Here is a 71,665-nt window from a genome sequence, read left to right on the forward strand (position 1 = left end):
AACCCAATGCACAATTATTTCAAAATTCACCTTTAGATGTCTGTTTTTGAAAGGGAAAATGCAGTCCACACCTATATGACTATGTCCCCACCATCTTTTGCTTTAGCTTGTTATAGAGAAGGAAACGAAATAAAAAATATAGCAATAAATCTAAAAGTCAAAGTTTCCATAATTTTGATGAGCATCATATATTTAATATAATTATATTAATTATTTTTTGTGTTACAAAATAAGTGATTTAATTACTGACAAATTATAAAACTTTTGAAACTGATAATGAATATAGGCTTAATGAGTGAATACTTAAACGGTTGGCCTATATAGGATAATGAGAACTGTATAAGTTAACGCATAAGGAATGTTTATGGTTCTCAATACACCTAATCACAAATAGTTTTCACATCTCTCAATCAGAAAGAAAACGAATGTCCCAAAAGAAATTCATGATTTGGTTGAGAAACGTCATTATATCAAATGAGTATACCAGAGAACATGAATTTAGATATGATATTGTATCCTTATTTTATATATGTATGAAAATCATGAGACTCAAAATCCTAATATTGATATTTCACCAATCAAAAGAAATTATCTAACAATTTGTTCACTTATGGATGGTAAATTAATTTTGTTTAAATATATATGACTAATTCATTCAACAAGAATTTCTATTAGGTATAAACATTAAACTTTAATCTTATGCAATGCCAATAAGTCTTACATTGTATATTTTTCTTTCTATTACATTATGGCCCATGAATTTTGAATGAGTTGAGCTGTCATTCTATGATTAATATAATTGGATTTCTTTTTACTACTGGACCCTTAGGATTGGGTAAGAAAAAAAAAATCATCTCTTATATTATTTAATTTAAAAAATGATAACAATTTGGATACTTAGATTTTTGTGTGTATCAAATGTTAAGAGATTTATCAAATACTACATAGGATCTCAAACCTAATAGTAGGGTAGGGCGATTACACTAATTATATAGGTTAATTATTACTTGATAAAAGTATATGGGTATATAATGTGATAATATTCAATCTCAACTTTTTTCCTACTATAATTTCTTAAACGCTATACTTCTTGCACATCTTTTTGGCCACTACAAAAAACATATATTATTCTAAAGTGAGACAATTGTGTATTGATTATCATTATTAGGGTCAGTGACTTCCATAGGACAAAAGGCCTCAAGGTTAGGTGAGAGATAAATCTTATTCATCCCATGCACACACTTCATTAATAACATGTTTTTTTAGTTAAAAAATAAGTTTAGTATCCTTGATAGTTTCATCATCAAAATCTTAGAAATATTCAGACGTGTGACATTTTCTGAAGTATAGTTGCATCATATATAGGATCATATCCAACTTTGATAATCTAAACCAGCCTCAACGTTGACTTGGTTCAATTCTATTTGTCTTCCCACAACCCTTCTAGAGGGAACTAAATGTTTTTTATGATGATTTTTTTTGTTTCCTACATGTATCATCGTATCGAAGATAATCATGATTGAGCCGAAAATATTCATAAGTATATAGAGCTAATTCTTTTAGCGGACATTTTTCTACCTACAAGACTTGAACTTGAAATCTTGTTCAAAGAGAATCAAACATATATCATAATGTATCATTTGAATTAACGTCAGTTTGTGTGTTGGTTTTATTTATGAGATAGGTTGCCAAAAAAACATTTAAAACTATAGAAAAATCTATTTTACTAACCTTTTTTGAAGCGCTAACAAAATGTATTGACGATAATGAAATCCAAACATAGAATAAATTTTAAACTCAAAAGAATGTCATTTTTCCTTTATTTCTTATTTCTTATATATTATTGGAAATTAACTGAATCGAGTTGAATCAGAGTTTAGCTCAGTTCAATTTGATAAGGATTCGCTCAATTTAACACCCGACTCGAGTTTGATACGTCTTTCTTTTTAGCTTGAATTCAGCTTGACTAAAATTTGTGAATTGTTCGACTCAGTTTGAATTAATTCATTTAGACAACTCAAATAATTAATTCATTTTAAAGAAACACTATAAAATGTTATAAATATAATATTTTTTATATATAATAATTAATAAAAACATAAAAAATAAGCATAACTGATGATATAACAACAAACATAAGAATTAGTTTTATATATATATATATATATATATTAAGTAATGTTATGAACTTAACGAGTCGGACTGTATCCAGTTCAACTTTGACTCATTTATTTAACAAACTCAATTTTCAACTCAGGTTTGATTCATTTGGTTCATAAACCAAGTTTATCGATCTAAATAACGAGTCGAGTTTTGAACGAATACTGAGTCGTTTCTATTCATTGTCAAGCCTAATCAAATTATTAAATATTTGATTCTTATAAACGATACTTGTTGGTAATATCAATGAGTTGAATGAATTGGCTGTTTGAGTAAAGAGTATATAGCTTGTATATACACCAGATATGCCCCTATTCTCTTCACCAACTTATCTATAACTTTTCTTGTAAGATATGAGGTTCCTTATCCACACATAGTTGCATTAATAATTAAACAATCATAAGTGAAATCAAGTATTTGTTTAGAAATATTTATTTACTTCAAATCAATACTAAATTAGAAAGGTCACTTTAATATTGTTTAGTTATTTTATTTTGAATACTTTACTACCTTGAATTGGTGGTACTATTTTGGAATTAATTTTGTAAGTCCCTATTTTACATGAAATCAAACGCCTTCATGAATATCTTTAGTAGTGTTTTTGAACTTTTTTTTATAATAATAATAATAAACACTTTCTTTTTTCCTTCCCCTCTAATTATGGATTATGCCATGGTCCCTCAAATGTTTAAAGCTACCTTTGTCTATTTTACAGCAATAAATCAATGAAAAGAAATAAAACCAAGCTAAGGAAGTAGAAAGTACACAATATCATCTTTTTCTTTGCTCATATTATACTTTATTCATCGAAATCATCATCAACTCATTATTGGAAAATGTTGTACTTCATGTTTTGCAACTTCCAAAACCAGAAACAAAGGAAAATGTTTAGTGGGCAACTTTTGTTGACCAGAATGGAACAACAAATGTATGTTTATTTATTATTTTTGAAAATGTCCATAGATTATGTAAAGTAGGGTAGAAATAAAAGTAAGTATGTATAATATAAATATAATATTGAAGACTCGGTATTCAATTAACAATTTAACAAAACCACAATATCTATTTATATCTTATAAAACCAATGGACATTAATACATTAGTATAAGACGTGTGCGCATCTTCTATCCTAAAAAGTAAACCACTCCATATATGTATATTTGCTTGTGATTGGTAAAAAATACTTAACTATTAAATTTTTAATATAAATATATTATTTTCAATCAATCACAAACAATTGCACATATAATGACACACTTTTGTGAGACAAAAGATGCGCTCCCGTATAAGACCTTATTAGATATCTAAGTATCGAACTAGGTCAATTATCAAATATTTGATTTCCATGAGCGACACTTGTTAATATGAGCAGTCACACATTCCAAAAGAGTTTAATTCCTTATCCTTACGATAAGATTAACAATTTAACATCTTTCAAAAATGAAAAAGCTTAGATATAGAACAAGTTGTACTATTGGTTCAAATAATACATGTTTGATTCCCCTTAAGCAAGGTCTCGGGTTCGAGTCTTGTGAATGAAAAAATATTCGTTTGGAGAGCTTGCCTCACATACCTGTGAATGTTCCAAGCTCAGACATGATTGCCTCCAGTGCAATGATACATGTGAGAAACACAAAAAAATAGAACAAGTTGTATGATGACAACCTCAAGGGGTTGCCTTTGATTTAAGGATCGTTTTAACTTGATCTTAGGCTTTGTGAATGTGTGAATTTGGTTTTGGGAAAGTAGGGCAATTTTAGGGTGGATTTGATTTCGGTTTGGAGGTTTAAATAGGCTAGGGTTGGTGTATGGATTATTTTATGGTCTTGGCTTGGCAAGGTGTTTAGGGTTGAGAGATTTTATAGTGTTTTAGGTTTTGATTCTTGTAGGTTGTGGTGGCTGTTTGGGTTAGGGTAGGTCACAGTTGTGAAGTTAAGAGCCATCTATCTTCTTTCTTGTTTTATCGATCAACACCATTTCAATGAACTACTTACACATCTATAAATTTGTAGTTACATTTAAAGTTACAAACAACAAACTACATTTAAAGCTAAAAGCTTAGAACTAGTGGTTCAAATTGTTTGGCCGAATTGACCTATCATGTTTTCCACTAAAGATTGGGTTAGATTTGGATTGAGTGATTAATATTATTTAACAACTAAATATTAATGTGAGTGTGATGGATTCATTAATATTATAAAAATAATATTTACTTGCATATTATATTGGATGAGCGTAATACTTATGCATCCACATAAATATTTATAGACCAACAGACGTTGGTTCAAGTGGTACATGTTCGAGTTTTGTGAATGAAAAAATATTTACTGGGAGAGTTAGCCCCACATATCTGTGGATGTTCGCGGCTCGGATAAAATTGCCTCAAGTACGAGGATACATGTGGAAAACAAAAAAAATACATAAATATTTATAGGCATTTTTTCAATAATTTATTTATATTAATTTGGTCGAGAGTCCATCATAAACAATTAAATATGAATGAGAATTATCCGATTACATTATATGGAACTTATATATATTTAATATGTATTACTTTTTTTTTATACTACCAAAGTTATTTTCTTACCCTATGAATAAAGAAGTAAGTCATATAGAGATACATGATCGTCCCTCCCAACAAACGTCTTTTATAGGAATCGAACAATTCAACTTTTGATTACCCTCACGATGTATAATGTTCTGTGTCTTGTGATACTAGACTAACACTTTATTGATAAATAATATAGTGTATATGCTTAATTTCCCTTAAGTAATGTGTCATGTTCAAGTCTTGTGCATGAAAAAATATATACCCATTGGAAGAATTAATCATAGTAGATATTCTCGACTCGAACGCTATTGGCTCTCGTAAAAATTTGTTGTCACTCTCATACATTGATTCATATACAGATGATAGATACATTCATTTTTTTCTTAGATTTCGCGGCAACACCTACTCATAAAAGTAAAACCCTAATATACCGTTCACTTCAAAACCAAGCGATTCTTTCCCCTCTATCTCACTCCAACCCTTCTAATCCCTAATCACTATTTCACAAATCGATTCACCGTTTTTGAAATTTCCATTTTCTCTCTCTCAGTCTTACTTTATTGATTCCAATAGCTTAGATTATAGTTTGTGTTTGAAGGTCCTACAATGGCGGAGGACCGAAATGAAGGGAGTGATTACAGTTCAGAAGAGGAAGGAACTGAAGATTATAGGCGCGGAGGGTACCATGCGGTTCAAATTGGCGATACTTTCAAGAATGGTTGCTATGTGGTGCAGAGAAAACTCGGTTGGGGTCATTTTTCCACTGTGTGGCTTGCTTGGGATACTCAGAAATTGGTATGTGTACTCTTTTGTTTACTTTTCTAATTATAATGTGGAAAGATGAATGCTTGTTAAGTTTGAATTTTTGTTGTCATTCTTGAAACTGCCTACGTGTGTTTGATGTTATACATAGTCGGGCATAAGTCCGGTGAAATGTGAAGTTTGTGTTAGACAGTCGAGAATCAACTTATAACTTTGTCTAATCTCTATGATATAAATGACATAGGAATAAGTTTTTTGTTCTTCATAAGTTCATTTTTGTAAGCTTGTTCTGATAACCCTAAATAAAATGTCTGTAAGCTCTTTGTAATGACTTAGTTTGACAAACCTGGTTAAAACATGAAAAACTGTTTTTACTGGAGTGGAAAAAGAATGGTTTCTGGAGAAACTGGATTTTCAAGTTTGTTTGGTTATTTTGCAGCACATCGTGATATCTCATTGCACTCGTGCATAACTAACTGCCAAACGAACTATTAATCTAAAGTCTAGAAATATAATGTTTTATGCAAACAAATGTGTTTCAGGTTTTTCTTGCCTTGTTGATCTTTCTAACTTTCTATTTTGACGATCATGTCTATTGCATATCATTAGAGTTCATGTATTTATATGGCATATGCTTTGTGTCTGTATTTTTTTGAAAACCTTGCTAACAACATGCTATTGTCTTTAATTTGGAGCTCTATTAATGATGGGTAACTATTTGTCTGTAGCGGTATGTTGCCCTAAAAATTCAAAAGAGTGCTCAGCACTACACAGAAGCAGCAATGGATGAAATAAAGATTCTTAAGCAGATTGCAGAGGGGGATCCAGAGGACAAGAAATGTGTTGTCAAGCTATTGGACCACTTTAAGCATTCAGGGCCCAATGGCCAGCATGTGTGTATGGTTTTTGAATTCCTAGGTGACAATCTTCTTACCCTTATAAAGTACAGTGATTATCGAGGGGTTCCCCTTCCCATGGTTAAAGAAATTTGTTTCCATATTTTGGCTGGTTTGGATTACTTGCATCGCGAGCTCTCTATAATACACACTGATTTGAAGCCAGAGAATGTCTTGCTTCTGTCTCCAATAGACCCATCTAAGGATCCAAAAAAATCAGGTGTTCCACTTGTCATTCCAAACACCAAGGACAAGACTGTGCCCAAGATTGGGACCGCAAAATATGATAAAAGCTTGTATGGAGATCTGACCAAGAACCAGAAAAAGAAAATTCGGAAAAAGGCTAAAAAGGCAACTCAATGCAGTGTTGGGAAGGAAAGTACCGAGGAAGCTGAGGAGGATTCTAAAGCACCTGAGCAAGATGATTGTAGTAATGATGCCAAACCAAGTGTAGAATCTGGTGAAGGTAAACCTAATAGTCCTGTGAGTAAAGATGGATCAACAAAGGCTTCTGAAACTGAGGATGTTCCACAAGGAAGTCATGATCATAGGAGAGTAAGCAGTTCTACAAGAAAAAAGTTGCTGGCAGCTGTTGATCACAAGTGCAAGCTTGTTGATTTTGGTAATGCTTGTTGGACTTATAAACAATTCACAAATGATATTCAGACGAGGCAGTACCGGTGCCCCGAGGTTATTCTTGGATCTAAATACTCAACTCCAGCAGATCTATGGTCTTTTGCTTGCATTTGCTTTGAGCTTGTCACTGGTGATGTTCTTTTTGACCCCCACAGTGGTGACAACTATGATAGGGATGAGGTAACAGAACCTGTTTTTGTCTTCAAAATTATTGGCTGGCTTCATTTCTGGCTATCATTATCTTATGCGTACTGTGAATATTAATATTATTACTATTTTGGCTATGATACTGGCTTCCTTCAATTATTGTTACAGAATAGTATAATTCAGTAATGTACCTTTTCACACTGTTGGAATTGTATCTGCATTAAAGAGGACTTCTGATTTTGTTGAGTAAATGTTAAATTTTTTGTATGCATATTGTTGCTTATTTATATTTGTGTTGATTTTTTGGTGTCAGTTTATGTGCTATAGTTAGGAGGTGATTTTGGAGACTACTAAACTTCAAGTCACAAGGTTACATGTCAGGCCCGAGACACAAAGTAATGGGGTAATAAAAGGATAATCTAAACTATAGGATTCAACCAAGTGGATGAAAATGAAGTGTTTCAAGTGTTATTTGTGATTGAAAAGTACAATTCAAGCTTAACGGAAAACTTTACCGCACAACTATAGGACTTGTGGTGTTATATGGGATTGAAAATTGGGTGGTAAAAGGTGAACACGAGAATAAGCTCAATGTGGCAAAGATGAGAATGCGAGAGAAAGTTAAAGTTACTCCTCTTGTAGAATAGATGGTCAGGTCTCATCTTAGGTGGTTTGGGCATGTGTGGAGTAGACCGGTAGAGACCCCAATGAGTACAAGGTGGGTCGTGGGGAATAGTTAGATGTAGAGGGAAACAAAGAAAAACTACATGCTAAACTATTAAGGATGTAGTATTGAGTGGTTTGTCTATAAAATTAGTTTACGATAGGACATCATGACATTGTTTGATCCATGCTCCACATAGGGGAAATGGAGGCTTGGTTGTTGTTGAAGACTTGAAGTGCTTGACCTTTTTCTTTTGCTGCCTGGACCAATAGTTGTATCATCTTCTGATTTTTTTCTTTGCTTATGCCTGTCTTAGGAATTTGAATTGTTTGTGAAAAACAATGAACATATGAGAAGTTTACACTGTAAAATGTTTTCTCTACTGTTGTAATCCAATAGTGGGGGTGAAGTAAGGGTGTTACATTGATAATTTTGGTGTTAAAAATAGTTTGGTCAAAAGAATGACTTCTATTCCAACTAAGGATTTAACGTTACTTGTCCCTCAGCTTTGTCTTCGGAAGGGAGAAATAGAGGCTTTAGGTTCTGGTGTTATGCACTAGATCACCCACAAGACATTTCTTCATAGAAATGTGCTTCTGTCAATACTCAATCGCATCTTGAAGTGATTAATGAGCTAAATTATGACTTTTTGTCTAAAGATGTTGCAATCTTTTCAGTTTTGGTTATTTTGTTATTCCGTGATCTCAGAATTGAATTACTTTGGTGTACATTAGAGTTTTTCTAAGTAAATAGGGAAACTGACTTTTTTAATACCATTGTGGCTCTAGGCCCTTGTTTCCTTCAAAATATTTAAAAGAAATTATCACTTCATACCTACTGAAAATGGCATTATTTTCTTTTTATTGGAAAAGATTTACAAAAATGTGAAATAATGCCATGGTTATTCGGACTTCAATTATTTTGATGATATTTCAAACTTCACAGGATCATCTGGCATTGATGATGGAGCTTGTTGGTATGATGCCTCGCAAGGTAAGCATGTTAGCATTTTAAGGTTGGTATAGTCGAGAAAAAAACATTCAAAATACTTTTGGTTATCTCACATAATTCAGTTACTCCATTAACAAGCATTATATATAATTGACATACTATTTCTTCCGTTGTCCGAACAAGGAACATTATGGCAGTTTACTGCAATTAGTATCAATGTTTTTTCTATTATTTATATCAAATTATTTTATCTGTTCTGATCTGCAAGAATTGAACAAATATTTCCTTCAGATTGCACTAGGTGGTCGCTATTCCCGGGAGTTTTTCAACAGATCTGGTGATTTGAGGCACATCCGCAGGTTGCGTTTCTGGCCTCTTAATAAGGTGTTGACAGAGAAGTATGATTTCAGTGAGCAAGAAGCAAATAATATGGCTGATTTCCTTGTTCCATTACTCGATTTTGTCCCTGAAAAGAGACCAACAGCTGCTCAGTGTCTTAGCCATCCATGGTTCAGTGCAGGTCCTCGGACTCTTGAACCCTCCTTGACTACTACTGTGCAACCTGATGCTATGGATGTGGAGATGTCTGAAAAGATGAAGAGAGAAAAAGCTGAGAAGGAGGCTGTGGAAGTTGGTATGGGGAACATAGCTATTAGTGGAACTCTGAAGCCACTCAAAGAGTCCCAACCAATAAGGTCGTGAACATAGATTGAAATTTCGCATTACTGGGTAGTGTTTGCAACCTGTTCTTATTTATATGGTAACCCTTGCTGGGTCTTGGAGCATGCTTTTTTTATGGAACTGTTATATCTAGACCTTATGTGCAATATAAGTGTGGTTGTGATTTTGGAAGCCATTTCATAGGATAAAGGGAAGCTGAAGTTGTGCTACACATGAGTGATATTGCAAAATAGAATGCCTCAGATAGCTAGATTCCTTCATTTCTATACAAATTGTGCTATGTTATAAACACAAAGCGTGTTTTGAAACTTCTACCTAGATTAGAGTTTTCTTTTTAAGGGCTTCAATTGTACATTTGAATGAGTTGATTCTTGACATGTCAATATCAGATTTTGTTGCTATGGACACAGCATTTTTTGTTTAGTTATTCACATTTTTAACCCAACACTTCGCGATGCAAATCGGATGTTGCATCGTTTCAATCCAAAATTGCCTCCTGTATCGACCGAATGGTGTTGTCAGAATTGCTTCTGGATTGTAATTCCTGCCAACTTAAAATAGGAAGGTCGTGGCGTCCTGCTCCGAAGTTGATTCCTGGAAACCTGAAAAAATGTTTTTTATTTTGATTTTTTAATACTCACTTCAGAATGAGAAAATTATAGGTTAGTTGTGCAAACCATTTTTGCAATACAAATATATTAGTTGTTATTGCAGATACCAGTAGTGTAACTTAAACACCTAACTGATGAGATGCAGATTTTTTATCATTGAGATATACTATTGAAAAGAAAATATATATTCTCCTACCTACTACTCACAAAAGATTCACATACAACTATTAATGAATCCTGATTTTTTATGTTTGTGACTTGTAAGATTAGCTGTGTGAAACCAAAACCATGAAAAAAGACACTCTGATAAGGATATGTTATCTCCAAAGCAACCACATTCCCTTCTATGTTCACATTACATCGTTACTCTATTTTTTTAATATTTATGCACCATTTTGATATCATTTATTTAGTAATATGTATATAGAATACATATATTTTTCTTATTCAAAATCAATAATACTCCTTCTGTCCAAAATACTAATAACTCTCTGCTACACAGCAGAGTCACAATCACAAAAACTCTCTTTCTCTTCCAACATAATTTCAATGGCTTCTTCTACTTCTACACGAGTGGATTTAGATGGGAACCCCATCAACTCAATCACCATATGCATGATTGGTGCTGGTGGGTTCATAGGGTCACTCCTATGTGACAAGCTGATGCATGAGACACCACAAAAGGTTCTCGCTTTGGATGTTTACAATGACAAAATAAACATCTCTTGGAACCAAGCAATCTCCCATGGCATGATCGAATACAATTCCATCGCCTCAATGTCAAACAAGATTCGTGACTTGAAGGTCTCATCAAAATGGCAGGTCTGGTAAATACCCCTTCAATTCTAAGAGCCTCTTTTGTCAATGCATGTTGGTCCAAATGACAAGGAACTTAGTTTCATTAAGAAAAAACTTTACTTTCTCTTTTGGGTTTCTTTTTTTGTTCTCAAAATTGTGTTTTTTGTTTCACTGTTGTGCTCTTTAGACCATTAATCTTAGTTTCATTAAGAAAAATATTCGCTTTCTCTTTTGGGTTTTCTTATTTTGTTCTAAAAATGGTGTCCTTTTTGTTTTTAGACCATTAATCTTGCTGCTATATGCACTCCTGCGGATTACAACACGCGCCCTTTGGACACCATTTATAGTAACTTCATTGATGCTCTTTGTTTGATGTGAAATTTTGATTCAAATATTGAGTATTTGTAATGTGCGTGGGATTGATGTGATTTTTGATGTGGGGTGGTTTCAGGTGAAGTACTGTTCTGAAAACAACAAGCGTCTCATTCATTTCTCTACTTGTGAAGTGTATGGGAAAACCATTGGGAGCTTTCTCCCTAAAGATAGTCCTCTTCGTCAAGTAACCTTTCATTTTCTGGATGACTTATTCTAGATCTGTTTAATGATGTTATGCATGTTTTCTCTTCTTCTTTTTACTTTATAGAGAATTTTGATTCACTATTGGCATTTGTTGTGTTACTATGTGAGTTTAGGGGCAAGATTGGGAATTGTGAGGTATAGGATTGGTTTGTCAATTTCCACTCTAATATTTGCTACTGATTGATCTTTTAAATCAACAGTTTCTGTCTATTTTTTTGTTCTGTTGCTGCTAATTTCCTTTAGTAGTGTTGTATGTGATTGAATTTTGGATATTATAAAGTCAATAAAGAATAAATTCAATGTAACAAATATGATAATATTGTATTGGATTAGTGGACACAGGACAAACTTGGATTATAAATAAATATAATTGAAAGAAAGTTAAGGTAACGCCTATTGTAGAAATGATAATATGATCTTGTCTTTGATGGTTTGGACATTTGTGCAGAAACCCCAATAAGTAGAGTAAATCAGTAAAATAGTAGCCCATATTTAGAAGTTGTGAGAGACTAAGAAAAATTGTAGACATTAAAAACTTTAGACTTATATGGTTTGTTGATAGACACGATTTACAATATAGCATTATGGCATAAGCCAATCTGAGCTATAGTGAAAAGGCTTAATCATTTTTGTTTGCCATTTTATTTTGGAGCAAGGGAGTGGTTTGCTTGCATATTTAATGCAATGAGCTGAACTATACTAATTCCTAACTCCAATGTTGTGTTAGGATCCTGCATACTATGTTCTTAAAGAAGACGAGTCTCCGTGCATTTTGGTTCCATTGAAAAGCAGAGATGGTCTTATGCCTGTGCGAAGCACTTGATTCAGAAGCTGATTTATGGTGAGTTGAATTTTTTGTTTTTTATTTCTCTGTTGTGTACGCTGCTTCTATTTTTACTAGCTTGACTTGTCTCATTTACGTGCCGTCATTGACAGCTGAGGGTGCTGAGAATGGCATGGACTTTACAATTGTTAGACCTTTTAATTAGATTGGACCGAGAACGGATTTCATTCCAGGCATTGATGGTCCAAAGCAGAGATGATCCGTTTACTTTTTTTATCTAGATTTATTTGAGCTTGTATATATTTTAGTGAATTTGTTTAGTCCAGTTTCCATTCCTTCTCTGCAGAATCTCCTCCGTGGAGAGCTCCTCAAGCTCGTGGATTGTGGCCAATCCCAGAGGACCTTTGTTTATATTCAGGACACTATTGAAGCTGTCTTGTCGTTGATCGTAGGTTCCCGAATCTTGATCTTTTACGAGGCTACATGCTTTTTGAATACAGATTTCCTGAATGTATAATTCCACTTTTTGACAGGAAAAGCCTGCTAGGGCCATGGTCATATTTTTAATGTGGGTAACCCAAACAATGAGATCACAGTCAGGCAGCTAGCTAGCTGAAATGATGACCGAGGTAAAGCGATTAACTTTGATCACATTTGACACCATCATTAGAATTCCGCATATTGTTTATCGGCATATGAGAATCATTCTTCTTCAATTGTGCAGGTTTACTCTAAGGTAAGTGGAGAACCTTCTTTGGAAAGTCCTACAATTGATATTAGTTCCAAACAATTTTATGGTGAGGGATATGATGATAGTGATAAAAGAATTCCCGACATGAACATAATTAACAAGCATCTTGGTAAGTTTCCTCATTCAATAAACCTTACTTGTTCTTTAAGATTATTTAGTTACTTAAATTTCTTATGACATGTGTCCTATTTATCAGGTTCGAATCCAAAGACATCCCTTTGGGACTTATGCTGAAGCAAGAAAATCATTGCAAAACCTGTTGCAAGTTAAGCTTCATGGTTCATAGTGATTTACTGTATTAACAAGAGTGTTAAGCCCTTAGTGGTGCTTACATATAGTTCAAAAATACATTCTTTATGACATGTTTTATTGAGAAATAGGAATTTATGAAGGGCAATCTGTGATAATTGATATTGCTGCTATGTGATTTATAAATTGTATATATTTGGAAAGATACATTTTTGTGCTTTATAAGTTTTTGGTCATTCCAATCCAGAATCAATTGTAAGTTGTAACATTTGCTACATATTTTCTAAATTATTTGTCATTGATTTATTTTATGGTCTTAAGGGTTGATACAATTTCTAATTTGTTTCGGTTTTTAACATAGCAAAAATAAAGGTTGGTCTAAATAAAACACACCCGGTGGGACTCGAACCCACAATCGCCTGATTAGAAGTCAGACGCCTTATCCATTAGGCCACGGGTGCTTTTTCGACAATGTCCATTAATTAATTCTATTTATTTTGGCATGTTGCTAACCAAGGAGATTTTTTTACGCTTTTCAAGGAGAATTACAATTTTTGGCCCTAGCATTTATCAAGTAACGGGATACTCTGTCCATAAAAGTTAGTCATGTCTCAGACCAATCAGTGTTTGCCAACAAGTCAAAAATAATACCTCAATTTATTTTTATTTTATTAAAATAATATATTAATTCTATATGTCAATATATGAGTAGAACGGGACAAGAATGGGGACACCAAGATGGGACAGGTGATCCCCATCCATTTATCAAACTCTTTGCTCTTTGAAAATATTGATGGATATTTTTTATTAGACTGTATGATTTAGTTACCTCATTATGTTTATGGAATAGGGGTTTGTTAAACATTATAACTTTCATTTTTAGTTAGATGCTTATTAATATTATGTACTATAAAGTTGGATAAAAAAAATACTTTTAGCATATATTGAAATGAAGAAGGGTGACAATAATATTTTGATAAGTTGTTATTCTAAAAATTAAAAGTAAGAATATATTATTTTCTCTCCTCTTTCAAACCTTCAAACTTATTTTATCAAATTCAAAATGCAACAATACCACCTAAGAAAAAGATGAGAGAAAATAATAATTTCTTATTTTTTAATTTTTAGAATAGCAACTTCCCAAAATATCTTTTTTCGTTACTTTAATATAATATTAAGGGTATCTTTTGTTTAACTTTTATGGTACACAATGCTAACGTATACCTAACTAAAAAAGATTGTTACTCATGTTAGCAAACATCTATATATCACACATAACTTACCTGAAAATAAGAATAATTAATATTTTTTGGTACTACTAAGGATATCCCCAACCATTTTGGGTAAGAAACTAATCTATTTCGAGGTTCGTGACTGCCCATTCCAACAAATGTCACTTCCAAGAATCAAACTTTTGATATTTTAGTCATACTCGGATCTTTATATTTTATTTGGATGATCAAAATTAAAAGATGATGTACATGACCTTCTTAAATGATTATGTTACCAATAACTAACATTTAATCTCATGCTTTGAGTATTGTTTTCATTTAAGACATTTTATATCACACACTTTTACAAATTCTTTATATCAATTCAATTGGCAACTAACAAGTATTGATTTAGTAGTTTAAAATCTCGTTAGATTATATGAAGACCAAAATATAAATGATTTGATTCTTGTGAGTAACACTTGTAAAAATAGACATACCCCAAGAGGGATTAATTTATTAGCTAATAAATAAGAAGACATCTTTTGGTATTACAAAAAAATTCAAACAACCCAAAACATGTATCACTGCTAATCATTATATGTATCACTCAAATGACTATGGGTCAATCCATGTGACATGTATTAGACCGTGGTTGCCACTAAACTCAAAAGACTTGAGAAGCTTCAAGAACATGAATGTATCATACAAATTGACTTTGTGCAACTACTATCATAATGTGTTTCATTTATTTATTATGTTGCATGCCTCCAACAAAATCAAACCTAGTGTTAATATATATATATATATATATATAAATTACATTATTATGTGAATTATTATGTTTAAGAAGATAGGTACAATGCTATATGCTTTTTAAATCATGTCTATATAATATTTATAGTACGAAATAGTTTATTGAACAAGAAGACGCTTTGGCCGAGTGGTTAAGGCGTGTGCCTGCTAAGTACATGGGGTTTCCCCGCGAGAGTTCGAATCTCTCAGGCGTCGACCCTTTTTCATTATTCAAATATCACCACTCTGGAATCACCGACACACTCTTTAATGGAAACATTCTCCCGATAAAAGTTGCTTCCAATAATTAAATCATTGATATTTTGGAGATCTAATAAGCCTTATACTACTAAATCAAAACTTTATTAATTTTTGTATAGTATTCAAAAGCACATAACATAACCACTCAAGAGGGGCCAATCTTCATATCACACCTAAAGAAAATTATTATTCAAAGAGAAAAAAGACACTAAAGAGTGGGTCCAGTCTAGCTGTGTTCACAATGCTAGCAACATTGACAGCTTGGAATATGGAGTAAATATTCATTTCGCTACAAAAGCCAAATTCTACAATACTAACATTTTGACACCAAACATGGATCAAATGTATATGTTTTTTTGCATAGTGATGCAATAAACATAGAGAAAACATATATGTACTTTATACATTTTTATTGTATCATCTAACATTTATATTTAATTATCATTAATTTTTTAAAAATAATAATTTAAATGAATAATGAATGATATAATAAATATGTATAAATTTTCACACTAATAATATATAAATATTATTCTAATAAACAAGTGTCATTGCAGTATATAATTTGGTTAATGGAAATCTTTAAGAGCTTCTTTAAGGTATTCTATTAGCTTTATTACATATACATTAAAATTGGATGTAATAATGAGAAGGTGATTGACTTCTCTAATATAATGATACCACTTGAGGGAAAAGTTGCAGCAAGAGATAATTTTGTCGCATAACAACAGAATAAGTATACAGTGTAAACGTTTTTCATACTGTCAATAAATTATTCACCATTGAATTGTTAACTGCTGTTGACTCTCCAAACAATAATAATACAAATCAACGATGAATGATATATAGACAATGTAAAACACTTTACAACAGATTTTAAATTCAAAGTAAAAATCTAAAATGGTAATAAAAGAACATATATGTAAATCAAAATAAGTCATAACATCATAAAAACTATTAAAATAACTAATTTGTTCTATATTTAATGTTTTTAAGACCATTTTAATTTTTAGTTTTTCAACCACTAAATTTTTGAGAAACCAAAATATATATTTGGTAAAGGTGATTTTAATAATTTCTACACCAGAAAAAGATTAATCTCTCATAATTCTACTTTTATGAAACAAAAAAGTCTAAAGTTGAAAAACAATAGGACACCTAATGAATTTTGTTGCAGAAAGCATTTAATGGTACAGCAGTGACACATTCCCATAGGCCATAGGCCCATAGCCTCACACTAATTTATTGATGAAACGATAGTCTAATACCTATGCAATGATAGTTAAAGATTTATAAACAGTTAATACATCATATATTATTCATTTATATTATTTTCATATAAAATTAAATGATAATAAAATATGAATGATTGATAAATATAATGACAATATAAAAATGTCTTACATTATTAATATATATCTTTTTCTCAGAAAAAAACTACACTTTAAAACCTTTCTGCATGCAATTTTTAATTATTAAACTTCAAACATAAAGTTATATAATCCAAGCAAAGCTTTTATTCTTAAATATTAAAAAAAAACCATTTATTTACAATTTATTTAAAGTTAAAATTAAAGTAATCTGATAGTTTAATCTATGTACCAAAAAAGTTTAGTCTAAGAAACGTGTAAATATATGACTTGTTCCTCTACAAGGCACACTTGACTTGAACACCAAAACAGAATAAAAATTAAGAAAGACCACATAAAAAAGAAAAAGAAAATCAGTAAAAAAAGAGAACAATAATATAATAATGATAGCATTAATATATTAATCGAAGTTTAATTCCTGTTTGGAGTCTTCGTATAAACTTGTATTATGGTCCTTAGATTAATTATCTTAAATGTAAAAATATCAATCTAATGACTAACTTTTATGTCATTTGTTAATTTGATGTGTATGACTATAAGAGTTTTATAATATATTTTTTGGCAAGACACCAAATTGACGCATAATTTGTCTCAAATATTAAATTGGTAATTTTATAACCAGAAGCTATTGAGAAACCAAGTTGACAAAAATGTGAATAATAGAATATCTATAAACAATTTGTTATATTTTACTATTTAATCAATGAATATCCATTATAAAATTACGTTTCAAATCTGAAAAAAAAAAGAATTTAAAAGAAAATAATTTACCCATTAAGAATTTTTTAAATTATTATTACATCATACATTTATGTAATAATAGTTATTAATTCTTACACAAATATAATATACATGGATAATGAAATAATATAATAAGAGTTGAAAAATGAGTGAAAAGCCATGTTGTTTTTTCAAAATTTGTACATTTATTGATTTAGTTTCTGAAAAATAAAAAACTCAAAATCATTTAAAAAATATTAATTGTAACTCAAATTAAATTTTCCTAACTTTTAGGGATATCATATTTTAACTAGATCCCCAAAATACTAATATGCATCTCACTATATTCTTAATATAGTGATATGACATCTTAGAATGATCAAAATAATGGATAACAAGTAATGTCTCGCTAGATCTTAGAATAATCAGAAGAAATGTTCGATTTTTAGGAACTATATTTGTTAGAAAAAACAATCACATACACCATAATATATCAATTTTTTGTCAGTAAGTTGAAAGGATTACCCTTTGTAATATAAAAATTCATATACTTCAAATCTATAAACTTTTGTGGATATTCCCTTGGTGAAAAATGAATAGTGTGAAGTCTAAAAACAAAAGGATATAAATGGCAAGTTAACAAAAAAGGGGTTGTTCCATCAAGCTCCTTCAACTTTTGTTCAGTCTTCTTCACATATAGATCACAACCAACACTCACTTCTTCTTCAAATTTCAACAAAACTTTTACTTAATCGATTATTTGGATCCGAATAAAGTAGCTTCTGATCTATGGCAATGTCTGGTATGAGAGGTCTCTCTGTATTCATCAGTGACATTCGTAATTGTCAGAACAAAGAACTTGAGAGGCTTCGTGTTGATAAAGAGCTTGGTAATATTCGAACACGCTTCAAAAATGAAAAGGTTTATTCTATTATTTCTTCATCTGTTTATTAAATTCTGTTATTTCAACTGAATTTGGAATTTTATAATTTAGGTTTATTGCTATAGTTGAGTTTACATCATTATATGAGTGTGTAGATTTTGATTTAAGCTCAATGGTGTATGATATGTTAGATATTATTCTAAACTTTGTCTTGTAGATTTGCTTTGTTTTATGTGTGCTAAATTTAGAGCTTTTGGCTTATGTAAAAAAAGTGAAAATTCTGCAGGAGGGCTTTGTTTTTTGGTGTGTGGTTGAAAAAGGAAAAGTAGAATATTCAAATACTCTTTTTCCATTCTAGACTTTGTATGGGATAGGGTTACTCTCTTGGGATACCTTTGGTGTTCTGTCATTGGACTTTCTAGTGGTGTTTCTTTGTTAGACATGCAAAGAACTCGGATGCTCTATCACATGGATCTGTCGCTTAGGTTTTAGTTAAAGGGTGACCCAATGCACGAGGATTCAACCTACTAGGTCTAGGGATGATAGATGTATGCAACTTTGACTTCGCTAGCGAAGAGGCTGTTTCCAATATTTGAGCCCATGACCTCTAGGTCACAAGGCAAATACCCTTACTATTGCCTTAAGGCTTATCCTCGACTGGTAACTTAGGTTTTAGTTATCAATTTTTTGTGTGCATGGATGCCTTATCTTCTTCCTCTGTATTTTTTCTATTCTCATCTAAACAGGGATGTCATTTTCATGACACTTTTTAGTTTCACCAGATTCAGTAGGTTTGATACATTGCAGGTAATATAGTTTCTTTTTAGGCTAACTTTAAGTGGCCATACTTTGACTGTGGCAAATAATGCATTTGAAGCTATATACAAAGGACAGCCTAGTGCTAATAAGAAAGGGTTGGACCCACACGTTCTATAATTGGATGTCTTACCTTCCATTTTCAAAATGTCTGATTTCACGACTAGAACTTGTGACTTCCAAGGTCGCATGGCAACAACCCCAACCATTGTGCCCTTCATGCTATAATACCTTTTCTTAATGGAAAAATAAATATTTGTAGATGACAAGAGAAGAATACAAAGAAGATCCCCTTGAAGCTACATACTTTTACATCAAAAAATGTTCATCAAGAATAAATGGTTCCCTAAGTAATTTACCTCAAATATATTATAAGTTTTTCCATTATTTTTTTGGTCAGAGCACAACATTTTTATTTGTTTTTAACATCTGTAAATGCGTCTATCTTTTTCTGAGACAAATTTTGTTTGTTATGACCTGGAAGGGGGCCTTGGCCTTGATTTCTCAGCAGTAGTATAGATATTCGCATATTACATACATTTAAGATGAAACTTGTTTGTGTCTTTGCATCAATAGGAAAGAACTTGTCCTACTAATGTACACTTTATTGATGTACATGGTTCTGAACACTGTTTTATTAGACATTTGATGATCCATGGGTTGCCATGTCATTAGAGTTTCTTTTGATACTGAAATAAAATATTGACTGAAAACAGTACACTAACCTCAATGTTTGAGATTTTGATTTTACCATCACTTTCAATGGGATTACTTTTAACCTTGTTTCTGGAAATGAAAAACATACCAGTTTGAAGAGCTCTTTGCCTTTGCTTATTTAAGAGTGATAAATCCTTTTCTTTCTTTTACATCTGTGTTGTTGACTTTCTGCTAATTTCTTATTTATTGTGCTATTTGGTTTGAGGAAACTACTGGGATTTAACTTACAACTGATAATGTTTAGATTTTTTTCTTAAGCCTTTCCGGTTAATCTTTCTCTATTAATTAACTTTCTGTGGCAAATATAAAAAATTTCCTAATCTTTTACCAATTTTCCATTCTTGCTTACTGTTAATCAAAACAAATTCAATGTCATGATAGTGCATGTGTTTAATTTTTTAACCTTTTGGTTTTGTCTTTAGGTTTTGAGTCCATATGAGAAAAAGAAGTATGTTTGGAAGATGCTATACATATATATGCTTGGCTACGATGTGGATTTTGGTCACATGGAGGCTGTTTCTCTTATATCTGCTCCAAAGTATCCAGAAAAGCAGGTAAATCTCTCCCCCTTTAATGACACCATTTTGTAATGATTTGAAGCTATATTTACTGTTTCCTATTCTTGTGAAGTGCCATTTCAGTTCTTTTACATGTTTACCTAGCAATGGAAATATTTGGACAGTAAGGATGGAATTCTAATATTGCCATGAACAACTGCAGGTTGGGTACATTGTAACATCGAGTTTGCTTAATGAAAATCACGAGTTTCTCAGGTTGGCAATAAATACCGTACGCAATGACATTATTGGTCGCAATGAAACCTTCCAGTGCCTAGCATTGACAATGGTATGGTAATGGAAAATAATGACGTTTCCAAGGCTTTATCTTCGCATTAATCATTGCACAATTAAACTTATTACTGCGCTTCTTAGTATCATAGTCTAAAATGAGAAGTCATAGAAAAAGTTTGGTGTTTATGGATAAGTTTCTCTTATGTATATTACATTCCTGTTAATGCATGTGACACAAAAAACCGTTTACATGGTAATATGTGGACTTGCAATAAGTATATAACTTATAAGCTAACAAATATGCACATTGTATGATTCCTTTTTTTCCCAGTATGGTTCCAACATGTGTTAATTCAAGGGTCTCATTTTTTGCTTACTGTATTTTCCCTCTCCTTTTTAATTATTTGATTCTCAGTAGCGCTCAAGGCTATCAAATTACCAAAGGCAAAAAGCACTAGGGTTTTTTAATGCCTTCATGTGAAACACACCAAAAAGCGCTGAAGAAAGGCATTAGTATTAGAAAAAGGAGAAAACACTTAAATATTTGACTATTTCACATTAATTTGTAATATGAATTAACTAGTCCAGAAAAACATTCATAGTAAACTAAAACATTAAATTGTACAATTGACAATACCCTACCCTGCTTGGTTTTAGGAGTCCTAAAGAGTAAAGACCACAATTAGTTTTTGTTTGTGTTTTTTGTTTTTTTACATTTTCACAATTTTATCCCCTTCAGCATCAGTTAATAGGTGTGCTGTGTTAGCTGGATATTTATTTGAGTTTCTTTTGCACATCAGATTCTTTGGATTCTTTTCTTTTTGTTGATATCATAATATGTTATTTACTGTTCAGTTAAAACTCTATTACCTTTCCAACCTGAGTCGCTGCCACCATGCTACACCTTTTTTATAGGTTGGAAATATAGGGGGGAGAGAATTTGCCGAGTCTTTAGCACCTGATGTACAGAAATTGCTGGTAAGAAATTATGCATTATTAGTAAATAGGTGGCATGATTGGAAAATATTGATGTTAACTGCATTTTGTGATCCAGATATCTAGCAGCTGCAGACCACTGGTGAGAAAAAAAGCTGCATTGTGCTTGCTGCGCTTGTATAGGAAAAATCCTGATGTTGTCAATGTGGATGGATGGTAAATCCGAATGTGACTTTGCTGGTAACACTGCCTTTATTGCTTTCCTTAAGATGTGTCTTATTAGTTCTTTGAACTTATTTTTAAGGGCGGATCGGATGGCACAACTTTTGGATGAGCGAGACCTTGGTGTATTGACATCTTCTATGAGCCTGCTTGTTGCATTAGTATCAAACCACCACGAGGCATATTGGAGTTGTCTTCCTAAGTGTGTCAAAACTTTGGAGCGCCTTGCTAGGAACCAAGATATCCCTCAAGAATACACTTACTATGGTATCCCATCTCCCTGGCTTCAGGTTTGTAAATGTTTCTTTTCATTCGAAATAGTTCTGCGTTGGCTTTCGTCTTAGAAATATTTTCGAGTGCTATTCTTACAGCTTGCCTTTATTGATAACTTCCAAGCATCAAATTAAATGTTACTATCTCATCTAGAAAGTTCACTTTCATTAATGCTTAACAATTTTTGCTTAATTTAGGTCAAAACAATGAGGGCTCTTCAATACTTTCCTACCGTTGAGGATCCAAATACCAGAAGATCATTATTTGAGGTGTCATATCATATTAACACATCAAAATATATTATTTAGTAAATGAGTTTTAGTGATCCTTGAGTTAATCATTTCAGGTCTTACAAAGGATACTGATGGGCACTGATGTCGTGAAAAATGTGAACAAAAATAATGCATCCCATGCCGTTCTTTTTGAAGCCCTAGCTCTGGTATGTTAATCAGACATTACTATGTATTAAAACAAACAGATTTCTCCATGCTTTATGATCTCATTACAGATGACAATGTGTGTGAAAATGTTAATCCATTGCCTCTTTCCTCATGATTTACATACAATTTTTTACTCATCATGATGTGTTTTATTTTACTTTCTATTATAATTTCCAAATTCAGGTGATGCATCTTGACGCTGATAAAGAGATGATGTCTCAATGTGTGGCTCTTCTTGGGAAATTCATTGCTGTCCGTGAGCCAAACATTCGATATCTTGGCCTGGTAAGTTGGGGGAAGAATTGATTTATCTGTATTTCTGTCTTTCCTTTTTTTTCTGTTCTGGGGTGGGGCAAGGATTGCACGGTCAATATTCTGTTGTAGATCGTATTATATCATAGTTTAAATTTAGATGGTTTTGTGGTTATTGTTGTTGTTGTAGTCCTTGTGTAATGTTATATTCCAGTTCATAACATGTATCCTATCACGGTGCAGGAAAATATGACTAGAATGTTGATGGTTACAGATGTGCAAGATATCATAAAGAGACATCAAGCTCAGATTATTACCTCATTGAAGGATCCTGACATCAGGTTACATGTGTTACCATATGTATTGACATCGATGACAAACTATGCAGAATATCACTATTGCTAGATATCTCTGCATTTTAATCTAGTCGAATTAGAGCACGTCTGAATTATTTTACCATCCAGTAAAATTACTATTTGATTTGTATAATCTTGATTTGCTCTCAACACACTCCCAGTGGTCCCTTGCTAAACAGTTTAAGCTGACCCAAGAGATGTGGATTTTCTTTTTATGTATTGGTTTTTAGCATATGTTCTCCTGTCTTTTTAATAAGTAAGTTATAAGTAATTTTGTTTTGTTTTTTATTTTGTGCAAAAATGTGATTTAAAAGAGGAAGTTGAAGTTATTTACAAAACTAGTTCATATTTGTATTTTTTGAAGTGCATTATTATGCAAGTTTGATACAGAGCTTATTCCTTTGTTCTCAATGCCAGCTTTTGTTAAGTAAAGTATTTCTAACTGCATTCATTTGTATGCAGTATTCGGAGGCGTGCTCTAGATTTACTTTATGGCATGTGTGACATTTCAAATGCAAAGGATATAGTTGAAGAACTACTGCAGGTATGGAGCTAGGTCCAGACTAATTTTTGCAATATGGAGCTCTCACTGTAAACCCTTCCCCTCTCCACTGTTAGGCAGCTAAAAAACAGAAGAAAGAAAATGGACTAGCTATTGCATCAAAAAATGCAACAACATTATGGCGTCATTCGATCAATGTAGCTGACCCCACCTAGTGGGATTAATGCCTGATTGTTGTAGTTATTATATGAAAATAGAAAATGATTATTTGCAATTGCAACTGTTTTGTAGTATCTCAGCACAGCAGAGTTTGCAATGCGCGAGGAATTGTCACTTAAAGCAGCTATTCTAGCTGAGAAATTTGCACCAGATCTTTCATGGTACTGCAGTAGCTACTACTGGAAACATATTAGAATATATTACTACTTTGACAGATAATCAAAATTGAGTTATAGGCTTCTGTGGTTCATATTTTCTTTTACGTATAGCTGCTCATATAGAAGGTTATAACTTATATTCAGAGAATACAGCCTTTCAATGAATTCTTTTACAAGGAGAGGGAAAAAATCCATTGTATATAGCTCCTTACTATTAATACTAATAAATCAAGGAGGAGGACTTCAGCTACTTTAGATAGGTAATAATTGTAGTGAATCAATAACTCATCTCATATCATGAAGAAAATCCTCGACTGTCTCAACCAAAACTACCAAGTATTCATAATTTTGACAGGTCAACATACCCATTCTTTATGGTGGTCAGCTAATGTTTACTTTTAAAGGTGGTTACATTATCATATATGTGATGGGCTATTTTATCCAACGTGAAAAATTTAGTATGATTGAATAATTTTTGATATACTTATCTTGTTTTTCTGTGTTTTTTTTTCTTTGTTTTCAAAAATGACAAATACTAAAAGTTTGTTGAAAAGAAAAAAAGTATAACAACAAAATGTCTAGTGTCAAAATCATAAATTTCAATGGAAGAAATATATGATCAATTTAGAATGCAGTGGAATTACATTACACTAGGGTAGCTACTTTATGTCCTTTTTGAACATGTGAAATGTAAATCATTAATTTCTAAAGATTTTCTGGAACTGTGACGGTCTAAAGACGTTATGTATGTGAATTTTGTACAGATCTTGGTAGAGCAGACCTGTATTTGAATACAATCCTCCTCCCCCTCCCCCAAAAAAAAAAGAAGTTATTGTTGGTATTATTGTATATTGATATCTTGGGATTCCTTTTTTTCAGGTACGTTGATGTGATTCTTCAATTAATTGACAAGGCTGGAGACTTTGTTAGCGATGACATCTGGTTTCGTGTGGTGCAGTTTGTTACAAACAATGAAGATCTACAGGTGAGTTTGAAGCTTTTAGCGAGTAGTGATTATATTACTGCTCCCTACTCGACTTATAATTCACAGGAAAAGTTGTCTTTTACCAGCCATATGCCGCAGCAAAAGCACGGGAATATCTTGACAAACCTGCCATACACGAGACAATGGTTAAGGTTTGTGTACTTTTAACTACCATTTTGTAATCATCTGAGTGCTATTAGATGGTATGGATAATTTTTATCCGTTAATTAAAACACACAGATGGTGATTTAACTTTGAATGCATATGACATTCATATTTCATATTAGGACCAAACCATTTGAACTTTTGGATTTCTGAATGGAATCCATTTAAGCTGAACTATCATAATCTGTTATGAAGAACGAGGAATGTTAACAAGTATTTCTTTCATTCATGGATTTTACTTTATATTGATTCTGGTCATTATTCACTAAGTAATTTACTACCTGATAAAATTACTTAGGGATAGTAAGAGCTCTAGTTTTAGCCAACTATTTGTTTAATATCATTTTCTCATCTCTATACACTTCAACAGGTCAGTGCATATATACTTGGAGAGTTTGGACACCTTCTAGCAAGACGACCTGGGTGCAGCCCAAATGAAATATTTAACATTATACATGAGAAGCTTCCTACTGTATCGTAAGTGAAATCATACTTTAATTCTCAGTTTATTCATAGTTGGGATCCATTTAGCCTAGATACCTTATCAGACATCCTTTATTTTCAGGACTTCTACGATTTCTATTCTTCTGTCAACATATGCTAAAATTCTGATGCACACTCAACCACCAGACCCTGAACTACAAAATCAGATATGGACAATATTTAAAAAGTAAGGTTTACCTCTGCAGTGTTTATTTTATTTATTATGGGTTATCTATGGTTTTTCACGATGCCTTAGGTTTTCTAATCCATTTTCTCATCTTCAGGTATGAAAGTTCAATTGAAGTTGAGATACAGCAACGAGCTGTTGAATATTTTACATTGAGTAGAAAAGGTGCAGACCTAATGGATATATTGGCTGAAATGCCGAAATTCCCTGAACGACAGGTAACCTGTTTGTAGGTTGTTTGATCCCTTGAGTAATGAATGTTATAACATTCATGTATTAATATTCCTCCTTGAATTCAGTCTGCATTGATAAGAAAGGCTGAAGATACTGAGGTCGATACCGCAGAACAAAGTGCCATAAAGTTGCGAGCCCAACAGCAATCATCAAATGCTTTGGTTGTAACAGACCAATCTTATGGAAACGGAACTCCACCAAGAAGCCAACTTAGTCTTGTAAAGATACCCAGCATGAGCAGTAATGTGGTTAGTCCCTTCCTCCACATATTCCTCTTCTTCCATGAATTTGTTTACATTATCAGTTTGTTCAACATTAGATGGTTAGAAGTATCATACTATCATCCTTTTAACTCTAAAACACTTCCATTTATCGTTTCTTAGTTTGACACTGACTTTGTTTCTAAACAGGATGATAGTTCCGCAGATCAAAGATTATCTCAGGAAAATGGTGCTTTGAATAGAGAAGATTCTGTACCCCCCTCTGCAGATATCCTTAGTGATCTCTTGGGTCCATTGGCTATTGAAGGACCTCCGGATAGCAATGTCCACCCTCAGCCCAGCACAGACCCGGGATTGGAAGATATCGTAGTTGAAGCCACAGCTATAGTGCCAGCAGGAGAGCAGGCCAATGCTGTACAGGTATGTGCATTGATTTGAGTACCAAAACAAGTAGTGAAGTGTTTTGCTTTACCCAATGTGTTACAGTCCTATTTGAAGATTTTAAGCAATCTGTGCCACATATTTATATATCTTATATTTCTTTCTCTCGATTAGGATTCATGATGGATATAAGTTGTTACATCCTAACTATTTATTTATTTGAATCAATACAAGTTTATGTTAGATCAAGTTGCACATAACTGTATTAGTTTACTACTAGACTCCATTCACATTAGAAAATATTACTATGAACAATTTGTGTGCATTGGAAGATAACGTGCTCCCTTTGTATGTGCAGCCCATTGGAAATATTGCTGAAAGATTTCTTGCTTTGTGTGTGAAGGATAGTGGTGTACTATATGAGGATCCTTATATTCAGGTTTTTTCTTCATTTTTCTCCCATTTTCTCTAGTATTTTTTATTTGAATGGTAGTCATGTACACATGCAGTTTACTTGCAAAGACCTCTATTTGTGATGATTTATGTTTGGTTCAATTCAAGCCTTTGTTCTTAGTTTCTTTATATATATATATATACTTGCACAGATTGGAATTAAAGCAGAATGGAGAGCTCATCATGGGCATCTTGTTCTTTTCTTGGGAAACAAGATTACTTCACCTCTTGTCTCTGTTCAAGCTATAATATTACCTCCCACCCATTTGAAGATGGAGCTCTCACTAGTACCAGAAACTATACCTCCCCGGGCACAGGTGAGAAACCACTGTTATTGTTATCTTTTGCTTTCAACTTTTCTTAACATTTTCCCTCTTTTGGTTGCACAGGTACAATGCCCACTTGAAGTCATTAATCTCCACCCAAGCAGAGATGTTGCTGTTGTTGACTTCTCCTACAAGTTTGGTAACAATATGGTACTTATTTAGACATGTATTTTATGCTCCTAATTTGACAAATCCATTATTTCATTCTACCTGGCTCAAATCCATTAGTTAGGTTGGCCACTTATTTTACATTCATAAACAAGAGTTATGTTGAGATGTCTCTGAAGAAGTAAAGTATTGGATATGAAAGCCTTTTTGTGCTTTTCATGGGAAGTGCTTAATTGAAGTTATGAATTAGCAGTTTTTAATTTTTAGAAATTATGTTCTTTCTTATGTTTTAGTTCCTTATCATTGAAGAAATTGTGATATAGCAACCATGATTTTAGTAGTAGGAGCTTAAACTTTAATGAGAAGTTTAATGTTTGGAGAAAATGGATTTTATGTAAAGTTAAGTGGAGCGTTTATTGCAGCATTTGACATACAACAGTCATGAAACCTTAATTAATATATGTTCCTCTATGTCGTTACATAGGTCAATGCCAAACTTCGACTTCCTGCTGTCCTAAATAAATTTCTTCAGCCTATATCTGTATCTGCTGAGGAGTTTTTCCCTCAATGGAAATTGCTTATTGGACCACCTTTGAAGCTTCAAGAAGTGGTATGTATTCTGCATTATGTACACAGTGAAGTTTGTGTGTTCCTTGCTAGTTTGTTCGTATGGTTGTGCAGTGGTTCATCTTTTTTGTTGGTTTTTCAGATCAGAGGTGTTAGACCACTTCCGGTGCTCGAATTGGCAAACTTATTTAATAGTTTCCATTTGACAGTTTCTCCTGGCCTCGTATGATATTGAAAACTCCTCTTATTTACTTCCTCGTTTTTCTTGTACATTTCTCTGAAATTCATAAACATCTATTAATTTTTTAACTTGTGTCTGCTTTAGGATCCTAATCCAAACAATCTTGTTGTGAGTACAACATTCTTTTCAGAAAGTACAAGGGCAATGCTCTGTTTGGTAAGTATATATGTCAAGCCACATACCAGTACCTGCAAACATGGACAGTATAGGGCATTTTTTCCTCTACTGGGGAAACATTGGAAGTTTGGAGCGACTATTTTATTAATTGATTTTCATTGTTAAACTGTTTTCGTTTATCTGTGAGTCATTCATAACTGAATTTAGGTGATAACATAGGTACTTGTTTTGACATTTTACGTAAATGACAATGCAGATGAGAATTGAAACAGATCCAGCAGACAGAACCCAGAGGGGTTGTTCCATCAAGCTCCTTCAACTTTTGTTCAGTCTTCTTCACATATAGATCACAACCAACACTCACTTCTTCTTCAAATTTCAACAAAACTTTTACTTAATCGATTATTTGGATCCGAATAAAGTAGCTTCTGATCTATGGCAATGTCTGGTATGAGAGGTCTCTCTGTATTCATCAGTGACATTCGTAATTGTCAGAACAAAGAACTTGAGAGGCTTCGTGTTGATAAAGAGCTTGGTAATATTCGAACACGCTTCAAAAATGAAAAGGTTTATTCTATTATTTCTTCATCTGTTTATTAAATTCTGTTATTTCAACTGAATTTGGAATTTTATAATTTAGGTTTATTGCTATAGTTGAGTTTACATCATTATATGAGTGTGTAGATTTTGATTTAAGCTCAATGGTGTATGATATGTTAGATATTATTCTAAACTTTGTCTTGTAGATTTGCTTTGTTTTATGTGTGCTAAATTTAGAGCTTTTGGCTTATGTAAAAAAAGTGAAAATTCTGCAGGAGGGCTTTGTTTTTTGGTGTGTGGTTGAAAAAGGAAAAGTAGAATATTCAAATACTCTTTTTCCATTCTAGACTTTGTATGGGATAGGGTTACTCTCTTGGGATACCTTTGGTGTTCTGTCATTGGACTTTCTAGTGGTGTTTCTTTGTTAGACATGCAAAGAACTCGGATGCTCTATCACATGGATCTGTCGCTTAGGTTTTAGTTAAAGGGTGACCCAATGCACGAGGATTCAACCTACTAGGTCTAGGGATGATAGATGTATGCAACTTTGACTTCGCTAGCGAAGAGGCTGTTTCCAATATTTGAGCCCATGACCTCTAGGTCACAAGGCAAATACCCTTACTATTGCCTTAAGGCTTATCCTCGACTGGTAACTTAGGTTTTAGTTATCAATTTTTTGTGTGCATGGATGCCTTATCTTCTTCCTCTGTATTTTTTCTATTCTCATCTAAACAGGGATGTCATTTTCATGACACTTTTTAGTTTCACCAGATTCAGTAGGTTTGATACATTGCAGGTAATATAGTTTCTTTTTAGGCTAACTTTAAGTGGCCATACTTTGACTGTGGCAAATAATGCATTTGAAGCTATATACAAAGGACAGCCTAGTGCTAATAAGAAAGGGTTGGACCCACACGTTCTATAATTGGATGTCTTACCTTCCATTTTCAAAATGTCTGATTTCACGACTAGAACTTGTGACTTCCAAGGTCGCATGGCAACAACCCCAACCATTGTGCCCTTCATGCTATAATACCTTTTCTTAATGGAAAAATAAATATTTGTAGATGACAAGAGAAGAATACAAAGAAGATCCCCTTGAAGCTACATACTTTTACATCAAAAAATGTTCATCAAGAATAAATGGTTCCCTAAGTAATTTACCTCAAATATATTATAAGTTTTTCCATTATTTTTTTGGTCAGAGCACAACATTTTTATTTGTTTTTAACATCTGTAAATGCGTCTATCTTTTTCTGAGACAAATTTTGTTTGTTATGACCTGGAAGGGGGCCTTGGCCTTGATTTCTCAGCAGTAGTATAGATATTCGCATATTACATACATTTAAGATGAAACTTGTTTGTGTCTTTGCATCAATAGGAAAGAACTTGTCCTACTAATGTACACTTTATTGATGTACATGGTTCTGAACACTGTTTTATTAGACATTTGATGATCCATGGGTTGCCATGTCATTAGAGTTTCTTTTGATACTGAAATAAAATATTGACTGAAAACAGTACACTAACCTCAATGTTTGAGATTTTGATTTTACCATCACTTTCAATGGGATTACTTTTAACCTTGTTTCTGGAAATGAAAAACATACCAGTTTGAAGAGCTCTTTGCCTTTGCTTATTTAAGAGTGATAAATCCTTTTCTTTCTTTTACATCTGTGTTGTTGACTTTCTGCTAATTTCTTATTTATTGTGCTATTTGGTTTGAGGAAACTACTGGGATTTAACTTACAACTGATAATGTTTAGATTTTTTTCTTAAGCCTTTCCGGTTAATCTTTCTCTATTAATTAACTTTCTGTGGCAAATATAAAAAATTTCCTAATCTTTTACCAATTTTCCATTCTTGCTTACTGTTAATCAAAACAAATTCAATGTCATGATAGTGCATGTGTTTAATTTTTTAACCTTTTGGTTTTGTCTTTAGGTTTTGAGTCCATATGAGAAAAAGAAGTATGTTTGGAAGATGCTATACATATATATGCTTGGCTACGATGTGGATTTTGGTCACATGGAGGCTGTTTCTCTTATATCTGCTCCAAAGTATCCAGAAAAGCAGGTAAATCTCTCCCCCTTTAATGACACCATTTTGTAATGATTTGAAGCTATATTTACTGTTTCCTATTCTTGTGAAGTGCCATTTCAGTTCTTTTACATGTTTACCTAGCAATGGAAATATTTGGACAGTAAGGATGGAATTCTAATATTGCCATGAACAACTGCAGGTTGGGTACATTGTAACATCGAGTTTGCTTAATGAAAATCACGAGTTTCTCAGGTTGGCAATAAATACCGTACGCAATGACATTATTGGTCGCAATGAAACCTTCCAGTGCCTAGCATTGACAATGGTATGGTAATGGAAAATAATGACGTTTCCAAGGCTTTATCTTCGCATTAATCATTGCACAATTAAACTTATTACTGCGCTTCTTAGTATCATAGTCTAAAATGAGAAGTCATAGAAAAAGTTTGGTGTTTATGGATAAGTTTCTCTTATGTATATTACATTCCTGTTAATGCATGTGACACAAAAAACCGTTTACATGGTAATATGTGGACTTGCAATAAGTATATAACTTATAAGCTAACAAATATGCACATTGTATGATTCCTTTTTTTCCCAGTATGGTTCCAACATGTGTTAATTCAAGGGTCTCATTTTTTGCTTACTGTATTTTCCCTCTCCTTTTTAATTATTTGATTCTCAGTAGCGCTCAAGGCTATCAAATTACCAAAGGCAAAAAGCACTAGGGTTTTTTAATGCCTTCATGTGAAACACACCAAAAAGCGCTGAAGAAAGGCATTAGTATTAGAAAAAGGAGAAAACACTTAAATATTTGACTATTTCACATTAATTTGTAATATGAATTAACTAGTCCAGAAAAACATTCATAGTAAACTAAAACATTAAATTGTACAATTGACAATACCCTACCCTGCTTGGTTTTAGGAGTCCTAAAGAGTAAAGACCACAATTAGTTTTTGTTTGTGTTTTTTGTTTTTTTACATTTTCACAATTTTATCCCCTTCAGCATCAGTTAATAGGTGTGCTGTGTTAGCTGGATATTTATTTGAGTTTCTTTTGCACATCAGATTCTTTGGATTCTTTTCTTTTTGTTGATATCATAATATGTTATTTACTGTTCAGTTAAAACTCTATTACCTTTCCAACCTGAGTCGCTGCCACCATGCTACACCTTTTTTATAGGTTGGAAATATAGGGGGGAGAGAATTTGCCGAGTCTTTAGCACCTGATGTACAGAAATTGCTGGTAAGAAATTATGCATTATTAGTAAATAGGTGGCATGATTGGAAAATATTGATGTTAACTGCATTTTGTGATCCAGATATCTAGCAGCTGCAGACCACTGGTGAGAAAAAAAGCTGCATTGTGCTTGCTGCGCTTGTATAGGAAAAATCCTGATGTTGTCAATGTGGATGGATGGTAAATCCGAATGTGACTTTGCTGGTAACACTGCCTTTATTGCTTTCCTTAAGATGTGTCTTATTAGTTCTTTGAACTTATTTTTAAGGGCGGATCGGATGGCACAACTTTTGGATGAGCGAGACCTTGGTGTATTGACATCTTCTATGAGCCTGCTTGTTGCATTAGTATCAAACCACCACGAGGCATATTGGAGTTGTCTTCCTAAGTGTGTCAAAACTTTGGAGCGCCTTGCTAGGAACCAAGATATCCCTCAAGAATACACTTACTATGGTATCCCATCTCCCTGGCTTCAGGTTTGTAAATGTTTCTTTTCATTCGAAATAGTTCTGCGTTGGCTTTCGTCTTAGAAATATTTTCGAGTGCTATTCTTACAGCTTGCCTTTATTGATAACTTCCAAGCATCAAATTAAATGTTACTATCTCATCTAGAAAGTTCACTTTCATTAATGCTTAACAATTTTTGCTTAATTTAGGTCAAAACAATGAGGGCTCTTCAATACTTTCCTACCGTTGAGGATCCAAATACCAGAAGATCATTATTTGAGGTGTCATATCATATTAACACATCAAAATATATTATTTAGTAAATGAGTTTTAGTGATCCTTGAGTTAATCATTTCAGGTCTTACAAAGGATACTGATGGGCACTGATGTCGTGAAAAATGTGAACAAAAATAATGCATCCCATGCCGTTCTTTTTGAAGCCCTAGCTCTGGTATGTTAATCAGACATTACTATGTATTAAAACAAACAGATTTCTCCATGCTTTATGATCTCATTACAGATGACAATGTGTGTGAAAATGTTAATCCATTGCCTCTTTCCTCATGATTTACATACAATTTTTTACTCATCATGATGTGTTTTATTTTACTTTCTATTATAATTTCCAAATTCAGGTGATGCATCTTGACGCTGATAAAGAGATGATGTCTCAATGTGTGGCTCTTCTTGGGAAATTCATTGCTGTCCGTGAGCCAAACATTCGATATCTTGGCCTGGTAAGTTGGGGGAAGAATTGATTTATCTGTATTTCTGTCTTTCCTTTTTTTTCTGTTCTGGGGTGGGGCAAGGATTGCACGGTCAATATTCTGTTGTAGATCGTATTATATCATAGTTTAAATTTAGATGGTTTTGTGGTTATTGTTGTTGTTGTAGTCCTTGTGTAATGTTATATTCCAGTTCATAACATGTATCCTATCACGGTGCAGGAAAATATGACTAGAATGTTGATGGTTACAGATGTGCAAGATATCATAAAGAGACATCAAGCTCAGATTATTACCTCATTGAAGGATCCTGACATCAGGTTACATGTGTTACCATATGTATTGACATCGATGACAAACTATGCAGAATATCACTATTGCTAGATATCTCTGCATTTTAATCTAGTCGAATTAGAGCACGTCTGAATTATTTTACCATCCAGTAAAATTACTATTTGATTTGTATAATCTTGATTTGCTCTCAACACACTCCCAGTGGTCCCTTGCTAAACAGTTTAAGCTGACCCAAGAGATGTGGATTTTCTTTTTATGTATTGGTTTTTAGCATATGTTCTCCTGTCTTTTTAATAAGTAAGTTATAAGTAATTTTGTTTTGTTTTTTATTTTGTGCAAAAATGTGATTTAAAAGAGGAAGTTGAAGTTATTTACAAAACTAGTTCATATTTGTATTTTTTGAAGTGCATTATTATGCAAGTTTGATACAGAGCTTATTCCTTTGTTCTCAATGCCAGCTTTTGTTAAGTAAAGTATTTCTAACTGCATTCATTTGTATGCAGTATTCGGAGGCGTGCTCTAGATTTACTTTATGGCATGTGTGACATTTCAAATGCAAAGGATATAGTTGAAGAACTACTGCAGGTATGGAGCTAGGTCCAGACTAATTTTTGCAATATGGAGCTCTCACTGTAAACCCTTCCCCTCTCCACTGTTAGGCAGCTAAAAAACAGAAGAAAGAAAATGGACTAGCTATTGCATCAAAAAATGCAACAACATTATGGCGTCATTCGATCAATGTAGCTGACCCCACCTAGTGGGATTAATGCCTGATTGTTGTAGTTATTATATGAAAATAGAAAATGATTATTTGCAATTGCAACTGTTTTGTAGTATCTCAGCACAGCAGAGTTTGCAATGCGCGAGGAATTGTCACTTAAAGCAGCTATTCTAGCTGAGAAATTTGCACCAGATCTTTCATGGTACTGCAGTAGCTACTACTGGAAACATATTAGAATATATTACTACTTTGACAGATAATCAAAATTGAGTTATAGGCTTCTGTGGTTCATATTTTCTTTTACGTATAGCTGCTCATATAGAAGGTTATAACTTATATTCAGAGAATACAGCCTTTCAATGAATTCTTTTACAAGGAGAGGGAAAAAATCCATTGTATATAGCTCCTTACTATTAATACTAATAAATCAAGGAGGAGGACTTCAGCTACTTTAGATAGGTAATAATTGTAGTGAATCAATAACTCATCTCATATCATGAAGAAAATCCTCGACTGTCTCAACCAAAACTACCAAGTATTCATAATTTTGACAGGTCAACATACCCATTCTTTATGGTGGTCAGCTAATGTTTACTTTTAAAGGTGGTTACATTATCATATATGTGATGGGCTATTTTATCCAACGTGAAAAATTTAGTATGATTGAATAATTTTTGATATACTTATCTTGTTTTTCTGTGTTTTTTTTTCTTTGTTTTCAAAAATGACAAATACTAAAAGTTTGTTGAAAAGAAAAAAAGTATAACAACAAAATGTCTAGTGTCAAAATCATAAATTTCAATGGAAGAAATATATGATCAATTTAGAATGCAGTGGAATTACATTACACTAGGGTAGCTACTTTATGTCCTTTTTGAACATGTGAAATGTAAATCATTAATTTCTAAAGATTTTCTGGAACTGTGACGGTCTAAAGACGTTATGTATGTGAATTTTGTACAGATCTTGGTAGAGCAGACCTGTATTTGAATACAATCCTCCTCCCCCTCCCCCAAAAAAAAAAGAAGTTATTGTTGGTATTATTGTATATTGATATCTTGGGATTCCTTTTTTTCAGGTACGTTGATGTGATTCTTCAATTAATTGACAAGGCTGGAGACTTTGTTAGCGATGACATCTGGTTTCGTGTGGTGCAGTTTGTTACAAACAATGAAGATCTACAGGTGAGTTTGAAGCTTTTAGCGAGTAGTGATTATATTACTGCTCCCTACTCGACTTATAATTCACAGGAAAAGTTGTCTTTTACCAGCCATATGCCGCAGCAAAAGCACGGGAATATCTTGACAAACCTGCCATACACGAGACAATGGTTAAGGTTTGTGTACTTTTAACTACCATTTTGTAATCATCTGAGTGCTATTAGATGGTATGGATAATTTTTATCCGTTAATTAAAACACACAGATGGTGATTTAACTTTGAATGCATATGACATTCATATTTCATATTAGGACCAAACCATTTGAACTTTTGGATTTCTGAATGGAATCCATTTAAGCTGAACTATCATAATCTGTTATGAAGAACGAGGAATGTTAACAAGTATTTCTTTCATTCATGGATTTTACTTTATATTGATTCTGGTCATTATTCACTAAGTAATTTACTACCTGATAAAATTACTTAGGGATAGTAAGAGCTCTAGTTTTAGCCAACTATTTGTTTAATATCATTTTCTCATCTCTATACACTTCAACAGGTCAGTGCATATATACTTGGAGAGTTTGGACACCTTCTAGCAAGACGACCTGGGTGCAGCCCAAATGAAATATTTAACATTATACATGAGAAGCTTCCTACTGTATCGTAAGTGAAATCATACTTTAATTCTCAGTTTATTCATAGTTGGGATCCATTTAGCCTAGATACCTTATCAGACATCCTTTATTTTCAGGACTTCTACGATTTCTATTCTTCTGTCAACATATGCTAAAATTCTGATGCACACTCAACCACCAGACCCTGAACTACAAAATCAGATATGGACAATATTTAAAAAGTAAGGTTTACCTCTGCAGTGTTTATTTTATTTATTATGGGTTATCTATGGTTTTTCACGATGCCTTAGGTTTTCTAATCCATTTTCTCATCTTCAGGTATGAAAGTTCAATTGAAGTTGAGATACAGCAACGAGCTGTTGAATATTTTACATTGAGTAGAAAAGGTGCAGACCTAATGGATATATTGGCTGAAATGCCGAAATTCCCTGAACGACAGGTAACCTGTTTGTAGGTTGTTTGATCCCTTGAGTAATGAATGTTATAACATTCATGTATTAATATTCCTCCTTGAATTCAGTCTGCATTGATAAGAAAGGCTGAAGATACTGAGGTCGATACCGCAGAACAAAGTGCCATAAAGTTGCGAGCCCAACAGCAATCATCAAATGCTTTGGTTGTAACAGACCAATCTTATGGAAACGGAACTCCACCAAGAAGCCAACTTAGTCTTGTAAAGATACCCAGCATGAGCAGTAATGTGGTTAGTCCCTTCCTCCACATATTCCTCTTCTTCCATGAATTTGTTTACATTATCAGTTTGTTCAACATTAGATGGTTAGAAGTATCATACTATCATCCTTTTAACTCTAAAACACTTCCATTTATCGTTTCTTAGTTTGACACTGACTTTGTTTCTAAACAGGATGATAGTTCCGCAGATCAAAGATTATCTCAGGAAAATGGTGCTTTGAATAGAGAAGATTCTGTACCCCCCTCTGCAGATATCCTTAGTGATCTCTTGGGTCCATTGGCTATTGAAGGACCTCCGGATAGCAATGTCCACCCTCAGCCCAGCACAGACCCGGGATTGGAAGATATCGTAGTTGAAGCCACAGCTATAGTGCCAGCAGGAGAGCAGGCCAATGCTGTACAGGTATGTGCATTGATTTGAGTACCAAAACAAGTAGTGAAGTGTTTTGCTTTACCCAATGTGTTACAGTCCTATTTGAAGATTTTAAGCAATCTGTGCCACATATTTATATATCTTATATTTCTTTCTCTCGATTAGGATTCATGATGGATATAAGTTGTTACATCCTAACTATTTATTTATTTGAATCAATACAAGTTTATGTTAGATCAAGTTGCACATAACTGTATTAGTTTACTACTAGACTCCATTCACATTAGAAAATATTACTATGAACAATTTGTGTGCATTGGAAGATAACGTGCTCCCTTTGTATGTGCAGCCCATTGGAAATATTGCTGAAAGATTTCTTGCTTTGTGTGTGAAGGATAGTGGTGTACTATATGAGGATCCTTATATTCAGGTTTTTTCTTCATTTTTCTCCCATTTTCTCTAGTATTTTTTATTTGAATGGTAGTCATGTACACATGCAGTTTACTTGCAAAGACCTCTATTTGTGATGATTTATGTTTGGTTCAATTCAAGCCTTTGTTCTTAGTTTCTTTATATATATATATATACTTGCACAGATTGGAATTAAAGCAGAATGGAGAGCTCATCATGGGCATCTTGTTCTTTTCTTGGGAAACAAGATTACTTCACCTCTTGTCTCTGTTCAAGCTATAATATTACCTCCCACCCATTTGAAGATGGAGCTCTCACTAGTACCAGAAACTATACCTCCCCGGGCACAGGTGAGAAACCACTGTTATTGTTATCTTTTGCTTTCAACTTTTCTTAACATTTTCCCTCTTTTGGTTGCACAGGTACAATGCCCACTTGAAGTCATTAATCTCCACCCAAGCAGAGATGTTGCTGTTGTTGACTTCTCCTACAAGTTTGGTAACAATATGGTACTTATTTAGACATGTATTTTATGCTCCTAATTTGACAAATCCATTATTTCATTCTACCTGGCTCAAATCCATTAGTTAGGTTGGCCACTTATTTTACATTCATAAACAAGAGTTATGTTGAGATGTCTCTGAAGAAGTAAAGTATTGGATATGAAAGCCTTTTTGTGCTTTTCATGGGAAGTGCTTAATTGAAGTTATGAATTAGCAGTTTTTAATTTTTAGAAATTATGTTCTTTCTTATGTTTTAGTTCCTTATCATTGAAGAAATTGTGATATAGCAACCATGATTTTAGTAGTAGGAGCTTAAACTTTAATGAGAAGTTTAATGTTTGGAGAAAATGGATTTTATGTAAAGTTAAGTGGAGCGTTTATTGCAGCATTTGACATACAACAGTCATGAAACCTTAATTAATATATGTTCCTCTATGTCGTTACATAGGTCAATGCCAAACTTCGACTTCCTGCTGTCCTAAATAAATTTCTTCAGCCTATATCTGTATCTGCTGAGGAGTTTTTCCCTCAATGGAAATTGCTTATTGGACCACCTTTGAAGCTTCAAGAAGTGGTATGTATTCTGCATTATGTACACAGTGAAGTTTGTGTGTTCCTTGCTAGTTTGTTCGTATGGTTGTGCAGTGGTTCATCTTTTTTGTTGGTTTTTCAGATCAGAGGTGTTAGACCACTTCCGGTGCTCGAATTGGCAAACTTATTTAATAGTTTCCATTTGACAGTTTCTCCTGGCCTCGTATGATATTGAAAACTCCTCTTATTTACTTCCTCGTTTTTCTTGTACATTTCTCTGAAATTCATAAACATCTATTAATTTTTTAACTTGTGTCTGCTTTAGGATCCTAATCCAAACAATCTTGTTGTGAGTACAACATTCTTTTCAGAAAGTACAAGGGCAATGCTCTGTTTGGTAAGTATATATGTCAAGCCACATACCAGTACCTGCAAACATGGACAGTATAGGGCATTTTTTCCTCTACTGGGGAAACATTGGAAGTTTGGAGCGACTATTTTATTAATTGATTTTCATTGTTAAACTGTTTTCGTTTATCTGTGAGTCATTCATAACTGAATTTAGGTGATAACATAGGTACTTGTTTTGACATTTTACGTAAATGACAATGCAGATGAGAATTGAAACAGATCCAGCAGACAGAACCCAGTTGCGAATGACAGTAGCTTCAGGCGACCCTACACTAACATTTGAGTATGTGATTTAGTTTCCTACTTTACAGCTTAATTCTGTGCTGAAATATAGCTTTTTTTCTTATATAATTTGATATGTTTGGCAAAGTTTGGTTACTCTGAATAAAAAACTTTTTGATGAGAAAAAACTACTTACAGAATCTAGAAGTTTTACTCTTATTTAAAAAGTTAGATTATTTTGAAACCAATTGCATTTTAAGCTTATTATTATTATTAATGGTTACAAAATACTTCATACCTTTTTCCTTTTGCAATTTACTAAATTTAAAAGCAACTTTTTTATGTATCTAACTAATAAAAGCAGCCAATGCATGAGACTCCCCACCTAATGGGGTCTTGGGGTAGATATATGCAACCTTATACCATCGAAGTGATGAGGTTGTTTATTGGATTAGAACTCATGATGGTCACAAGGCAATCAACATTACTGTTACACCGAAACTCACCTTCTGTTTTAAAATTGCTTTTCAGCAAACTTATGATACAAGGAACTAATGGAACTATGCATAATCGATGGAAATCTATTTTTCACAGCTACATCTTTTTCAGATAATTTTGACATTGGTTTGCAGGCTGAAGGAGTTTATCAAGGAACAATTAATTGTCATCCCAACAGCGGCCCGAGCACCAACTCAAGCATCTCCGGTGGTACAAGTGGCCAGTAATCCGGAAGCATTGACAGATCCTGGGGCAATGCTTGCTGCTCTTCTATGACAATACAAAGGTGATTGATTCATGACAGTGTTCATTACATACTTGTAAAGCTAATCTACACAGCCTAACCCACCCATGTGTCCCTCAAAGCTAGTGTGGGGTGGATAAACTAATTCATGATGCAAGGGCTGGCGGAATTAAAGGTGAGCTTGTTTTTACAGCTAAATTGCTACTTATCAGAGCAGGGATATGCATGTTATATTGGCCATTTTTTAGAGATTCTTTCTGCAAAGTGATTGTCCTTTAAGCGAGATTTGATGTCATTTGGGTATAAGAGTTTAGTTTTCTCATTTTTTTTCCCTTTCCAGTTTCACTGGATTGTTTGTGGTGCAAGTGATAGAGTGTAAGATAATGCCTCGGGTATGACTATTTGTAACAGTTTGAATTTGTTATTTTTAAGTTATTATAGTTGCAATAATAGTAAGTTGTGTGTACATATTTTTGAACTAAATTCTAAGTGCTTCAGTTTGAAGAGATTGTGCATTACTCCTAAAATCTTATTGTTGAAGGTGACTCGTTCTTGTTGCATTTTTTTTTAAATTTTGATGAAACTGATATGCTGAAGTTTATAGCCTATATACAATTTGGAGCTTTCAACCAATCCATTAATTGAAACCCATAAATAAATTGTTAAAACTAATACAAGTATTTTATTTATAAAAGATTATATTCATAATAATACTATTAGTTAATACTACAGTATATTTTTTCATTCTGGTTTCAGATATTTAGCATTAGAAAGTCACTTAGGACCATAGTTAATTCCAGTTGTCAAGACTGGTATAACTTAGTATTGTAATTAGGGTCGTCCCGCTCATGTCCACTAAAATTAGGGCAGACATAGACATACCTGTTTTTAAATAGGGCATGAAATATCATGTTCTGTCTACTCTAAACATGGACATGACGAGCTTTAGTACATGAAACATTATAAGATATTATATATTGTCTCTTATTTTTTATTTCACTGATGAACCATTGTAATAATCATGTTATCATACTTGAGAGTACATGGATGCACAATGTGATAATCAGATTCAAAACACAACATAATACTAGGGGTGAGCATGAGCCGGGTTGGGACGGGTTAAGGTTTGTCCTTATCTGGCCCTAAATCTTGGCTGGATCACTTTTTTGAACCCGGACCTGACCCTAGACCCAAAGTTAACCCGACCCTACGTAGCGTTTAGGTCATCCTTTAAACCCGACCGACCCTAAAGCCGATTAAATATAATGCATACTCATTTTAGATAAAAACTTCTCAATATTATTTATTATTATGATTAAATAGTTTGATATATATATATATATATATATTATTAACCGTGTATATATTATGGAAAAATTAAAGAACAAATGATACTTTCGACCAAAAAGGTATCATTATTCTATACACATTTGAGTAGAAACACATACAAACATGATGAGCGAGTGACCCTGGGATGGGACGGACTGGGTCATGTTTGGTATCTAGCTGATCTTAAATATTGATTGTGTCTATTTTTTGAACCCGAACTCGGCCATAGACCCGATCAGACCCGACCCTATTCGGACCCAATCATGATCGGGCTGTGTTGGGTAAGCGAGTAGAGTCGGGTCCTGCTCACCCCTACATAATATCTTGTTTTATATAAACTAAACCTGCAGTTAATTGGTAAGATATTATATATTGGAAAATTGTCACGTGTACTCGAATGGTGAGAACATGAATTACTATTGTTATACTTGACCCATCAAATTTCTTATCAAAATATTCATTGATGTCTATGGGCCGCCCTGCTCGCCCATTTGAAATGTCCATGAGCGAAAATGACATATTGAACAGACATTTTAGAGCGAATGAACACATTTTTCTGCCCTAACTGCCCAAAACGTGTAGGCCACCCAAATTACCAATAATATACATAAGGAGTACTTTTGACCACTAAGTAAAAGTCCTATATATTAGTCGCCTTTTATTGTTTAAAGAATATCGAGTATCCTATTAAAGGACAGTTATTGTCAACATTGGTGCTTTTTAAATGTTCTCAACGTATTGTTTGTTCTCAATGTATTGTTTGAGGATGTAACAGGAGAATAGTCACAACTTAGAGTAAGAATATACAAAGTGCAAACTACTGCCAAGTGTTATCAATCATTAACTAGGATATCATAAACAGATTCTATAACTCTAATAATACAACTCAAAGGTGGAAACAAAAAACACTGTAAAAGCTAATTAAAGATCTATAACTTCAATCTTACAATATATTCTTAGCACCACTAATCACAGATTCCTTGCACCATTCTCTTTGTCTTCTTTGGAAAAGGTTTTGCTCCATCATCTTACCAAGTTCTTCTATAAGCAATGGTCACTCTTATTTGCATTTTCATACTCTCATTTGTATAGTTTTTTAAATTTAAGATTAAAGTATAAAACAAATAACAACAATAATTGTTTTAAGATTAATAATAATAACAAGAATTGTTTGGTTCAACAATAGTTACACCACTTTAATGACAATTTTTTGTCCACAAATATATAACTAGATGTCATTTTTTATATGATTTAAAGTCGAATGATATTTACTATTCAATTATATTATTTATTTAATTTTATTCAGTGAGTAAGAGATCAATTTCTCGAGATTCAATTAGACACTTAATGTGTGACTCCATAATATTTTTTTTGCATACACATAAATTTAAGGATCGAACTTAAGACTACACAATTAGGTATATTTAGACTTCCTAGTCAATTTCGAGCCAATTTTAGCTTGGGTCATGGCCAGGCCTAGCAAAGTAGCAATCATAGACATATATTTTATATTTTACGAGTGTGTCTTGCTAACTTCAGGCTTTTAGACCAATTGCACCTGACCAAAATAACACAATGTCTATTCATCTCCATTTATCAAGTGAGCCCAATTCAAATGTTTTTGTTTTATATTCTCGCACCGGAGGTAATCCTGTCCAAGTCGTGAATATTCATAAGTATGTGTGACTAACTCTCACAATGGATATTTTTTTCATCCACACGACTCAAACCCAATTTGATTTGATTGAACTAATCTATTTCACTCACTGTGGTTAAGGAACTCATAATTTTTTCTTTGACTTGGACCAAGAAAATAAGTAGTTATATAATTTATTTAGGTGAATATATTAGCTTGTTTTCTATTATATGATTATTTTTCAAGATAATAACAATATAAAAAAAGATACTTAATATAATTTTTTCTTTAGAAAAATATACATTTTTTAAAAGTTTTATTATCATTTTTAGAAAAAAATAATTTTATGTTGGATATTTAGGTAGAGAATAAAATAATACAATATTACCAAGTTTAGGTAGAGAATAAAAATAAAATAATACAAGATTTTTAGGTAGAGAATAAAAAATAAATAAACTATTAGAATAAAATCATTTTTATGCTGGATTTTATACATTCTTACCGATTTGGTGTATCATCATAGCATACTATGCTCTATTTAAATCTTTTAAACTTCAAAGAATTAATTAAAATTTTCTAATAATATTTTAAATTTATTTTACAAGTTATCTTTAAACAAGAATATTCCTATGGATGGGTTGATACATTTGATAAAATATGTTAGAAATGAATGTATTAGAAATAAAATTGGTATAACTCTTATTATATAAAAGATGATAAAATCACATCTTAGATAATATTATGGGTGAGCAAGACCCGACCGTACTCGTTCACATACGACTCATTATGATCAGACCTGAATAGGGTCAGGTCTAGGTCGAGTTCATGTTCAAAGATTAGTCTCGATCAATATTTAAAGTCGGTAAAGGACCAAGCGTGACTCGTCCCGACCGTCCTATGGTCACTCACTCATCATATTTGTATGTGTCTCTATTCATATGTGAATAGAGTAATATCACATTTTTAGTCGAAAATATCATTGATTTTCTAATTTTTCATCATATATACATGATTAATAATATATATATATATATATATATATTATTAATCATGTATATATGATGAAAAATTAAACGAGTATGCATTATATTTAACAGGGTCTAGAGTCGTGTTGGGATTTAAAGGTTGACTTAATTGATATTTAGGGTCGGGTTAACTTTAGGTCTAAGGTCGGGTTCGAATTCAAAAAATGATCCTATCAACAGGTCTGGGTAAAGACAAACCTTAATTCATCCCAACTTGGCTCATGTTCACTCATAGATAACATGGACATGTGTGAAGGAAACTATTATAAATATTTAGTAGATAAAATAAATGTTATTCCAATTTATAAAGTAATAAGAAAGTCAAGAAAAATCATAGACATACTATTAATTTTTTTAGAGATAAATACTTTACTAATAAACATAATTTATTATTCCATCCATATATTTGATTTCATCTATATTAAGACTAAGTTGGTGTACAAGTTATCTTTAAATCAAACATATGGCTAGAATTTTTCTTTCTTTCGCAATATTAAAAAGTTAAATCATATTAGGAAACTTAATATTATTTGGTGAATCATATTTGGGAAAAGAAATCCCCTAAAATTAATATAAAACATTAAAAATTTAATGTCCTCAATTATAATTCATATTGCCACATAAAACCAAAGATAATATTAATAATTAATAATTCTCATAATCCAGAAGATTCCCTCCTTTTCTTTATATATAATATCTAATATTTTCTCAACAGGAAAAAACAGATACTTAAAAATTAAACGAAATAAAATAATTAGTGGTACATTTTATTTTCTCCTTTTTTACCTCAATTTTTAATTTTGGTAAAAGATATTTTCACACTAAATATAAATAAATAAAAAAGCAACAAAATCTCCTATAAAAAAAACGTGCATATATAACTAAAACAAAAAAAATCTACAAAATCCCATATAAATAATCACATGCATATATGAAGAGTGCACTCACCATTTCTGTTGAGAAAAAAAAAATCCATTTTTCTTATATTTTTCTTCATCTTCTATGCAAACAAAACAACATTTCTTAGGATATATAAGAGTATTTGATTATATTCATGGAGGGACATGTGACACAATCTTCAATCTCTACTCAAAGTGATCCACCTAAGACTCCAATGTTGGGTCATGAAGTGGTTTATTCCAACAACAACAACAACATTAATGTTAAGGTTGAAGATTCTGTGTTAGCATCAAAACAAGTTTTGAAGAGAAAAAGAGGAAGACCTTGTAAGTATGATGTTAATGGAAGTGTGTTGTCAGCAACAACATCTTCAACTCATGCAATTGGAACTTCTTCAAAACGATGTAGAGGAAGGCCTCGTAGTTCTCATCATAATAACCATAACATAGCTTTACCTCTAAGTAAGTTTTGCTCTACAATTCTATTATTTATGCATCAAATTTTTATTAATATATATGTATATGATAATATGATTGTTGAAATTCATGATTTATTTTCCTTTGTTTAATTGCTAACGATGTTGAGTAGAGTAGGGATTCCTCTAGGGAAATGCTATTAAACACACAAAAATTTGGTACTACTGAGGTATTTTCTCATGGGCAAGGAACTAATCTCTTTCGAGTTTCGTGTTTGTCCCTCCCAACAAATGTTTTCCCAATAATTAAACTCTCGAGTCTCGACCTTGGGAATCTAGTGGGGTAATATGTGTTGTGAGTCAAAGAGTATTACATTATTCACCAGATAGAGTCGATGAGTGTTACTTTATTCACTACAGAAAATAGTGAGACAACTTGTGTTACTTAGAACTTGTGTCTTATAATTACATGGTCCAGGTTATTAGATACTGTAATTGGGGAATTCAAATCCTCTTTACCAAAGTCTTGTATGTCTCTATATCAATCCAACGATGTTTTGTCAAATACTTAAGTGTGTTAATATGACTATTGGAGGAGAATCAAGCTTGTAATATTGCTATTGTAGTTGTATAATATTGATTATTGGTTTATGGATAGTGATTTTAATGAGTCTCTAATGTTTGAAACTTGATCATTTGGTGAAGGTGGTTTTTCTTTAGCAGAAACAGCTGGTACAAGCTTCAAACCTTATGTGATGACTGTCAATACAGGAGAGGTATACATGTTGTGATGAAACAATATTGTTCAAATTCAACACCGAGTTTAATATCTATGTGCTACCACCGTAAAGTCATTTAACAATGTAATTAACATATCAATAACGGTGTATGATATGCTGACAATAAAAAACAGCTCGTGTGTTTGTGCGTATTAAATCCTTTTGCAATATAAGAATATATGTTTGTGGTTTGCAGGATGTGGTGAGCAAGATAATAGCATTTTCTCAAAATGATGTTTCAATGGCTGCAGTTTCCATACTTTCTGCTACTGGTGTAGTATCAAGTGCTCTCATTCGCAATTCTCAAGCTTCAACTCATACTTATAGACGAGAGGTACAATTATAAACAATAACTCTTGTGTATCATCACTAAATGTTTTTATGTTGTTTTCGACTTCCTGCAATTTTTTGGTACTACCAAGGGAATTCCCTCACCCTTTTGGGTAAAGAACTAATCCTTTCAGGGTTTGTGGTTGTCCCTTCCAACAAATGTCACTACCAAGAATCGAATCATTACCCTTTTGGTCATCCTGGGAATCTAACGGGCCTTAAACCCTTTTTTGGTTTATAAATGCAGGGATGGTTTGAAATTCTGTCTTTATCTGGGTCATATACCTTTGTTGCTGATGGTGATGCACATTGCAAAAAGGGCATGTTGAATATTTTATTGGCTGGACCTGATGGAAGTGTTTCTGGTGGTATCCTTGAAGGTTCTTTGATTGCAGCTGGTCCTATTCAAGTAAGAAAATTTTAAGGATGCATTTACTTTTTTAACTAAACATTGTTGCACATTATCGAACCCAAATAAATATTTACTCTTTTAATATTTTTCGGTAAATATGTATTTATATAGTCAATACTCACGCACACTTACATTAGATCAGTATAGAATGTAAAGATTTATACACAGTCAGTACACTATTCACCTTTCATTTTTATTATTTTTTTGTAGAGTCAATGATGCTTAAAAATAAATGATACAATAACACTGTATAAAACATATATACATACTGACACATGTCAATGTATACATCATTTTATCTTTGTAAATATCAAAGTATGTGTACCTAATAATACTTTGTTTATAATTAGTTCCTTCATTTATATTTTGTTTACTAATAATCACCAAACTAATAACTTGAAATTCTCTTCATGCATCAGCTAGTTGTGGCTAGTTTCAAGCAAAACATGATTAAGGAAATCATGAGAAAGCACTCAAATGGATCTTCTTCTGCTGTTGTTGCACCAGATTTAGAAAGGGTTCCTCAAAATGTTCAAGCAATAATAGATAGTACTAGTATACCAACACAGAATGTGATTCCTACAACAACTACTATTGCAGTATCAGAAAATGTCATTCCTGCAAATCAGAATATACAATCTGCATCAGTAAATGGTGTTGGCCTCAACAGTTCTATCAAAGAACAAAATATTGCTGCACATGATAATGCCAGTGTCTAGTTTTCTAGTGAGTGATCATAAAAGTGAGAAATTTTAATGAGTGTAATCTCTATGCATTATCAGTGTCAAGATTTATATACAGTCGAGACATTATCCACCATTCATTTGTATTACTTTTTTAAAAAAGTCGACGGTGATTAAACATAAATGGTGAATGATGCAGTGATAATATATAAAATTCATATACTATTAGTGCATACATTCTTTTCTCATTTAGATTTTGGTTGAGAGAAGAGAAACAAAATAATTAATAAGGAAATAGTTCCTGAAGTTGTGACTGGTTTTTTATTTAGTTAGTTATTCTTTTATGTGATTTTTGGGATATTGTTCTTAGTTTTGTAGGTTTGTTATTTTGTTTGAGGGTAGAGATTAGAGAAAGTGAATTGTAGATTATATTTCAGGTATGCTATTTTGCTATATGAAGCTTTGTAATGACTCTTCTTTCAATATATTTTGAGAAAAAAAATGAAGAGATCTTTTTTTGGTATAGTTAGTGGTATCATCTCACTCTATTGATAATAAAATAATCTTTTTTAAATTATGTGATTATCTCTCTCGACCAGTATTATTTTTAGTAATAGAACAAATATTTATTATAACATTGTTAAGATATATTTATAGTAATATATTATACTTCATTTTGGCTTTGGTAGGGATAGCATATTATATTTCATTTTGCTCTTCTGTAAACAACAATAAATGGACCCACATGAGATGGAATCCTAAATTTATTACCTTAATACATTACAATGAGGTACCAATAAGTGATTTATCTAGTGGTATAAGGGTTTGTTGGATTCCTAGAAAGACTAAATGGTCTATGGTTTAATTCATGAGAACGACATTTGTCAAAATGGACACTCATGCACTTCAAAAGAGTATTACAACACATCAATTCGTGGGAGCAACACTCTTTTCCCAATTCATACACCATTCAATATCTCATCCACTTAAATCTAGACATGTGGATTTTATGTATTGCTTTTATAAAATAAAATAAAATATTATTTTTATCTGTTGACAAAATCTAATTAGTTAAGGACTGAAAAAACATGAAATATACACTACCTAGAATTTATCTTCCCATGATAGATATTCTTTATAATACCAAAAAAATGAAGTAATTACATCAAATTAAGTTTCTTAAGATCATTAAAAGGGCCAACGGTACTCATAAGTAATATCTTAGCAAAGTTGGGTAACCTTTGTTGAATCCATGTCTTAAAATTTCTTGAATTCTGTTTCATTAATTTGAATCATAAAAACAAAAGTAATGCTGGCTGTGGGGTTCGAACCCACGCGCACTTCTGTGCAGAAGATCTTAAGTCTTCCCCCTTAACCACTCGGGCAAACCAGCTCTAACGTTAGCTTTGTTGAATTTACTTATTTAATCCAACTACTCTTTCATGTATCATATCAAAATTCCCAAATCTAGAACCCTAATAGGTTTATTCAACTATTACAACTATTCTGAACAGAGAAAGACAAGGCAAATTGCCCATTCTGCATGGACCCTGGCTTCTAATTCCAAATGGACCCTTTATTAATTATTGTTTCCTTTTCTAAAAAAGTAATTCAAATAAATGATGGATCGTATAAATCTTTATTCTGTCAATATATAGATTCTATTGGAAATTAATAAGTGGATTTTTTTACACTCAAATAGAATACATCTTTTAATAAATAAGTTTCAAACATCTCTGAATCACTATTTCCCCCTTTCTGCAGGGTGTAACCCACGTAAAACCATAATCAATTTATCTAAAACTCTTCCATTAATCAAACAAGATTAGAATCCTAATGTGCAAAGAAAAATAATAATAATAATAATACGGTCATCCTCTGCATTTTCATCCTAACACCCTGAACCTGTACACAATTTTATGATAAATTGCAATAATTCAATGTCTTGGTTCTTACAAGCAAGGATATACCTGAACCTGCAAAACTCATAACATAATATAGTTTTAATATGGAATTAGACCAAAAGAATATAAAATCTACACACAGAGAGTATAAAGATTTATACACATACTCTATCATCCATCATGCATTTGAATTATCTTTATAAAAAATCAACAATAATTAAACATCGATGGTGGATGATACAATAACGATATATAAAATTGTTACTCATGTTTTTTCATTCTAATTTGCAGTCGAGTTCCCATGAAAACAAACGGCTTTGTTAGTTTTTGGATTAAATACATATTAATGTCGTCCATCCATTTTGTTATTGATTACCAACTTTTATGGGAAATAATCTTTTTCGTAAACGAAGTTGACCATGGCACTGGCTTCATGTAGAAGTCAGTTTTCACAAAAGAAATCCATATGAATAATAGTACACATGAATCGTTAAAGATATTACACATTAAAATTATAACCTCTTGTCAAATATGAATTAAAACTTTTATACTATATAAGCATTAGGACATTTAAGTAAAAGAATGCCGTCTAAAGAACCATGTACTATTACAATACTTGCTTTCCAAAAAACAATTGCATTTAACAAATACTTCTGTTGTAATAGAAAGTTGGATGTTCAAAAGCTTTTTCTAACACAATTGTCAGATTACAATAAAATTATATTTCATTAGAAAATAAGAAAAAAATTATACACTAACAATAAGAATATATATTATTGTTGTATCAGTAATCATTCATATTTAATCATCATTTCTTAAACTACATTTTTTACCTTGGCATTTGATAGATATTACATTAATTTGTCAATGAATTTTTGTGTGTTATTAATGTTCCCCGAAAATTAAATCCATTATAAAAAATATAATCGTGACTAGAAGGAAGCACCACTTCATAGCATACCAAGATAGAGATTATAGTACTAAATTTTAATGGCATAACAAAAAAATTGGAATTAATTGGGGCACCAAACAAGTCTTAACAAAACATCAGAAACAAGCAATCATCTTAAACACTTTCATGTCTACTAAGACAAAAATCAAGGACAGACACATTAAGTCCTTAACACTAATTGTCATAAGGGAAAAACTAACATAAACCAAGTAACAAATGCATTATCACTTGCCACGCCTAGCATTGTTGTTTTGTTGACGACCACCTCCAGAGTTGTTTTGTTGACTACCACCACCAGAGTTGAAAGACCTGTATAAAGTAACAAAAGGTCAATCATAATCCAACATGTCCTTTATAGAACAAAAACACAATTCAGAATTTGTTAGGATCATACTTCTTAAAACCACCGCGCCCGGATTGTCCGGATTGTCCGCCAGACTTCGGGGACTGACCCTTAAAACCACCTCGCCCGGATTGTCCGCCAGACTTCGGGGATTGACTCTTGCCATCATTGTTAGGAGACTTTCCACCTTTCTTTGCAGGGTGGGGAGTAGCTATATGTCCACCTTTCTTACCATCTACTTCACAAATTCAAAGAAATAGAGTGATGCAGCTATAAGCAAACTCCAGTTTATGCAGCTAAAGGTGATGTTTAAACATGCATAAGCAATCAAATTTAAACATCACATTAAAACATACTGTACAACATTATGAACATTACATTCACAGATTTATTACTAAACCATGCATTCGAGAATGAGCATAAGACGCCAATGGCAAAGGAACAATGTGGGAAACATTAGGATATAAAAACATTCTAAAGATGAATAAACAGTCTCACCGGTCTTTTCAGGAGTAACATTTTTAGCTTTTTTGTTAGAAACTGGAGTTTTTGATGCAGAATCATTGGCCCTTTTCTTTCCAAGTTCCACCTTCAAAATATAGAGTCAACTATTGAGATCGTGAAGGTAAAACATCACACAACTATAATCATAAGGCACTATTATAATGCATAACATAAAAAAGAATTAATAATAGCAATTAATCATTACCTTCTTAGGAGGGGTCTCTACATCATCTTCACTATCATCTTCCTCATCGCCATCACTGTCAGCATCATCCAACTACAATGAACAGTTATAAGTCACAATAAAGAAAGCTTAAACATTGGCCAGTCAATCAAAGACAACTTCAAAACAAAGAGCCAGGATTAAAAATGCATCCACTATAATAAAACCGAAGAAAAATCACAACATTAAATTAACTTATGTTAACATTGATACCTCATCATCAGAACTTCCAAAATCATCGGAATCATCATCATCATCCTCATCGGAATCATCATCATCTGCATTCTCTTCTTTCTTGGGATCAGCAATCTTGACCTGTTTTGCTGGCACACCAACCTTGGCATCAGCCTTTTTAGGTTCTGCAACCTTTGCTTCTTCCGCTTTTACTAAAGATTTTCCTGAAACAATAAATATTCATTAGCCACCTATGTAGGAATGTGTACTGCCAACAATAAATTTAAGGTTAAGCATCAACCATTTTCTTCGGCAGGCAAAGGGAGATCCTCATCAGAATCTGTTGAAGTTCATACAAAAAGCAAAAAATGAGAAACCAACTCAGTAAATAAAAAAAGAAATCACAAGTTCAAGAGAAATGTTATAGGCTCACCAAAGTCATCCTCATCACCAGTGCTAGCAGAAAGACATCCGAAGTTAAGGAAAAATGGAGGATTAAACCATGACATATTTTTAGTAGAATGTGAGGATGGTCTTTTGCAAATTGTTTAGACATGTGAATACATTCAAGAAAAAAACTTCAGAGACATTTGGGATATTAAGAAAGATGATATATTTTTTTAAATATAAAATGAAATACAAAATTCAACTAAAACAACTTTGCAATATATATCAAATGTGTGGAGGATATTATTCTTCATCAGGAATAAGTGCCTTGTATCCAGTGAAGAAGACACTGGAACTCTTTGAACTGTGGGAAAGCTCAAACTCTGTGTCAAGAACAACATCAAGAGATGCCTGAGGGATTTTATCCCTGGAAAGAGTTCCCAAAACAAGTTTCTGTTCACCAACTTTCAAGTGAAGAAACACAGGTTCATTAGCTTTGTCTTTCTTAGACTCGCCAAGAGCAGCCTATATAGCAAGCAAACAAGTAAGAATTTTATCATCGCCGAAAATAACAAATAAAAGAAAACAACACAAAAAAATCACCTGAGAAAGATGAACATAGGCCTCAATTTCTTCTGGGTCAATCTTAACAGTCTCACCAACCTTAACCTCAGTACCTAAATTACAAACCCATATATTCAGATTACATTAATAATTAATAAATACAAACATATTTACTACAATTACAGTATAATGAATCATAAAACATACGCATGAGTATTGAAAATAGTGAACTAAATCATCATACATACGCGTGTAGGTGACATGATAAAAAATAACAATACATGTCAAAAGCATAATCATTACGACAAATAAACAGAAATTTTTTACATAAATGATTAAACGAAATAACCAACATAGAAAATAGAAAATGCGTTTGAAAGTACGAGGATATACAAGTATAAGCAAAATAGAAAACAGAAATGAAAAACGGAAAAGGAGAAATGAGAGATTAGAGAAGGTTACCCCAAAACTCCATTGCCGTGAGAGAAAGTGTGAGAGAGAAATGCGATTAGGGTTTTAGGGTGAGAAGGGTTTTGCGAGTGAGGAACGAAGTGGGAAGAGAGTTTATAGTGAATGAAAATTGGGGTTTTAGGTTAGCCGTTAGTGCCACTTGCTTAGGTTTTTTACCGGGCCTGAAATTTGGGCCTGCCTGATATTTTTTACGGGCTTTAAATTCAGGTCCTTCTTCAAATATATTTTTTTAAGAAAAGGGATCACTTCTGAAATATCTTTTACGACAAATGGAATAATTGTTTTTTGGATCGATTTATACTATTAAATAATATAATCAGTGGTTTATAAATAAATTAAACAACTTGATATGAACCAATAAAGTGTTGGTCGAGTGGTATAAGGTCTGACTAGATCTCCAAGATAACCAAAAGGCCAATGGTTCGATTTTTTGGAACGACATTTGTTAAGAGGAGAATGTGAGTAGATACTTTTAATAATACAAAAGAAAACTTGATATGAGGGTAGGATGCTCTGAGTATGTTTAGAAATGATTTCAAGGAATCTAATTCTTGATTTAATGATTGGCATAGGTTGAATTACTTTTAATGTTTGTAATACAGGAATATTTTCTAAGGTTGATATTGTCCTTGATGCAAATAAGGATAAGTTCACCATGCCTTATTGTTTGAGCAACTATTATGTCTCATGCCCTTTGTTTTTAAGATGTGATTTTCTCCAACAAAGTTCACCACCATGTTACCTTTATTTTAAGATGTGATATTTCTCCAACAAAGTCTAAGATATAAATCACATTGAATAATCATCACCAACAAAAGTTGATGAGTCTATTATAGAGCTTTTCATCAATCAAACTCATCTTTCTTCCCTAATATATCTAGTTTTCAAAATCTTGTCATCCACTAATGAAGCTATATTCATATTAATTAAAAAAATTAAATATTCATTATTTTTTTCTTCTTATTTTTCAATAATATTATTGTGAGACATGATTTTAGACATTATATTATTATTCTGTATATCTAGGCTAAAACTAAAATTGAATCATCTAATCAGATAATTGAAAGAAGCAAAAAAAATGTAGCTGATACCTACATGGGTAAACTCATCTCACGAAAAAAGTGAAGCATTGCAAAGCTGGAAACTAAATTAAATAAAATTACTATACCTAATTACCTACATGATATCACAACAATTATTTTTTTTGCAAAAAGATATTAAAAATAACATATTTTACAAAAAAAATTTTTTACATATAAACCATCTCTTGTAAGTTGGCCTATAGAATTCACCTTAATAATATTATATACTCATTGAGAATAACTCATCTTAAAAGTGAGTTATTGGTTTTCCACTTTCTTATCAGAGTAAAAATATTATCATATTTGTATCTAAAGAATAAAAACTTTAAGACCTGAATACATGTTTTCCCTTAAAGTAGTGATCTTATAAACTTCTTTCTCATAAGTTATATTTATTTTTTACAATAATATTTATCTACACACTTGAGAATTGCTTGTAATGGAAGAAAATAACATCCTAAAAAGGAAAAAAATGAAACTATACCAAAGAGGTTGGAGATATATCATATGTGTGTTTGGAAATCTAAATGCAACTTTACAATTATGTGTTTGCATGCCCACAAATCTCAAAACTCCCTACTTAGCCATACCTAAACCTTACAATGAGAATTTCCTAGATTCTCTAATGGTAAAGATCTAAGAATTTTCTCTTCTAATATTACAAGTCAAAACAAATAATTAACTTGAAACAATAAGTACCCAAATGGAAACTATGATTATATGAATCATGGGAGCAAGAAATGCATTAGCTTCAACCAACCAAAACCTGCATCACGGTCACTACCCTGCTTCACTTTGTTGACCTCGTTGGCACAAGATGCAAACGGTGTCGTCTTGCTACCTTCTCTGCCACCACCACCACCTTCCACGGCGGAGGCAGCCTTACTTGGGCACATGAAGAAGTTTCTAGATCCAAGATCTATTAGTTTCTCCTCCCTATCCAAACCTAAGCATTTCATAAAACCAAATTAGTTTTCCATTTATCAAATATTATTGCAGTTTTAATTTCTCCTACAAATAATGTATATAGAGTAGTATATTTTTTAGGATAGAAGATGTCCACCCGTAAATTAAGTTGTGGTGACAGCTACAACTCCATAATATCACAATTGCGATGTGATAACTAATTATAATGATAAGACTGCAATGAACCATAATGCAACTACATCATACTGCATTTGGACTTTATCAGGCCCGAACATAATCGCATGACACAACAATAATATAAAAAATGTTTTTTTCTTACAAAATAATTCACATCAAGATGGCTGCGCTCCACGTCGCAATAGCCGCAATCACAATAAGTATAATTGCAACCGCAATTTAAAACTGAACTATTCAAATTTATAGAATGAAGGTTTATTGCTCACTTTCTAAACTAAACTGTGAATAATGGAGGTCGAAATTGTTGGCTTTCATGGTAGGCAAGATTGGACGGCGACCTTCCTTCACGTACTGCTGCAGTGTGGCCATCACCAAATCTCCGACGGTGGATTCCGGCCTCATCAGCACCTGAACAGGCGCAACACTTCCGATCACCGTCACCTTCAGCAGCATCTTCGGCGGTTGTCTCGGCAAGCCATCCGGCACCACCGCTCCGGTACTTTTGTTCCTGTATGGGAGAAGGTCAGGGACAGTCCTCGGACGGCGGAGCTGGGCAGCAGACATGGCGTTTACGCCGTGGAAGGAGGAGGACTTCTCACCCAACCTTCCGGTGTTGTTTCTATGGTGATGGTTCTTAGGACTCGGCATGGATAAGGGCAAAATTGGAATTTCAGGTATTTCCGGCGACGGTGGATGATGTTTACCTCACGAATTCACGAAGCTATCATAACCAGGAGGGTACAACTGTAAATTCGCCTGGAGCTATCTATGGTTTCTGGACAATGAAGAAGCTCTGTGCAATGTTTGCGAATTTATAATAAGGGGAATATATTTTAACTAATGGAAAAAATACATTAACCGGGTGTAGCCGGTTAAAGAAGATTGCATGAGGGTTTTGCATCGGGGGCAAATTTGTTGGACCTAATACACGAACCAATTATAATGAAACAAAAATAGATAAAGTTATCAATGTTTAATTTTTTTAATTGATATAATATATTATGATTAGTTTGGGACAGAATTTGGGACATGCTTAGAGACAACAAATTTTTGTTCTTTCCTCAAGTAATGAAAAAGATTTGGAATTTTTGGAGGTTGTTTTTATGTAATCCTAATGAGGAGCTAATTCATTTTGAGTTTAGGTTGTTTTTCTCACTAAATATTAATTACATGAATTAAACTTTAGACTTTTTTGTCTTTCTTAAAATTTAACGGAATCTTATACCTCAAGACTAACGTCTTGTTGATGGATTCCTAACTTATTTGTTTACTTCCACTAAATTACATATTTACTCTAATTACATGAATTATTCCTTTATTTTGTATCTATATAGATTTTAATTATTAACACATCCTACTACATCTGACACCTTCATCTTCATATTCTTTACATTAGATAGAAAATACAGCATTCACATATAATGTGCATGATAGTTTACAATTTTTGAAAAATACTTGTATGAAGATATATGTATGTGAAAATAACTAATAAAACATTATCAATATATTAAGAATTTAATTTCAATTAAAATTTAATTTTAAAAAACAATATCAAAAAACATAAGTATGATTGTCTTTAAATATAACGTAAAAAGCTGCCACATCAATTCCAAGATAAGATGGTTACTCTAATTTTTTTTCCAACCGTGACCATCAATTACAATATGCACCAATGAGCATTTATTTTCAATGTTGTTCCTTACGGGATAAGATAAGTCAACAAAATAAACTTAGTTATTTTATTCACTCGTCAAACTATAAATTAGTAAATTACAATCTAGTATTATCTCGTTAAGTCTTTTATTCTGACTATCAAAAAACCTTATTTTTTTTATTAAAAAAATGCATTTTATAGATTATCATTTAACTTGTTAAGATAAAAACGTGAACGAGTGGCTTAGTGCCCCATTGGATTAATTAATAAGATATAGCACTTGGTAGGACAATAATTGACAGTAGCCAAAAGAGATAAGCTAGAGAAGAATTCATCCAATGTTGTTGAATAGTTGCAATTTTATTAAATTTATTTAATAAATGATGTATACATGTACAAATTGGAGGATGTATCGACCGAAAAGAAATTGCACATGTCGAGTGGATCAGAGAGGGTAGGGTTTCTCTACAAATCAATCGAGCTAAATTTTTTAATTATTATTAATTTTTCAAAAAAAGTAATCTAAACGAATGATGAATAGATAGTACATTCTAATTTATTTGGTACAAATGATTAAGTGAAATTGTCATATATGGTAGTTTGTATCATCCAGTGTAGGCAACAACTACAAGTGTAAAGTGGCCCATACTAATTGACCAATGCCAAAGCATGACAAAAACACGTGAGACAACAAAATATGGTTGCCATTCTATTATGTCCAAAAGCCCATAACTAACATGAGAAAATAATATGCACAATGTTTTATGCATTCTATTCAATGTATTATCAATTATTTATATGCTAATTATCATTTAACACTTAGATAAAAATAAGGGAATAATGCATAAAATATCTTTATTTTATAATTAGATATTATGAACTATTTTTCATTATAATTATCTGTAAACTTTATCAATATCTTTATGTAAGGATTAATTTAACTAACATTTAAAGTTTATTGGTAATTAGGAAGAAAAAATAGTCATGTTAGTCCTTGCTAGTTGTAAAAGACATAATAATGTTCATGATGTTTTTTAGATTTTTCCCTAAAAATAATACATGTACATGAACGGTGATGATATAATAATCATATAAAAAATTTATATTCACATTCTATAAATGTTATACTATAGCTTGAATTCAACAAGTTAGTCAATAAGATGATGATGTAGTTATGTAAGGTCATGGTGGATCTCCGAACAGATTAAAAGATAAAGAATTCAATTTTTAAGAGCAATACTTGTTATGAAAAACAATCATACACCCCAAAATAGATCACTGTCTTACCCATATAATAGTGAAAGATACTCTTGATTATACAATAAAACAAATTAATTATGGAGATATTGAAGGCAATGTGAAGATAAGCTCTTGGTATTGATTGGGCTATTTAAGATTTTCCCATCCCATAGTTCCCAACTTATATGAATGCATTTTGAGCTCTCCATCTCACATACGCATTAGAAAAAGTAGAAAACAATGTCTAAGATTAGATAACCTATTTTGGAATATTCAATAATCTACACTCAACGTTTGGCTACACAATTAGAATCTCAATATCTCTCAATATATTCCTTGTTAAAATGGTTAACGCAATTGAAAAAATTGCAGTTTTTATAGGTTACGTGTTTGTAGCTCAAGTTATTTAAGTTGACTCAAGATATGGTTTGCAAATTTAGATTCTAAAGTTGTCAAGTTTGAGTGAAGTCTGAGTAAAAAATCATGCATGGTTCTATTATGTCCATTGGTTTATTAGTAAAAAAGAAGGTTAAGATTAATAAGTAAAAAAATCATATAAAATAACAAAATGGTCCTTCTTATCAATAATGCATTAATTTAGTAGTATAAGGTTCTACTGGATCCTTAATGTTAAAAGTTTGATTCTCAAAAGTGACATTTATTATGAGAGCAATCATGAACTTCGAAAAAGACTAGTTTCATATCCAAACTTACTATCACACAAGTGGCTGCCATCTACGGTCACTATTGGCCCACGCCCCATCTCCACCTCTTCATTGTTGATCCACTTAAATTCAACCTAACAAGTTCAACATAAACTCATTTTATAACTAATTCAACCTAACTTTTTATAACTCCATGGTCAAATGTTTCTAGAAATGTTTTTACTCTTTGAAATCCGACTCCATGACAATACTACTCAATTGTTTAAGCTTCATGTCTTTAGTCTTAGATTCAGTACCAATCTCATTATTACAAAATGTTGTGGTTTAGTCTTATATAAATTATGGGTCTTATATTTTATGAAGTGACATCTTCTATCCCAGAAAATATATCTTCCTTTGTCCTTAGCCAATTTTATCTACCTTTGTCCTTAGCCAATTTTATCTAAGTATTACTTTTTGGTTGATACAGAAAAATTGGTTGTTTATGAAAGTGTCACTTTTTATAAACATAAGAGTTTAAAATGTATGCATAGTTAGTGTAAAGTTTTTTACACTATCAATACATCATCCACCATTAACTTGTAATACTTTCGTTCAATGATGATAAATATATGAATCATGAATGATTTGCTGATAGTGTAAAAAACACTCACATTATCGGTATATATATATATATTAAATCCTAAACATAATAGGTCTTAATTGTAATCCTCTTATATTTGGGAAACAACATCTAGTCCTCTTTTAATACATTCTTATTGTTATAAGCATAATAGTATTGTCACTAGTATCCTTAATGGTTCTTATAAAAATAAGTTCAATTTAACAAATCAAATTCATGTATTCCAATGTCAAATAATTTCTTAGTATTTGATGTCACATTCACAATGAAAGGGATAAGTAAATTTACAACATTAGATAATATAGAATAAAGTGTCCAACACCAAGAAGTAAAGACAACAATACAATACAGACACAGATTCCACCAAACATGATAGACTTTATAAAAAACAAAAGGGAAAATTCAAACCCACCTTATTATTAAATAAAAATACATAGATATTTTAATTATTTTAAGGCATAAAAACATATAACTTTTTATTTAATATTTTCTTTATTGTATTAGAAGTATTAATACAAGAAATATTTTTATAGAAAAATCCAAATTCGCAATAAAAATAACTATGTTATAAATATTATTAATAATTAATTTGTATGCAGATTTTAGAAGATATATATGTTAAGGAAAAATATTTTCACTTACCAATTTGTTTAGTCCAACTGAAAAGAACTCGATCACTTAAATCTAAATTCTTGTATTGGACTAATTGAATCATGTGTATATAAATATCACACTATTGCAAATAATTTACCTTAACTGTTAAACTGTGCTCCAAATATTAATCTTTCATCATACCCTTGAGAATAAAATAAAAAATCTTCTACCTGATTTGTATACTATTCATGATTGTATTTAATTAATATTGGTATTCACTAAATATCTGTTTCCACATAGTGCTACCTTTCTTCTAGTGCACATCACTAACCTAGTACTGATTGGAATATAATATTTTACTTATGGAATATGGTTGGGGTTCAATGAAAAATTAATAATCATGCACAACATAATGATATGCACTATATAGTTTCATATTTATTCCATCAACGATCATACAATTATTTTTCCACCGACATACTATTTTATTGTAACACCTTTTGGGTATTTTGTCTTTTATGACCATACACAAAATATCTCACCTTTCACTATCAACTTTTTCGATATATATTAATGATAATAAATTAATCTCTTTCAGAATGTGTAGTTGTTTCTTCTAACAAGTGCTGCTTCTAGAAATCAAACACTTAATATTTTGGTCTATCTAAAGATCTAATGAAGTCTTAAACTACTAGGTCAATGTCGTGTCGATATATGATATAATTAATGCTAAAGTATAGGTATGGTTTTGGCAACTCACCCATGCTTCTCCATTAATATGATTGTAACTTGTAACCAAGTAGAAGGACATGGTGTTGGATGGGATATGTGGTCCTTCTTAAAAGTGTCCTACACTATTAGTATTATGGATAAGCTACTTGCAAAGAATAATGGAGAAAATAATTCTTCTGTATCTGGACAATGAAATAATTCAAAACGTTGTAGTTGACCCTTTTCTTAGGAAATTATTGAAATGAAATTAAAATAGTTGCTTGCAAACAATAGCTTCACATGTTACTTTTTTGAGTTGATGTAAAATGTTGAAATTAGGAGCATAAGTCACATTTCAAAAAGCAACATGTTAACTATTATTAGATGGTAACTGATTGCTGAGAATAATATGAATAAATGGACTCATGGGTCATGGCCAATGAATGAAAATTGTCCATGATGGAAACATAGGAGACACTTTTGTTGCAATTATAATTTTCTTTTGCAAAAAAGTACAATAATTTTGATGGAATAAGGATCATCTCTGATACGGGAAAGGAGAATTCTTATTTTCCTTTTGTTTTTAACGACAAAAATGTTATTATCATTACAAGTTGTATTTTCTTGTGTATGAAACACCGGAGTCTCCGGCACCCAATGAATCCTTACTCAATTTGATGTAATGCAGCTAGTGGTACCATTCTTCCAGCTACCATACAAACTGAATAATTAAAACTTACAGGTTGAAAATTAAAGGTTAGAGTTGAATAGTTGAATCTTTAATTTATGTCTTTTGAATTGCAGCATTTTAGTGTAATGGTGTAAGCAGTATATACATCTCTATCGAACTTTTCATAAAGTCAAAGGTTCAAAATCTGGAATCGTTATTTTGAAGATGACTTTATCCGAGTACCTCCGTGGCTCAAGAGTTAGACTTGGAGCTAAGCTCCCGGATACTCAATCAAGGACCAAAAAATGAAAAATGCAAACAGTATTCAACAGTTCTATCAGCAGATACCCTTCAAAGTTTGAAACTTAAACAACATAAATATTATTACCAGAGTTTAAATTTTCCAAGTCTCTCTGCCCTAGAAAAAACTTAGGTGTAAACATTTTTGGTACAGAAAGGCCTACATAACAATAAAAAGGACTTAATAAATTGAACAATTCCTCAACCACCATAAAGTAGGTTTGATGTGAGCCTCTCTTTCAATATTTGCATGATAATGGACAGGATCAGGCCATCATATACTAGTCTCTCTATGTTCTTCAAAATTATATATTGTTGAATGCAATGACAGTATGCTGTCTATATTCCTCTCCGGTGCCGCATGCAGCCACATGTTGCCACTCACTCTTGGCGCTTTTAGGTTGTTTTTGGAATTTGCAGAAGACAAAGAACAGGATCGAGATTGCGACAAACAGTGCACGTCGAGAAATTTCCCACCTGAATAGTTTCTTGTCTTGACTTTACCATGTGTTTGGCCTACAGCCTTCAACCTACACTTCTGACCAATCGAAGGACGGAAACTCACTGAATCAACTGTTTTTGCGTTACTGAAGCGATCAATGCAGATGGGAGAAATCGACTCTGGTTTCGTTCCACCCTTGTTCCAAAATGGAAATGATTGTAGCAGTTTGGATGGAACCTGATAAGCCAACCAACAAAGACAAGAGATTCAGGAACTTGCCTGCGATCAAACTTAACATATAAACGAGTTTCAATTCTACACATTGAAATGGAGTCAAATGAAGATGAAGAATAGGACTATGTTTACTTCCTGGCAAATTGGTGCAAGCACAATGGCACACACATAATCAAAAGCAAACTCATTTTCCATCAGAAACAAATATTTGGTTAGATAAATATCAAGTACATGAGTTGAGATCGACAGGAAAGCACTCCCGCACTGTTTCAACTTTCATCCGACCGGATAAAGCTTTTCAGAGCCTTTACATGACACCTGAAACTGATTTGTAACATCCATAACCTTGGAGTAAAATTTGTATAGTCATGTGCCTCGGTAGACACCAATCAGAATTAGACTAGTCATTAAAATAATAACCTCAAAATACACGAAAAGCATATACTCATATCCTGGTTGATTGTGCCTAAGTAGGCATGTACCTGTGTAACTTTTACTCCATAACCTAGAAAATAAGATGTAAATGAATACAAATAACTGGTGAAGTATATTACTCGGAATTTGATCAAGCATTGCTGTAAACTTCTTAAAGGTCCAATACAAGCTAAAGGTTTAGTGGTTGTAATGTGAGCTATACTGCGAGTCTACAACAATATGACTCGATTAAAATATTCTTCAACATACTTCATCTGGTTCTCTGAAAATCGTAAATTATGAGCAATATTTACAAAATATGGCTACCAAATGTTTTAATACTTGGGTATTCTTAAGTTTTAACACCCTGATCTTCCACAAGAAATCGGTAAAATAAAAATAAGCCTGCAAGTGAATGGCAAATAGAAACTGTTGAAATTTATATCTTCATCGTATCTAGTGACACTTGTCAGTTGTCAAATAACCTACCCGCGAACTTGTTCAATTACAATAAAGCAAATAATCAGAAGCACAAATACCTTCTTAAAACTACATTAAAATATTGCTCAATGATGTTGAACAGGAGAAAAATATAAACTGATGTTGCGAAAAGAAAAGTACAGTTCTATGACTATCAATGGCACCGGATATACATGAGAGCATAAGACTCAATAATACTCGAATCACGGTTTCACAATTTTGATCAAATATAGCCACACATCAATATGAACAGGCATGTAGAAAAACATGTACAAAATGAAGTTAGGAATCAAAACTCACCACAGAGACAAGGCTGCTAGAAGCAAATGCAAGTGAAGTTGTAGAAAATGGTGCTTTCCCAGGTTTTCCCTTCTGCTGATCTGTTGTCTGCTGCTGCTCAACCGACCCAAAACTTGACTGTGCAACATCATCCTCTTCCTCATCCCCTTCATCATCTTCTTCCTCTTCCGCCTTCGCAGGAGCTTGTTCATCTTCTTTTGTTTCAGAAGTCGTATTAATCGTACCAATTGTATCATCTTCATCTCCATCTTCTGGTAAGCCCATTTCCGCCTTCATTTGCTCTTCTTCCTCTATTCTCTTCAACTCCATGTCCAGCTCCGCAATGGCCTCTTCCAGCTTCAATTCAGCATCTATCAGTTCAAGTTCTAGGTCCATTTCCTTTTTATTCATTTCACTTTTTTTCTTCAGCTCTTCAGACATTTTGTTTAGTTTATCCAACAATGGCTGGCATGTCTTTTCAATTGCATTCAAAAGACGCGTCCATGTGCTTTCCTTCTTTTCTATCGCTTCGCGTCCAAAAAATTCATCATAACCAAGGGGTAGGAATACAGCCTTTTCTGGGTCCACATCCTCGCCCTTCTTCAAAGGTGGTTGCCAGAATAAACGTATGCCATGCTCCTCATCCTCAATATAATTGATGATACGTCCACTTGGTGTGTGAAGGATGAGAGGATCCTCGGTATATATAAGGTTTGATGGATCTTCAGGGTCGGGCTCTGGCTCCTTATTAAAAACGATAAATTCAGGAGTCTCGTGATTCTCCTCTGTTCAAGGATTTGGAGAACAGATTAAAAACTCTGCATTTTAATTGGCATATAGATGGGATAAAAGTCACACAAAGTGTACTTCATCAAACAAAAATCGGAAGAATAAATACCTTTCGACCACCAGTACTCAAGCTCAGCTGGCATGGGTAGCCTAAGAGGGGCTTTATAAAATGAATTTAACCACATTTCTCTTTCCTGATCTACTTCACGGACATAAGTTTTCCAGTAATCAGGGACCTGACAAAATCATATGCATGTGTCATTTCGTTGCATAAAATGAAAATAAGAATGTATTCGGATAAAACTTTGACAGTGAGCCTTACTTCATAAAACTGGTTTATGAAGCCAGGTGCCATCCACACGTCATCTTCTTCATAAAAGTAGGGATGCTGTGGATCATTATATGGACCTCTCTCTTCTCTAACCACTGTTAAGAAGATGTAATCAGGCACGGCATCATTCAGGATAACAAAAAAAGTTCCCATTCTAAATATCCAATATAGCACATACATAAATTTTCAAGCATATAACAAAAGAAGAAAGACTCTACTCCCGTGCAAATAAATAATCATACACGAGTTGTCCGAATTAACAGCAATAATAACTTGTTGGAATTAACTTGAATAATACCTCAGATACTTGTACTTAGCAATTCATGTACCTAGTCTTTATGTACTTAGGAAGTAGCAGTATCATTAATTTCCTTGTAATCATAAATTGTAATTATTCCAAGAGTGTTATTCATACCAGATCAGCTGAGTGCTAATCACTCAAGCATTTCCATAAAACATTTGTCACAATTCTCTCCGATTTTCTCAAGTGTGTTTCAGAGCATGCTCGGTCCCACTTCTGCTCTAGTCCCTGATAGTTCAACCATCAGGTCTGAAGAACCCAGAATCATGAAGTCCCGACTTTGTTTACTCAGTCAAACTATTAGACAATTAATGATAGTCATCTTTCTCTATTTATGGAACTCCAACAATCACTTCAGAAAAGCTAAATGGAAAAAAAATATCTGCCTTGATCTGCTTCTATGAACTTTGGTTTCTCGTTCAGGGTTACTATGAGCATTTAGTGAAATCATCTGAGAAGATTTTGGAAGCAAATTGCAGTAATGAGAGAAAAATGATTATCCGCTCTGTGCTCTATTGTGGCAATCTGTTGAGCCAGGTATCTTAACAAACTTTAGAGCCTTCAAGGCTTCTCATACTTTTTGAAGAAGACTAAACATGTTTTCGCCAATGAGAATCAAAGGTTGTATGATTCAGCTCAAAATTTGGCCAGACATAAAGAGTCTAACTATAATATGATTGCATATGTTTCAAAAGCCCAATCTGCAGTTGAGGAGTTAAAATTTGTCTTTGGAAGCTGATACACTTGAAGGTATAAAGATGAAGCTTGATAATATGTATATGGTGATGGTTCTAATTAGGTGTGTGGGGAAAATTCACAGTTCTATCTTGGGCTTGGAATAATTCTTGAGGAGTCATCCAGATATTCATCATGTTGGTGACCAAATTTAACCGGCCAATAAGTTCCTTCAATGGAGAATTTGATTAATCGACATTTCTGGGTTCCTTCGCCAAAAAATAGGTAGCAATTTTGTTGAACCTACATCTACTTAGCAATGCATATGCCTAGGGTGTATCATTATGTAGCTAGCAATTCATGTACCTAGGATGTATCATAATATACTTAGCAATTCATGTACCTCGGGTGTATCATAATGTACTTAGCAATTCAAGTACCTAGGGTGTACAACTCAAGCATTTCCATAAAACCTTTGTCTAAATTCTCTCATATTTTCTCATGTAGGCTAAACCATCCATATTTGATGAGAAATTTGTCAAAGGGCAGAAAAGATGAAAGGGACATGATGAGAAGATGTATGAGAAAGAAGATAACAGAACATTAAATTTTGTACCTAAATCCATAATAAGTAATGACCAAACTAAAAACCAGAGACCCAAAGAAAAATCAAATCGGATTTAAAAAGAGGTCAAACAGCATACTTCCATCTGGCTTGTTAATAAACATGCGAGCCTTTGCAGCAGCAACTTCTGCTATACCAGCATGCAGCTAGAATCGACAGAATGTCATAAAAATGAGATATTGGCCAACATCATATAGTTTTTTTTAATGAGATGAAAGAATTATGAAAAGAATACTCAATACCGCTGTAGTTTCATCATCGCATCCGCCATGTTCATCTTCTTCCACCAAATTTCCAAAATAAAATCTACCCTGCATGCATACAGATTATGTCACTAGGAAAGAAAATAGGCCTTCAAATGGTTTAAGTGTTTGCATTTAGTTGCAAGGTTCACCCGAACAATGCAGACAGTAGAAGTGCACCTTGAAGTTAAAAATTTCAGCAAGTAGAGTAAAAAAATGTCTAAATAACCATAAGGAATGTCAAACTCTCTCCATGAAGCTATAGCAAAACAGTAAATCATATGTTAATTGTGCAATTACTTTTCATCTTCGAAGTAGACTTTCCTCCTATCAAATTAGCAAATCATGAAACAAGTGGATTGAACTTAACATGTTAAAACAAGAAACTTGGTCTGTTTAATGCACCTACATATATGGTACGCTCGTTCACTTCATATACACCACATCCATGCATCCTCCCGTGCTTCCACTGACCAGCATAACGGTAACGACCTTTCTCCCTGGGCATAATAAAATAAAAACCTTGTTGAGAACAGTAATAATGTACCATCAAGAACTATAAAGATACAGTGTAGAGAAGTGTGATGTAGAGTGAACAGTGGTTGTGCCTCATTGTCCATGAAGATAAATAAAGTGATTTTGAAAGATAAAAGGCAACACAGAGATCAACAATTAAACTTACGGCAGACTTCCAAATTGCTTCACCCATTCTTCATTCTCATAAAAAGGGATCTCATAGGCCCCATCTGCAAGACGATAACTATCTTCAATATCCATTTTAAGCCATTCTCGGTCTTCTGGAGTCATATAATCCATTTTTAATATCTTTCCTTGAGCTCGCATCTTTGCTTCAAGCCTGAGCACATTGATAAAAGCAGTCCGTTTTGTTTACAAGAAATTGAATGTATATTCAAACTTCGACACAATGTAAGACTCAAATAAGGAACATACTTGGACCCAGGAGCGGGTTCAATGTCAGGTATATCAACTTCAACTACACCGTGACCTTCCATTTGGTTTTGAAACCATTCACCTTCATACCTATGAAAAGAAAGATAGTTATAGATGATTAGCTTCACTGACATCCTAAAAACTTTTGCATGAATTGGCAAGGCTACAAAAATTTCGAAATTTTTATCGCAGGAACTACAATACCATCCTAAACAAACTTCTTGTTTTCCTCAGTCCATTGTGTGCTTATCGCATGAACTAAATCCCTAAACCTCTTTCAATGTTGTTACAATTTGTCACTGCCACTACCACATAAGCTGTATAAGTTCACACATTACCATAATCAAGCAAATACAAACCTGACAAGGTTATCTTCGGAAGCAAAAACACCTCTTCCATGAGCATAATCATCCCAAACAGTCCCTTCATACCTTCACAAAAACAAAAACCTCAGACCAACAACAACATCATAAACAACAACAACAACAACAATAATAACAATAACATATGTAAAATGTGAACTACTTACGAGCTACCATCGGCGAAAATATAGCTAACCCATTTGAGAAACTCCTCTATCCTATCCAATTCATGAATAACAGCCTTAGGGGTAGCAATATCAAAATGGTTATCAGGTATAGCCGGAAAAGGCTTCCGATACGGCAAATAAAACGGCGCAACGGGTGGTTTTCTTCCCTGAGCAATCTCATCTTTCACATATTCCCAATCATCAGATTCAGCAAAAACAGGGTCCCAACCAGTGCCACCAATTTGAGGAGGCCCATCAGCCCAAATCTCTCTCAAATCAGCCTCAGTCCAATTCTCAGGGTCCTTAGGAAAATCAAAAGGGTTATAATCATCAACAATTTCAGGGTCTTCTTCATCATGAATCTTCTGAACCCTCTTGCTATCTAGAACTTCAGCAAAGTCTTTGAAATTTGCTTCTGCTGTGTTCTGTGATTCAGAAAGAGGTTGGTCGCTTCTTCTGAAACGAAAGCGGAAAGCTTTTTGAAATTCAGTGTCTTCTTGTTGTTGGGGTTGTTGTTGTTGTTGTTGTTGGGGTTGTGGTTCATCGTCGTAGGAGTAGTCTGAGTCATAGGACGAGTCAGAATCCGAGTCATGGAACTCGGGGAATGGAGGAAATGGGGCAAATAGTTTTTGTAGTTGTTCATTAGAAGCATTTGGATTTGGAGGAGAAGTAGTAGAAGAAGATTCTTCTACTTCTTCTTCTACTTCTTCTTCTTCTTCTTCTTCTTTTTCTTCTTCTTTTTCTTCTTCTTCTTCTTCTTGTTGTTCTTCTTTTTTGTTCGCCATTTTTCTGAGAAGAAGAAGAAAATGGATAAGATAAGGAGTGTGAAGTAGAACAAAGAAACTAGATGAGTGTTGAAACTAAAAAAGGGTTTTTGTTTTACTAAACGACAACATGCGGGACATTTTTGTTGCCGTTTTTTCATCTTCATTAAGCTGCTTATTGAGACCGACCGATTCACTAGTTGAACCGACCGACATGAATCGGTTTTTATAACATTGCTTTTCTTCTTTGTTGCAATTGGAAATGGGAGGAAAGAAACAAATTATGTGTGAAATGATTTTTTTAGAACTACCAAAGGCATCTCTCATTTTTTTGTAAGTAATTAATCTCTTTCAGAATTTGTGTTTGCCCCTTCCTACAAATATCGCTCCTAAGAATTGAACTTTAGGATCCAACAGAGCCTTATTAGACCAATATTTTGTTGGTACGTGAGAAATGATTAATTGTATATAGAATTGCTTTATTAACCATCAACTTAAAATATGCCACATAATGCCATTTTTTTTAGTACTTTAAGTTTAAATTTTTATTGATTCCATCTTCTTCTATATGATCATATAGAATATATTTGATTTTCACTTCTGCTTGTTTCATATACTTAAAAACTATTTTCTGAATATATTACCAACAATCTCAAGTAGGGATGGGGTAGTAGCTACCCGCTACTCGTTTTAAAATAGAGGAGTAATACTCATACCAGCCTGTACCCGTACGGGTACCCGTGAGCGGGTATTTGCGGCTATGGGTACCCGCAGGTAGAACAAGTACCCGCAGGTTTCCTCTATTATAAATAATTTTTAAAATTTTTACTTCTAATATATTTCAAATAAGATGAAACTTAATTATTTTTGTACCTTTTGATTGAATATTTTCTAAAAATGATAAATTTATTGGTGGGTTTCATTTGTGTGATTTTTTGTTCTCATTTTTTAACAAAAAAATATATATTTTCTTTGTAAAACATGTGTGTTTCTACACATGTAATGATATTTGTAGGTGTTTCATCACCAAACTCAATAAAATATGTAAACAAAGTAAAAAGAAAAAATATAAAATGTTAGAAGAATGTATTTTTTATTTTAATTAAATATAATATATTAATATAAATAATGGGTACCCGCGTGTACGGGCCCGTACCCGCCCATATGTACTAAAGGTATTTTTAAAAACTCGTTTATAATACCCGTTTGTGACCCGTACCCGTGCCCGTACGGATTTTACCCGCAGGTACCTACGGGTACGGGTTTTTTTGTCATCCCTAATCTAAAGATTGGAAAAAAGAAAGGTCGTGGTATCATTTTTTACTATTATGGTAGATATAGTCAATAACACTTGGTGTGCTACATAGAATTTTGGTTGTCAATGCCTAAACTTGCAAAACAAAAGTGAAACAAACAAGAATGAGGTATTAGCTTTTGTTGTGCATAATAACATGAATTGATGCAATAATAAGTCAAATAAGCAAATCTTCTTGTCATTAACTCTAGTTGTGAAAAGTGGAAAAAATGATGAAAGGGTAAATGAGCTTCAAGTTCCCTATCAAGAAAAAAGAGAGAATTAAAGTAAATTGAATAAGACAAAAATGGGAAATAAATTTCTTTGTGTTAACAAGTGTGCAATGTTTAATTTGGTTTTATATGTAATCTAAGGACAAGGAGATATATATCTCCCTAATTAGTTAACACTATCTTCCTAATTGATGTCAATTATACAAGTTATATGACCAACTTTGGTTATGTGAACCAACGCAAGTAGGGAAGGCTCAAATTGGAACTAACAATACTAAAATACCTAGGAGTAAGGCTTTATTGAGTACATTTACAAGTTGTAAAGTAATAGAATTATGCAATTGTTTGATTAAATCAGAAGTCGGTTATTCACGCACGACATGATAATCAAAATCAATATGTTGGATATGTTTATGGAAAATAGGATTGACAACATGTAAGATAGATTGATTCTCAAAATAAAACAAAGTGGAAGCTTGAAATCGGAACATAACCATTGAATTTTAATAGTAAGTGCTAAGTCACAATGCTTAACTTGAAAACTTTAACTTATAGCGATGTGCATTGCTTTTTAGATTTTAAACCAAATAAATGCCAAAATCAAGTTTTTTATTCCAAAATCACTTGTGAATCAATTAGTTTGAAGTTGGTATTGATTTGATTTTTTGTTAATCATAATAGCATAGTTATAGATAGTTACATAAGGGACAAATCATGTTAACTCACTTATGTGTAGTTTTACATAGTAAGCATGAATCATTTGCACAAATTTAATTCACCACAAAATATATACCTCTAAAGTTATTCATTTTATTTCATTACTAAGAAGATTTTAATGATTTTATTTATTTATATTAATGGAAGAAATATGGTTCATTACCTTTATCCTTATCCATCACATCCCCAAATTCAATACTTCTTTTTGGGTTGTTTCTAATTATTTTTAGAATAAATATACATTCTTGATATTTTTCGGTTTTATTATCGTGCTCTCTCAAAAATTGAAAAATCCAAAATAGTTCCAAAAAAATTCAAATACAGGTCAAATTAGTTTTTTTTAGCATGTTTTACAACATGTAGTATGAACTAATCTGGTCTTAAAAT

General features: G+C 32.7%; 6 protein-coding genes, 1 long non-coding RNA gene, 3 other non-coding genes and 1 pseudogene across 15 annotated transcripts; 5 read left to right on the plus strand and 6 right to left on the minus strand.

Moving 5' to 3' along the window:
* LOC109351130 (serine/threonine-protein kinase SRPK-like) lies at positions 5,318-9,883 on the plus strand. The gene is made up of 4 exons (XM_019592492.1): positions 5,318-5,506; positions 6,202-7,185; positions 8,762-8,809; positions 9,059-9,883. Exons 1-4 carry the CDS (start codon positions 5,318-5,320, stop codon positions 9,467-9,469), a joined length of 1,632 nt encoding a protein of 543 aa, XP_019448037.1. The 3' UTR covers positions 9,470-9,883.
* On the plus strand, positions 10,521-13,526 carry LOC109351131 (annotated as a pseudogene).
* TRNAR-UCU lies at positions 13,609-13,681 on the minus strand. Its single transcript has one exon. It is a non-coding gene; the product is annotated as a tRNA-Arg (tRNA).
* On the plus strand, positions 15,361-15,442 carry TRNAS-GCU. The gene has a single exon. It is a non-coding gene; the product is annotated as a tRNA-Ser (tRNA).
* On the plus strand, positions 18,244-45,794 carry LOC109351132 (AP-2 complex subunit alpha-1-like). Of its 3 annotated transcripts, none has more exons than XM_019592495.1 (28): positions 18,244-18,498; positions 20,416-20,547; positions 20,714-20,839; positions 21,700-21,762; positions 21,839-21,936; positions 22,025-22,232; positions 22,413-22,484; positions 22,562-22,654; positions 22,839-22,940; positions 23,151-23,248; positions 23,726-23,807; positions 24,057-24,145; positions 25,022-25,127; positions 25,214-25,279; positions 25,663-25,769; positions 25,858-25,962; positions 26,060-26,180; positions 26,262-26,444; positions 26,607-26,837; positions 27,157-27,237; positions 27,404-27,568; positions 27,641-27,727; positions 28,170-28,295; positions 28,395-28,475; positions 28,578-28,649; positions 28,867-28,882; positions 39,562-39,625; positions 40,197-40,807. In XM_019592495.1, the coding sequence occupies exons 1-28, from the start codon at positions 18,367-18,369 to the stop codon at positions 40,336-40,338; spliced, it is 3,048 nt and encodes a 1,015-aa protein (XP_019448040.1). In that variant the 5' UTR covers positions 18,244-18,366; the 3' UTR covers positions 40,339-40,807. The 3 variants fall into 3 exon arrangements, 2 of the variants coding, with proteins under 2 accessions (XP_019448040.1, XP_019448039.1); XR_002108186.1 differs by lacking the exons at positions 18,244-18,498; positions 20,416-20,547; positions 20,714-20,839; ... (21 more) ...; positions 28,578-28,649; positions 28,867-28,882 and adding exons at positions 29,046-29,177; positions 31,095-31,226; positions 31,393-31,518; ... (21 more) ...; positions 39,257-39,328; positions 45,782-45,794 and having other exon boundaries at positions 39,546-39,625; positions 40,197-40,489; XM_019592494.1 differs by lacking the exons at positions 18,244-18,498; positions 20,416-20,547; positions 20,714-20,839; ... (21 more) ...; positions 28,578-28,649; positions 28,867-28,882 and adding exons at positions 28,927-29,177; positions 31,095-31,226; positions 31,393-31,518; ... (20 more) ...; positions 39,074-39,154; positions 39,257-39,328 and having other exon boundaries at positions 39,546-39,625.
* Positions 46,962-47,851, plus strand: LOC109350611 (AT-hook motif nuclear-localized protein 9-like). Its single transcript, XM_019591835.1, has 2 exons — positions 46,962-47,129; positions 47,552-47,851. Exons 1-2 carry the CDS (start codon positions 46,962-46,964, stop codon positions 47,849-47,851), a joined length of 468 nt encoding a protein of 155 aa, XP_019447380.1.
* TRNAL-UAA lies at positions 49,126-49,208 on the minus strand. The gene has a single exon. It is a non-coding gene; the product is annotated as a tRNA-Leu (tRNA).
* LOC109351133 (histone deacetylase HDT1-like) lies at positions 50,722-53,458 on the minus strand. Of its 4 annotated transcripts, none has more exons than XM_019592499.1 (11): positions 53,329-53,458; positions 52,906-52,979; positions 52,607-52,827; positions 52,349-52,368; positions 52,217-52,255; positions 51,955-52,139; positions 51,724-51,795; positions 51,513-51,603; positions 51,184-51,249; positions 51,066-51,135; positions 50,722-50,980 (listed from the first exon to the last, which is right to left on the minus strand). In XM_019592499.1, exons 1-11 carry the CDS (start codon positions 53,339-53,341, stop codon positions 50,896-50,898), a joined length of 936 nt encoding a protein of 311 aa, XP_019448044.1. In that variant the 5' UTR covers positions 53,342-53,458; the 3' UTR covers positions 50,722-50,895. The 4 variants fall into 4 exon arrangements, with proteins under 4 accessions (XP_019448044.1, XP_019448043.1, XP_019448042.1 ...); XM_019592498.1 differs by having other exon boundaries at positions 51,066-51,095; positions 51,141-51,249; XM_019592497.1 differs by having other exon boundaries at positions 51,066-51,249; positions 52,610-52,827.
* LOC109351134 (uncharacterized protein At4g22758-like) lies at positions 54,884-56,323 on the minus strand. The gene is made up of 2 exons (XM_019592500.1): positions 55,790-56,323; positions 54,884-55,365 (listed from the first exon to the last, which is right to left on the minus strand). Exons 1-2 carry the CDS (start codon positions 56,169-56,171, stop codon positions 55,145-55,147), a joined length of 603 nt encoding a protein of 200 aa, XP_019448045.1. The 5' UTR covers positions 56,172-56,323; the 3' UTR covers positions 54,884-55,144.
* Positions 62,003-69,152, minus strand: LOC109351136 (protein TIC 100). Its single transcript, XM_019592501.1, has 11 exons — positions 68,271-69,152; positions 68,101-68,172; positions 67,742-67,831; positions 67,473-67,646; positions 67,200-67,290; positions 66,791-66,859; positions 66,628-66,694; positions 64,939-65,042; positions 64,726-64,852; positions 63,849-64,612; positions 62,003-62,657 (listed from the first exon to the last, which is right to left on the minus strand). Exons 1-11 carry the CDS (start codon positions 69,053-69,055, stop codon positions 62,253-62,255), a joined length of 2,748 nt encoding a protein of 915 aa, XP_019448046.1. The 5' UTR covers positions 69,056-69,152; the 3' UTR covers positions 62,003-62,252.
* LOC109351137 lies at positions 66,074-66,621 on the minus strand. Its single transcript, XR_002108187.1, has 2 exons — positions 66,311-66,621; positions 66,074-66,273 (listed from the first exon to the last, which is right to left on the minus strand). It is a non-coding gene; the product is annotated as an uncharacterized LOC109351137 (long non-coding RNA).

This window comes from Lupinus angustifolius, chromosome LG06 (genome assembly GCF_001865875.1).
Source record: "Lupinus angustifolius cultivar Tanjil chromosome LG06, LupAngTanjil_v1.0, whole genome shotgun sequence".
In the NCBI taxonomy this organism is placed as follows: Eukaryota; Viridiplantae; Streptophyta; class Magnoliopsida; order Fabales; family Fabaceae; genus Lupinus; species Lupinus angustifolius.

Coding starts and splice junctions, on each gene's coding strand:
- LOC109351132 (XM_019592495.1), top strand. CDS start 18,367: ATGGCAATGTCTGGTATGAGAGGTCTCTCTGTATTCATCAGTGACATT. Junction 27,569..27,640: donor CTATACCTCCCCGGGCACAG/GTGAGAAACCAC, acceptor TTGGTTGCACAG/GTACAATGCCCACTTGAAGT. Junction 27,728..28,169: donor ACAAGTTTGGTAACAATATG/GTACTTATTTAG, acceptor GTCGTTACATAG/GTCAATGCCAAACTTCGACT.
- LOC109351134 (XM_019592500.1), bottom strand. CDS start 56,171: ATGCCGAGTCCTAAGAACCATCACCATAGAAACAACACCGGAAGGTTG. Junction 55,366..55,789: donor TTCACAGTTTAGTTTAGAAA/GTGAGCAATAAA, acceptor TGAAATGCTTAG/GTTTGGATAGGGAGGAGAAA.
- LOC109350611 (XM_019591835.1), top strand. CDS start 46,962: ATGCAGGGATGGTTTGAAATTCTGTCTTTATCTGGGTCATATACCTTT. Junction 47,130..47,551: donor TTGCAGCTGGTCCTATTCAA/GTAAGAAAATTT, acceptor TTCATGCATCAG/CTAGTTGTGGCTAGTTTCAA.
- LOC109351133 (XM_019592496.1), bottom strand. Junction 51,796..51,954: donor TTGGAAGTTCTGATGATGAG/GTATCAATGTTA, acceptor TGTTCATTGTAG/TTGGATGATGCTGACAGTGA. Junction 50,981..51,065: donor GGGCGCGGTGGTTTTAAGAA/GTATGATCCTAA, acceptor TACTTTATACAG/GTCTTTCAACTCTGGTGGTG.
- LOC109351130 (XM_019592492.1), top strand. CDS start 5,318: ATGGCGGAGGACCGAAATGAAGGGAGTGATTACAGTTCAGAAGAGGAA. Junction 5,507..6,201: donor CTTGGGATACTCAGAAATTG/GTATGTGTACTC, acceptor ATTTGTCTGTAG/CGGTATGTTGCCCTAAAAAT. Junction 7,186..8,761: donor ACAACTATGATAGGGATGAG/GTAACAGAACCT, acceptor CAAACTTCACAG/GATCATCTGGCATTGATGAT.
- LOC109351136 (XM_019592501.1), bottom strand. CDS start 69,055: ATGGCGAACAAAAAAGAAGAACAACAAGAAGAAGAAGAAGAAGAAAAA. Junction 68,173..68,270: donor ATTTTCGCCGATGGTAGCTC/GTAAGTAGTTCA, acceptor GTTTTTGTGAAG/GTATGAAGGGACTGTTTGGG. Junction 64,853..64,938: donor TCATAAACCAGTTTTATGAA/GTAAGGCTCACT, acceptor TGATTTTGTCAG/GTCCCTGATTACTGGAAAAC.